The sequence below is a fragment of the Columba livia genome, unplaced genomic scaffold (assembly GCF_036013475.1).
Source record: "Columba livia isolate bColLiv1 breed racing homer unplaced genomic scaffold, bColLiv1.pat.W.v2 Scaffold_132, whole genome shotgun sequence".
Lineage (NCBI taxonomy): Eukaryota > Metazoa > Chordata > Aves > Columbiformes > Columbidae > Columba > Columba livia.
Genome location: NW_027043028.1, coordinates 18,427 through 88,817, shown reverse-complemented (window position 1 = coordinate 88,817; position 70,391 = coordinate 18,427). Strand labels below are relative to the sequence as shown.

Genomic DNA, 70,391 nt, shown 5'->3' with positions numbered 1-70,391 from the left:
TCCCCATCTCCCACTGCACACCCAGACGAGCAAGAGTGGAAAACTGAAAGCACAGACTCCTTCCCTTGCAGCTGTTCCTGTCTCGATGTTGTTGTTCAGAAGGACCCTCTGCCATGTCTGTGGGGGGATCTGGAGCTCTGAGCAGCCCTGACCCACACAGCCCCCTTCAACCCCACAAGCTCCCTGCCTGCCCTGCCGGGGGTCGCTCCTTCCACCCACAGCTGCTGCCATGGGATCTCCCGGGCAGGCTGAGCGCTGACCCTGGCAGGCGGCAGAGTCCCTGCCCGGCACAGCCCTGGGGTGCAGGGACCCTGCTCTGCAGGATAGCCCTGGGCACCCCTGGGTGCTCCCCAGGCTTCACAGCTGTTCAACATGGCCTGACAAGAGCCCCGTCCTTACAGACCCCACAAGCTGTGCCTGTGCCAGTTTCAGGAGATGCCTCCAGGAGCTACAGCTGCACTGCCCTGCACCCAGAGACTTACCATGGCAAGGGCTGCAAAGGTTTCTCCTCCAGTGAGCTCTCAGTCATCCTCCCAGTCCTGACCACCTTTAATCTCTCTCTGCCTTGCTCGTCTCCTGAGATCCCCAGGCAGAGCCCTCAGCCCTGCTGCGTGTGCAGAGGAGCTGCTCCTGGGCAGAGCTGTCTCTCTGCAGCGCTGCCGCTGCCATGAGCTCCCTGTGTCCCAGGAGCCCAGCCCAGCTCAGCAGCACAGGAGCAGCCCAAGGCGCTTTAATGACCCCTCTGGTGGGTTTGGTGCTGAGTCCATGGACTTCAGACCCTGGAGGAAGTTAAACAAACCTCTCAAGAAGGCAAAGTTAGATTCAAGTCCAAAGTTTCTTGTAATGTTAATGGGTCACACTGAGGGACACAACTGAGAAACCTTCCCAGGGGTCTGGTCAGAGAAGAAAATTGGAGGCAGAGATGACAGGTCAGGACAAGCAAGGTGAAGGTCTCTCTGATGACCAGTAAACCTGGATGTGTTTCATTAACCAAAGGGCCAAGCCCTGACCACCAGCCCTGGGAAGGCAGATCCTGTCCTTCCCACATTGCCCAGGCCCTTCCTGGGACAGTGTGATGTGGGGCTGTGCAAGGCCAAGGGCAGGACTATGGTCCCACACCTCCCAGGTTCCTGGCTGGGGACAAGGAGGCCATGAGGCCCCTGTGCTGCAAGGACAAGGTGTCTCCTCACAGGCATCAGAGGTGCAGACAACAGCCACAGCCAAGGGGAGAAGGAGCTCATGTCTGGTGGGGCTTTCAGCCTCTTTCCATCCCGTGATCATCTCCACGACAGCCTGTCCTGTGCTGTGGCATCCCCTGCACCTCTGTCCCTGCAGGCTGGAGACATCCCCCCTGCTGCCCCACCTTGCTCCTGTCTGAGCATCTTCCTTCCTTTGCTGAGATCTCTCCATCCTCCCCAGCTGGTCCTTGAAGCACAAAGCCTTGGGCTGATGCAGACTCCCTCTGCTGACCTGCTCCCCCACAGCACTGCCCTTCCATCACATTCCTTTCTGCTCATGTCCAGCCTGGACCTCCCCAGCTGCACTCTGTCCCTTTACTTCATTCCAATTCTGTTTCCCACTATGCAGAAAAACCTCCACCACCTCTGAAACCACCCTTCAAGCACTCTCAGGCTACTCCTGCACTGCTGCAGCCTCCCCAGCGCTGCTGGGCCAAAGCAGCCCAGGTCCCTCAGCACCCCACACCATGTGCACAAGGTGCTGAACCTGCCTTGGCACAGCCCTGCACTCTGCAGTTCCTCCCTGCTGCTCCAAACTGGGAAGCCGCACACTGGCACACACCCGTGTGTGTGGGTCACACCAGTGCTGAACCGAATGGGATGAGAACTGCAGGTGTCTGGGTCCCCACGCTCCTCCTCATGCAGCCCCGTGTGCAGCTGCCTTGTTCATGGTGAGCGTGCACCACGGGCTGGTGTGGGGACCTTGTAGTGCCCAGGCCCTTCTCCTCAGGGTCACTGCTCAGCGTGTCAGGTCCTGCTCTGTCCTGATGGATGGGGTTGTTCTCCTGCCCCGATACAGAACTGGTCACTTCCCTTTTTAAATCTTTAGAGCTTTCTGATGGGTGAACACCAGATTTTCTCAAGGTCTGCGCTGTCCCTTCACTGAAGCTCCATTTGTTCAGCTCTTAATGTTTGCATGCAGACGGCTTATCCTGATAAGGGGGTCTCTCCCAAGATACCAGGATGTGGAGTTGAAGGGCACTACAAATACCATCTTCTGCAGAAACTGTGGGGCCTTGGGCGTCTGATACTCATAATGTCAGAGGTCTGGACTTTGAGGGGAAGTTTCCCTTCATATGAGAGAGCAGCAGGAATGTGTGGAGCTCTGCCTGGGGACAGACGATGTCAGCTGAAGGTTGAGGAGTCAGCATGAGAGGGCAGAACAACATGGGCAATGTTGAGGTGACTGGACATCAGGACTCACTGATGAGGAAGAGGAATGAGATGAGGCCTCCTTCAGACAAATGAAAGAAGCCTCATGTTTCCAGGCCATGTCCTCGTGGCAGACCTGAGATATCAGAATATCTGCAAGGTACCAGCCATCCAGGAGGGTTTGGAGCCCATTGACAACATTTCCTGACACGGGTGACTGAGGAGTCAGTGGGGTGAGGTGCCCTGTGGGACTTCACACTTACAAACCAGAAAGAGTTGGTCAGGATGGAACAGTCAGGGATGGAAAGTGGAGCTGAGGCTCCTGGGAGATGAGAACAAGGCCAAGAGCAGGATTTCAGGAGAGCAAGCTTTGGCCTGCTGAGGGACCTGCTTGGGTCCTGTGGGATATGACCTTGGTGTCTGCAGAGCTTTTCTCTCCCATCTCCTCCCTCCTCTCTCCCACCTGCTGTTGTGCAGCGTTTTTTACCCTTTCTCAAATACAATATCCCAGAGGTGCTGCCAGCATCACTGAGTGGCTCAGATTTGGCAAGGAGTGGGTCCAGCTTGGAGCAGCTGAAATCGGCTCTGTCTGACATTGGTCAAACTCCTGTTGTCTTCCCAGAGAGGTGACAGCTGTAGCACAGCCACACTCACCCCCAGTTCCGAGAGTTTATCATGTAAACCCAATAGAGAGTGACAATGTGTTGGGTGTTACAAACTACATGATCATGTAGAAGAAATGGACAAGATCTTCTGTCAGCAACATGAGGAAGTCACCAGTCAATGAGCAGGTTCCTATGGGGAACTGTAATTGCTCTGACATTAACTGGCCTGGCAAAGTGGCAAGTGCCATCAGTCCAAAGGATCTTGGGCCAACTGCTTAACGTGTCTGCATTGTGGGCCAATGAGAGTGATGCTCAACTGGATCTGGAACTGGGAAACAAGGAATAGCTGGTGAGGGATGTGAACATCAGTGTCCACCTTGGCTGTTGTGACCAGGACACAGTGGGGTCCCAGGCACCAGAGGGGAGGGAGGAAGGCCAGCAGCAGAGCACAGGCTGGTGGGCTCCAGAGGAGAAGACTTGGACATACTGGGGGATGGTGGGCAAAGTGGTGCCATGGAAGTAGGTCTGAAGGGTGAAGGAGCTCAGGAAATCTGATAATCCTTACAGGACAGCCTGCTCCAAGCACTAGAATGATCTCTCCAAGTACCCATGAACAGAAGCATTTATCTCGTGAGGCTGCTCCTCTGAACTGATGGAGCTCCAGGGCAAAAGGCAGCACACAGGAGGTGGAAGCAGGGGAAGCTGCAAAGGTGGAATTTAGAAACCTTGTCCATGGATTTGGGGATGATGCCAAAGCTGCCCTGGACTTGATACCTGCACAGGAAGGGCAGCAAGATGAGCTGACAGAGCTTCACTTGCAGTAAGAGAATAGACATGGTGAACGTGGGCCTGCTGCTGAACTTCATAAGAGTAGAATCAGACGGGACTGAGGTTCTTCATGGCTTCTTTGCCTCCATCTTCACCAGCAAGGTCTCCAGAGACTTTGTTCCTGAAGGCAGGAGTCTGGAGAACACCCAGCAGTGGATGGGGCTCAAGTCAGGGGTGACCTGAGCAAACTCAGACACCATTACAGAACAGGAGATGGGTCACTTGACCAGCTCCTGAACACAAGTATCGCTGTGCTGTGGCACCTGAGATTGCCAGGAACAGCCACCTCTTGGTCCAGAGGAGTGTGACTCCTCTTGAGCTGTCCTGGCCTTTCCCCTTGCTCATATGGTGATTTAGTTACGTACTTTTCTGACATATTCAGTCTTTCCTAGGAGACATTCCACATCAATATGAACTGTAGTCTGCTGATGCCACCTGTTCTGGAAAGGGAGGGAAGGGCAAGCAGGGAAGGGAATAGAAGAAATTTGGCTTTATTGCTATTTATTATGGAAATGCTCTCTGTTTGGCTATTCCTGAAATCTCCCTAATCATCCACACCAGACTTGAAGCCTTTAGGAAAATGATGCACAGAGCCTTGGCTTGTAAGAGCATTTTCGATGTTAGTGAGCTCTCTGGTGTCGTAATTCTGAACTGCAGCTACTGAAACTGAACAAACCTCTAGTGAAGTGAAAGGCAGAAGCAAACCCCAAGTTTCTGAGGGTGTTTGGACCCCATGAAGGGCCATCACTGACACAGCTGTGAAGGAAACAACCAGTGCAGGTCCCTGTCCCTGGAGGCTGCTGAAGGCAAGACTTGGAGACACTGGTTCCAGGTGGTGAGGGCCATGTGGAGGTGGCTCTGATGCCATGTCAGCCCTTGATGCTTGTTCATCACCAGAATGGCTGAGCCTTGACCCCTGGGACCTGGTGGATTTTTCTCCAATGTTTTTCAAGGCTTTTCCTGTGGTCACTGTGAGTGTTTTGTGTTTTGGGGTGGGTTTTATGTCAACTCCTGTTGCTTTAACTGCAAGGCTCTGGTTTTCTGTGGAGTTGGAAATGCCTGTGAGCAAATCACAACTCATCCATCTTCTTTCATACACCTGGCAATGGTCACCAATCACCTCAATGTGCCTATCTCACACTTGCTTGAATCCCCTATTTGGATCCATACCCATCACTGCAGGAGGTTCATGGATCCACCAGGTTCATGGATGATTCCTGAGGACCATCCAGGTGTGGGCAGTGTAAGAGAGGAGCAGAGCAGGGTCAGCTCATGGGCCATGACTGAGCACAGCCACCCCAGCAGCAGCCGTTCCCCATCTCCCAGGCACAGCCATGCCCACTGCATGCAAATGGCACTGCCATACATGATTAGCCCAAGAGAGGCCTTTCTTCCTTCCGTATTCCCAGGAAAATCTTCCTCCTGTTCCTCCTCCACCTGCAGACATCAACTGCTTTCCATTTCTGGGCTCAGACATGGCTGGAAGGGTTCACTGAAGCCATCAGCCATCTCATTGCTTCTCCCTGACATGTCCTGACCCTCTCCCACACCTACAATGGCCAATCACGGCTGCTCAGGCCTCCCGCTCTTCAGAAGAGGCCTCGAGCTTCTTGGTTCTTCCTGGTGCTTATTATGGACTTCCTCGCTCTCTCCAGAGTTCATGATGAGCTTTCGTGTCCATAACAGCCCCTTTATGACCATGCCTCACTAAATGGTTGTCTTTGTATGATCATTTGTGCAGAAAGGGCAGTCACAGGACAGCACCCAATATGTCAAAACTGATGCCGACTGAAATGCCGTAAAGCCCTGGTGAGTTCCCCCTGTGTCTGTGTCTCTCCTGGAAGGAGTCTGTCCCGAGAAGGGGATCCAGCTCCTGCCACTCTCTGCAGAGGCACATGAGCAGTGTCCATCACCTGGGGACACAAAGGGTGACGTTTGCCAGACCACCCGTCATCTGAACCACTTAGATGTGTGCTTGTGGATGGGGTATGGAGCCTTATAGTGCAAATGCCTATTTAATTGTCGTTGCCAGAGGGGCGACCACAGATGCAGTGTACTATTTTACAGATATTTAAATATAAGCATATACGACTGACATTCCTAGATATGTTACACAAACACCTGAAGGATTATTCATGCCTTTAACATGATTATCCTCAGAAGGCCACCAGCTTTGCATCTCAGGAAATGGGATCCAGAGTCCAAGGGCAGGATGGTTTGGGCTCTGTTCTGGGATCTGGAAACTGAAACGTGCTCCCATCTCCCAGCCCCCTGCCCTCCTCAGTGAGGGTGTGAGACATTCTGCCAGCGAGGGCTGAACTCACAGCCATGACCAGTATCTTATGTCCAACTGCAGCCAATGGTGTCCTGCCAGCTCAGGTTTGGAGTTTCCATTGCTGGAGGTGTTTAAAAGCTCTGGAGACGTGGCCCTTTAGGATATGGTTTAGTGGTGGACTAGGCAGTGTTTGATTTACGGTTGGAGTCCATGTTCTTACTGGTCTTTTCCAGCCTAAGTGATTCCATGATTCTCTGATTCTCTGATTTGGGTTGAAACCATTTCAATCCCATCACCTCCAGCTTCCCTCAGAGGCGGCTGTTGTGTGGCACAACTGTCCTGGCTCTCCAGGCAGGTTGGGCACTGGGTTGGTGTCTGCATTGGCAGTTTTCCCCTTCCTGGGGTAAAAGGCTGTTGAGCAGAGACAGTTGTAGAGATTTGGGTCACAGGGGTTTGCAGCAATCCTGTCAAACTCTGAGCAGGATGAACTTTGGAGCCCAGGAACAATGGAGATGCTCTGAAGGATGTTTGTGAACAGTGGTGCTGTCACTAGTATCAGTAACAGGGAACTCCTCATTCTCACTGATGATGATGATGATGATTTAAATCTCTTTAATTTCAGTCCTAACAGACATTCTTGCTTTTCCAAGCATCTACTACACCTCAGCAGTTGTGTCTTGGAATAAGTTTTTAGAACATGCTTTTTCTCTCACTTTTTTTTTGTTTTAATCATTTAAAGAGTACACCTCTTGGACAGAATTACCCCCAAATTGTGCTTCTTTCATTATTTTTCTACCTTTTAATTATTTCTTATGTGGTGTGATGTGGAGGTTGCATAGAATAGTTTCTTTTTGAGACAAAGAAGGCCAAGGAACAGATCCCAGGTCAGTGCAAAGGCCCAAAGGAATCTAGAATCTTTATGTGTGTGCACTGACACACACTGTCACCTGCATTTCCAGTCTCTGCAGTCCCAACCGTGCAGCAGAGTCTGGAGTTCTGAGCTCCCTTCATCTGCCCCGTGTGACACGTGTAAAATGGAACTACCCCAGTGCAATGGCTGGTTTTGATTCTCTTCACAGCCTGAAGCACCACATGGGCCAGGAGACAAGCCAGGATACCCAACCAGGGCTCACATGCTCTGCTCTTACACTTCGGGTGTTCCCAGGAATCTCAGCAGACATGTCACGCTGATATCTGGGTGCAAGGAGCTGGTCAAGTGTCTCATCTCCATTTCTGTAACGGTGGCTTTGCTGCCTGGCTGATGTGCAGACTCTGTACATGGATGCTGACACCTCTTGAACAACCTGCTCTGAAAGGGTTAACAACATGGGCTGTTCTTTCTGGAAGGGTATTAGAACAGCAAAAAAGTCCCTGGTTTGGGGCAAATGAAAAGAGATGCAAAAGTTGCGGTCAGGAATGTTTGGGGGCACTTGTAAAGCAGCCCTGCACCTCATGTGAATTATTCCTGTGCTCAGGGAGCACCTGGGAGCTGTCCCTAAATTGAAAACATAAAGGAGAAGGAAGGACAGTGCCATTCAGGCTCAAAGGGACCTCGCCAGGTGTCTTGACCAACCTCCTGCTCACAGCAGGGTCAGACCAGATTGCTCAGGGCTTTATCCAAACACGTCTTGGTCACTTTCTGGGACAGAGTGGGTGCGCACTCCTGGGAAACAGCTTCCAGTGCTTGACTGTCCTCAGGACTGGAAAGTTTCTCCCTTTCTACAGCACCTTTCCAAGCCCAACCATCCAGATTGGTTTTACTCATCTACTTGCACACTAACACAGACCATAATATCCTACCTTGGACACAAGAATATTGCAGGGGATGACACTGAATGTCTTGCTGACTTCCAGGTAACAGACCACCAATGTTCTCTCCACATCCACCACCCTATCCTTTCCTCAGAGAAAGCAAAGAGGATGGACAGGCACAACCTGCCCTGGGTAAACCCCGTCACCTTCTCTTCCAGACACCCAGAAATGGGGTCCCAGTGGACATGCTCTGGGGCACAGCCCTTAGTTCCCCTGCTCACCCATTGGCCATTTTGAAAAGTGCACACACTGTGTGAGAGCTGCCAGTGGTCAGGGAGTCCCCCCAGTCTCCATGAGCTTTCACAGATGGTGGAGAGTGGCCTCACTGTGTCATCGCCCTGCTGTCCCAGCTCCTGGGATGCTGCCCCTGCTGTCCCATAGACTGGAGAGGATTGTGTTAGTTTCGGTGACTCCGACTTGATCCCCATGCACTGCTGGTTGTTCTGACTCCAGTCACAGAGATCTCAGAGACCTTGCTGGTGAAGAGGGAGGACAAGACAACACAGGGATTCTCATCTCTTTCCCTTATTAAATTCATCAGTCACCACACAGGGTCTTTGTTTGTCCTTTAACTGTTCCTGCAGTAGTAACAGCTCATTATGGGGCCCTGGAATTGCCTTACAGGTCAAGACTGAGCATTTATCTGGACTGTTGCTGTGCTTGGCGGCTGCTGTCCTTGAGACCAGATGAACTCACTCCTGCCACCCTGCCTGGCAGTTCATTCCATCCGTGTCACAGCTCTGTCTGCAGCACTGACAGCTCCAGCTCCCCAGTCAGGTCCCTGGCTGAGGACATTGCCTCACATCTGGGCTGAGCCACCCCAGCTGTGGCACCAGCCCAGCTCTGACCTGCACAAGAAACCTGGTACCAAGTGTCCAAGAGACCATGTGTGCAAAGGCTTTGAATCAGAGCACAGACATGACATGGCCAGAGACTGATGAATGTCTCTCTAGACCTAGGAGTGTAAAACCAGAACAAAATGCCTAAGTTCATTCAACTGAAGATATTCCTCCCCTAGCCCGGAGAAATTAGATCCTTTGCTGTAACATTCCTGGTGTCCTGTCTGATGATGGGACAAGAAAAATGATTGTCATACCAATTTATTCTTTAAAATGAAAAATACAATGCTATAAAGAAGTGTCTCTAAAGAGGAGAGAGAATCAACACCACTGATTACTTCAACTTCGAAGTTGTGCCATTGGAGTCCCAGAGACACCTGGAGGAGCCCAGAGGGGACAGAGAAAGGGACATCAAGGGCTGCTCCTGTGCTGCTGAGCTGGGCTGGGCTCCTGGGACACAGGGAGCTCATGGCAGCGGCAGCGCTGCAGAGAGACAGCTCTGCCCAGGAGCAGCTCCTCTGCACACGCAGCAGGGCTGAGGGCTCTGCCTGCAGCACCGAGGGCACAGGAGCCAGGCACAGAGAGATTAAGGCAATGTGGGGGGTTGGTTGCTGAGGATTCAATGAGACAAATCACAGTTCTAACACGGTAAGTCTCTGGCTGTAGGACAATGCAGCTGCATTTCCTGGAGGGAGACCCTAAGCTGGTACATTCCACAATTTACAGGATCTGTCAGGTCTCTCTCACAGTATCTCTGCTGTAGAGGAGAAGAACACACTCCAGAGCAGGGCTTCCCTGCTGCACTGTCAGAGGAACAGGGAATGACGACAATTTCTGCTGAGGGTGACTGCAGGGGGAGCACCCAGGGGTGCCCAGGGCTGTCCTGCAGAGCAGGGTCCCTGTCTGGGGGAGATCCCCATGGTGCTGTGGGGACAAGCTGTGGGGGGAAGGAGCATTCCCGATAAGGGCAGGAAAGGTGCTTCTGCTGTGGAGAGGATGCTGTGTGGCTCAGCGCTGCTCACAGCTACAGATCACCCCCAGGGTTTTTCCAAGGGGATGCCTCAAGGAGAATATCAATGCAAGGATTGCCAGACAGATAAGGAGCTTTCCTGAGCCTGTCTTTTCAGTTTCCTCTCCCAAGGGGTGGGGGGTGCAGGAAAGGATAAAATGAAAAGGAGCTCTCATGCTTAAACAAGTCACTGATACTCCTGAACTGCAACTCTGAGTGATCAGTCCATCTGCCAGAAGGCTCATGACATCCCTTCACCTCCCCTCTGCCTGTGCACAGCACCTGCATCACCTTGGCTGGACCCGTCAGCCTTAGTCTGACCTGTCCTGTTTTCCAGCCTGCAAACAGGAAGATGCCCCCAGGCAGTGCCCTGTGAACAGGCAGGATCTGTAGGGCCAGGGGGAGGGCACAGAGGGTGGGATGGTCTGTGAGCACTGACAGGGAAGAGACATGGACAGGGAAACACCTCCCAGGGGAGAATCTCCAGGCAGCAGGGAAATGATCAGAAATGAGAGGAAACCAAACCCGCAATGGTTATGGGAGGGAGAACAGAGAAAAGTGCCTGTGATCCCCTGCAGTGCAGATCCCTCCTGTGAGCAGCCCCCTGGCCTCCTGTCCCACCCAGCAAAGCCTCTGCCCTCAGGGCCGGGGGCTCCAAGGCATGAAGCAGCTCCTGCGCAGCCAGAGCTCCAGTTCCTCTGCAGAGCACAGGGGCTGAGAGCAGCTGCCCGGCAGTGTTGGTGTCTGGGAGGTGCTGCACAGCTGGGGAAGGGTGACGCTGTCTGAGTGCCCGGCTGCCTCTGCCCTGGCCTCTCTCACACCCACCCTCACCGCATTCTCCTTCTTGCTCCCCTGCTCTGGGTCACTGCTGTTGGGATCTTGTTCTTGCTGTCAGGCTCTCTGGGGATGGCAGTTTCAGCTGCAGAGTCACAGCCTGAGCTTGTGGGTCCTTTCCTGCAGGTGTGTCCATGGGCACACGTGTCCCAGCTTTGCTCTGACCTGTGGGCTGTGGGCAATGCAGTCTGTGGGGCTGGGGAATGAGCTGAGTCTCCCTCAATCAAATGCCATCATCAGGACACTTGGATATCTCCCTGGGTTTCCTTCCAAGCTGTGAGCTTCCCTTCATGATGTAAACCTTTCCTACAGCATCTGTGTGTCATCTGATAGCCCCACGGAAAAGCAAAGATTCTACAACAGATAAAATGCTGTTTGGTTTGTGAAATGAGACGTGTCTGTCCTGTGCTAAATGTGGGGTGCTGAGACCTTTGGAAAGGGTGAGACCTGTCATGGTCTGAGGTGGATCCCTCTGCTCTCAGCAGTGCCTGGTGGCTTTTCAGGGTAACATGGGAGTGTGATCAGCCCCCATCTCAGAAAGGTGCCAGCCCAGGGCAGCTGGAGCAAGACAGAGGGACAGAGCAGCTGCCCTCACTCTGCACTGACCCACAGGCACCCTCTGGTCTCGCAGGACTCGCTCTGTTCTCCCTGAGTGCAGCAGAAATGCTGAGGGTTTCTGACACCCAACAACACTCCCCAGTGTGGGAGGGCAGAAGCAGCTGTAGAAACACCAAACCTCTCAAAGTCAGTTTCTCAGGCCTGGTGGTACAGATGCTGACAGTCCCTTCTGCACCAGGAGCGGTTCCAGCTGACAAAGCTGAACCCCAGGACTGGCCCCTGCCCACCCGATCACACAGGGTCAGGCTGAGTCCTCAGGAGCCCCTGGGCAGAGACCCTGCTCTTCATTGCACTCTCATCAAGCACCGACGAGGGCTCAGCCAGGACGTTCTCCTGGAAAAAGAAAAGTGTCTCTTTGTGTGACAGGGTGGGAGGGTCTGTGGGAAATGGGTTTGATTATTCCCAGAGAAGTCTCATCTAAACCTTCACTATCTTTTCCTCCTTGCACAGGTCCTCATGCCCACAGGCAGCAAATGTCCAACAGCAGCTCCATCACCCAGTTCCTCCTCCTGCCGTTCACAGACACACGGGAGCTGCAGCTCTTGCACTTCTGGCTCTTCCTGGGCATCTACCTGGCTGCCCTCCTGGGCAACGGCCTCATCGTCACCACCATAGCCTGGGACCAGCACCTCCACACCCCCATGTACTTCTTCCTGCTCAACCTCGCCCTCCTCGACCTGGGCTGCATCTCCACCATCGTCCCCAAGTCCATGGCTAATTCCCTCTGGGATTCCAGGGACATCTCATACTCGGGATGTGCGACACAGCTCTTTTTGTTTCTCTTCTTGATTACAGCAGAATTTTATCTCCTCACAGTCATGTCGTATGACCGCTACGTTGCCATCTGCAAACCCCTGCACTACGGGACCCTCCTGGGCAGCAGAGCTTGTGTCCACATGGCAGCAGCTGCCTGGGCCACTGGGTTTCTCAATGCTCTCCTGCACACGGCCAATACATTTTCACTGCCCCTGTGCAAGGGCAATGCCCTGGGCCAGTTCTTCTGTGAAATCCCCCAGATCCTCAAGCTCTCCTGCTCACTCTCCTACCTCAGGGAAATGGGGCTTCTTGTGGTCAGTGTCTGCTTAGGATTTGGGTGTTTTGTGTTCATTGTGGTGTCCTATGTGCAGATCTTGAGGGCCGTGCTGAGGATCCCCTCTGAGCAGGGACGGCACAAAGCCTTTTCCACCTGCCTCCCTCACCTGGCCGTGGTCTCCCTGTTCATCAGCACTGGCGTGTTTGCTGACCTGAAACCCTCATCCATCTCCTCCCTATCCTTGGACATGGTGGTGTCTGTTCTGTACTCAGTGGTGCCTCCAGCAGTGAACCCCCTCATCTACAGCATGAGGAACAGGGAACTCAAGGAGTCTATAAGGAAAGTGATGACTGTTTTCTTTTCAAAAGCTGTAATGAAGTGACCTCCTGCTTCTGCATGTCACTTGTAATATAACGCAGTACTAGTTCAACCTGAGTTCTGTAGCTTTTGTGGTTTTTTTTGTTGTTTGTTTTTTTCTCTTTGGTGTTTGTTTTACTTGCTTGTATTAATGCTATCCACAAGAAAAATTATTTGTCTTCTTATGGCTGTGTCCATATCTACCTGTCTGGTGTGTCCCATAGTCTTTGTGTAAATAAGAACCCGTACTCTCTGTGTGTATAAATGAAATAAAGGACCCCGCACTGACTTGTTTGCCCAGAATCCTCTCTCTGGGATCTCTGGGGCTGCAGGAGCCATGTCTGTGTGCTGAGGGGGAGTGAGCAGGAGCCACCCTGAGATGGGTCTTCCTCCCACCCTGACCAACGTGAATCTGCGGACTCACCCCATGGCCCTGGGCACCACAGCCCACTTGCTCTGCAGAGCAGCACCGCCAGGTCGGAGCTGTATGGAGCGTGGGAAGGGGGGCAGGAACAGCTGGCCAGGTCAGCATAGCTCAGGTCTCTTGGGAAAGGGCTCTGTGGGGAGACAGGATGATCCAGGAGAAGAGTGGGGCACTGTATATGTACAGGAAAGACATGGAAAGAGAAACCCTTTGCTGCAGGTGGCAGCTTGGGGCAGTGGCCCTGGCACTGTGGCAGCAGCTTCTCATGTTTAGTGTTTTTTTTTTTTTTTTTTTCAAGGGATGTTTTGTGTTCATTGTGGTGTCCTATGTGCAGATCTTGAGGGCCGTGCTGAGGATCCCCTCTGAGCAGGGACGGCACAAAGCCTTTTCCACCTGTCTCCCTCACCTGGCCGTGGTCTCCCTGTTTGTCAGCACTGCCTTGTTTGCCCACCTGAAGCCCCTCTCCATCTCCTCCCCATCCCTGGACCTGGTGGTGTCAGTTCTGTACTCGGTGGTGCCTCCAGCAGTGAACCCCCTCATCTACAGCATGAGGAACCAGGAGCTGAAAGTGGCACTGAAGAAGCCGATTCAGTCATTTTTCTGTCAGCAACAGTTACCTGTGTCTCTTCAGAAGTGATTTCCGGTTCATCTCAGGAATCTCCTGTGCATTAAGCATTTCATCTGTGATAACCATGTTTGTCAAGGAATTTCTTCACCCACGGCACTTCTCCAGAGCAGTGACTCAGAGGCCTCTCTACCTGTTTCTGGGGTCCTGGTACAGCTGGTGTCCTGTGTCACTTCTCTGTAATACAGGTGTGGACCCATTTTGAAATCACTGTATTTCTGAAATTGGGGCCATCTTTTTGAAACACCCCACAAAAGGGGATTTCCTCAGTCTCAGTATTTGGAGCTTGGGCTCTTCTTCCAAAGATGTGGTCAGCCTGAATAAATTTCCCCCACAAGGCCATGCTGCCGTACTTGTGTTTTTCATGGCTCAGGGGAGGACTTGGGGCACCATGTTACGTCATGGTGCTGGTTTGAGTGTCCATCTGTGGGTGCTCATTGTTCCTGGAGATGGTGAAGGACCTTCAGTGATCTGCCTTGGACTGTCTCGCTGTGGTTTCCAGGCACCACAGCCTGCTCCCTGTGCTCTGTGCTTCAACAGGAGAATGAATGACCCACAGAACCCTGTCTCTGCATTCCAAAGCTCAGGGCAGGCTGCTCTGTCACTGCGGTAGCAGGAGCAGCATGAAGAGCTCCTGGCCAGGAGTCGTGTGCTGGTGAGAGGGGCTGGCACAGGAGGGCTGACACCAACGGGTGTAAAGGACCTCTTGGAAACAAGAGCAGGGGACAAAGCGGGGCTGGCCTTGCTTCCATCATGCCATGGCTGGCCCCAGGCCTTAGGCTGATAGGCTGATCCTCCTCTCTGTCCCAATCCATCTATCTATCTATCCACCCATCTGTCCATCCGTCCATATCAGTACTCCATCTGGGTGAGCTGCCCCATCACGTTTCTCATCCCAAAGAGATCATGTAATAATTTAAGTTGGGAGAGACTCTCAAGACCATTGAGTCCAATTATTAACCTAACTCTGGCACTAAACCATGTCCCTAAGAACCTCATCTGTATGTCTTTTAAACACCTTCAGGGATGTTCACTCAACCACTCCATGGGCAGCCTGTTCCAATGCCTCACAAACTCTTCCGTGAAGAAATTTTTCCTAATATATGAACTGAATTTTCCTGGGTGAAACTTGAGGCCATTTCCTCTGCTTCTGCAATGGCCATATGGGAGAACAGACCAACACCCTCCATGTTCCAACCTCCTTTCAGGTAGCTGTAGACAGCAATAAGATCTCCCCTCAGCCTTCTTTTCTCCAGGCAAAACAGCCCCAGTTACCTCCACTGCTCCACATCTGACTTGTTCTCCAGACCCCTCAGCAGCTTTGTTGCCCTTCTCTGAACTCACTCCGGCACCTCAAGGTCTTTCTTGTAGTGAGGGGCCAAAAACTGAACACAGGATTTGAGGTGCATCCTCACCAGTGCCAAGAACAGAGGAATGATCACTTGCCTGGTCCTGCTGGCCACACTATTCCTGATGCATGATGGGATGCTGGTGGCCTTCTTGGCCACCTGGGCACACGCTGGCTCATGTTCAGTCACTGTCCATCAACACCCCCAGGGCCTTTTCCATCGGGCAGATATCCAGCCGCTCTCCCCTGAGCCCATAGTGCTGCCTGGGGTTGTTGTGACCCAAGTGCAGAACCCAGCACTTGGCATGAAATTGAACAAGTCCAAGTGTTGGATTGTTCACCTGGGATAGAGTAACACTGAGTGCAAGTGTAGATTGGGAGAGAGCGGCTGGAGAGCAGCCCTGCAGAAAGGGATCTGGCGTGATGGTTGGCCACAGGGTCAATAGGAGCCAACATTGTCCCCCAACAGTCAAGATGGTAAACGGCATCCTGGGTGCATCAAACACAGCACGGCCAAGTGGTCAAAAGAGGTGACTATGTTGCTGTATTCAGCATTGGTGCAGCCTCACCTTGAGTTCTGTGTGCAGTTCTGGGCCCCACATATTTTTACAAGGACGTAAAGGTCCTTGAATGCATCTAGACCATCCCCAAGCCCATTGGAGGCTCTTAGGAAGGGTTCCTCTCTCCAAATATCCAGCCCAGCTTGTTGCTGCATGAACAACCAGGAGAAACTGCCCCTGGACCCTCATTCCAGACCCCATCTCCTCCACCCCATACAGGCAGTGCTCTCCCCCTTGGCACTGAGGTGGTTCCAAGGACCCAAGAGACACCTGTAGGAGGAGATGTTGGGTGGGGATATGGTGTCCTTCAGTGCTCCTCATGGTACCTCCTGCTGGGCTTTGTGCAACTGGTCACAGCCCTCTGAGCCTGGATGTTCAGCCAGTTCTCAGTGGTGCTAAACAGGAACATGCCCGTGAGCACATTGGGCTGCACTGGGAGGAGCGTGGCCACACAGACAAGGGCAGTTATTGTCCATCGTGACTCAGCACTGGTGTGGTCACATCTGGAGCCGTGTGTCCAAGTGTGAGGTTCCCCATTCTTGAGGAATGGGGAGGAGCTGCCGTGTGGCCAGAGAAAGTCTGGGTCATGTGTGGAGATGTTGAGAGACTCAGACTGCTTTAGCCTGGTGAAGTGGAGCCTGAGGAAACGTGCTGGTTTTACTGAAATTGAGTTAATTTTCTTCATGCATTTTGAACCTCTCTCCTTCACAGCCAGTACAGTCTTTTGTTTAGATTTACTATGAGAATAATGAGATAATGCTGTTTCTTCCCTGGAATAGAGTTAATTTTGTCTTTTAGCAGCTTTACAGTGTTTGCCATTTGCTATGAAAGGAATGTCAGAACTCACTGAGATCTTGGCTGTTGTCAGGGAAACCAAGGACTCCTTTGGCCATCCAGCTGTGGATGCAGATTAGCAGGAGGGGACACAGACAGGACAGCACCTGGATTGACATGCAGGCTGACCAATGAAATATTCCCTATGATTAGCGCCATGCTCAGTCTAAAGCTGGAGTCGGCTTTTAGGGCTTGTTACATCCGTTACTTTGGGTTTTCCAGCTGGTTTGGTCAGTTCCATTCAGAAGTTTCATTCTGTCAGGAGTTCGATGTCAGTTCGGCCTTTTGCCGTTCTGCCATTTTGCCATTGGCCTTTGGGCCTTTCTGCCTGTTGCCCTTTTGCTCTCTCTTGCTGGGATGGGCTGTTCAGGACCAAGGTGCTCCCTTCTGCAGGACTGCCTGCTCCGTGTGACTGGAGTTACACGGGGGATGGCACTGGGTATATTCTCTTAATTTAATTTATCTACTTCTATTTAACTTACCTTGACTATTGTCAGTGAAACCAAGGACTTCTCTGCAGTGCAGCTGCAGGTGCAAATTGTCAGGAGAGGGCACAGAGAGGACAGCATCTTGACAATCAACAAGCTATTCTCTACCATTAGTATCATGCTCGGTATAAAGCTGTAGGTGCCTTTTCCAGCCTGTTACTTTTGGTTTTCCGGCTACTTTGCTTAGCTCTGTTCGGAAGTTCCATTCTATTAGGAGTTCAGTGTTAGTTCAGTTTTATGATGTTTTGGTGTTTTTCAATTGGCCCTTGGGCCTCTCTGCCTTTTGCACTTGTACTTTCTCTTGCTGGGATCAGCTGTTCAGGACCAGGGTGCTCTCTTCCTTTGGGCTGCCTGTTCAGCACAACTGGAGTTCTGTGGGGGATTGCACTGAGTGTCATATATTTTACTTTATGTATATCTTACTATAAGTATATTACTAGTAGTAGTGTATTATTTATATTGTCTTATTAATTTTTTGTCTAAACCAATAAGTTTCTCCCTTCCCATTCTGTTCTCTCCCTTATCCCACCTGGGGACTGGGAGCAGGATGTGAGCAGCTCTCATGGTCTTGGTTGGTGTTTGTGGTAAAACCATGACAAGAAAGGGCAGTAGTAGCTTCAGAAAACTTGAAAATCACTTTCCAATATGGTGTCAATTTTTAATGTTTTTGTTTTTGTTTTTGTTGGGAAACAGCAAGAGAAAGGAAAACCGTCAGAAACTGCAGCTCTGGATGTCCAGAGTGGAGCTCAAGATAAAGAAATGTCATTCTGAGTGCAGTGCTGTGGTCATTCAAAGGGACTCTGGATCATCCATGACTTTGTGTTTCCAGGAAGAGCTGGTGTGGATGGAGAGACAGCAGCACAGGTGGGGACACAGTGGGCTGAGAACAAGGTGGGGAAGCGCATGGGGTGTCTGCAGCCTGTGGGGAAACAGCCAGAGTTCTGGGACAGTGCAGGATGGACTGTGGTGGAGATGGCCAAGGGCACTGGCAAGGCTGGATGTCCCTGAAAGAGCCAAGGTCTTTGTCCCCTTGGCTATGGCTGATGTCCCTGCCAGTGAGGTCTTAGAGGAGACACATGGTTGTCATGGCCATGGCACCCCATTGCCTCCTTGCACCCCCAGGGAGTGTCACACCATTGCCCTGCACTGGGCATCGCACTCCCCACAGCCCCAGGAAGAACCTGAGCCACACGTGAGGGACAGGATCTCCCTTCCCAGGGGCAGGGGCTCAAGGCTTGGCCATTGTCCTTCATCAGACAAACCAAGGGCTTTCTCAGCATCAGAGCTGCTGCACTTTGCCTTTGCCTGATGCAATCACTGCCTCCAATTATCTGCTCTAACGAGTCCCTGGGGAGGCTTTGTCAGTAACAGCCCTCAGTGGGGCCATTAATGCTCCAAGGTACTTTGGAGTTTGTTCTGGCTTGGACTTCTTGAGCAGATTCTTCAGCCTGTCCTTGGTATCTGAGGTTCATGGACTCAGCTCCAAATACGCCATAGGGCTCATTAAAACACAGAAAGACATAACGAGCGATGTTTCTTTCTGTAATTTTCTTTAAACCTTCCAGACTTATAGAACTAACTGGAGAGGTTTCAATGGGACACTTGCTGATGAAGACTTCAAAGAAGATTTCATAAAGGAGGGTTTTTTCTTTCCAGGGTGTTTTCTGTCATTTTTCAGTGTATAGAAGAAGTGACAGCAGCATTCTACACTGGACATTGATCCCGAGGGTCTCCTGAAGACATCTGGACAGGCAGGAGAACAGTCCTTGAGGCTGGACACTGTATGGACAACCTGGCTCCTCACCCCCACCCCCAGTCTGCCGGTTCCCTCATTGGCCACCACAGATTGCATCACTTTTCCTACATCAGTTTAATAAACAGCAAAACACTTTCCTCAGCTGTGTGTGTAAGCTGGATCTGGTGAGGTCCAGCATCCACAAGGGACACCCACACAAGAACTGGTTTAGACAGAGAGACAGGAGAGGATAGAAATAAACACAATGAACGTGTTGACTGCCATGTTAATTAGAGCTCTGAAGAACGGGGCAAGTTTGTAACTCCCTGAAGCTCAAAGCAGAAACCAGACAGTTGAGAGGCCACTGAATGACCAAAGAGCAAGTGGAGGAGAAACCTGAGAGCACTGGGAAGGGCAAACGTCCAGACAGTGCTGGAAAGTTGTCCTTGGACAGGGACATTTAATCAGGAGAGGTGGGAACTCCTGAATGACGAGGGAGATGAAATAATAGAGTGTTGGTAATAGAAGTACAGGGGAAGACCAGTATTTCCTCTCCTGTCCTTAGTACACTTCCAGACAGACATCAGTCATCAGCTGTCTCACCATAAACAGCCAGGGCCATTTTAGGGGCCCAGTGTACCTGAGGTGCTGGCCTGGGATTGGCATCTCTCACACAGGACCTGGGGAGACCAGAGCACCTTGCAGTGCAGGTGGAGCCTGGGCAGGGGTTCCCGGGGCATCTACACTGGCACCAGGTGTTTGTGTCCCTGGAGCTGAAGACATTTGTGTCCTAAATCCATGCCCAGTTCTGGAGAACTCTTTCCTTTCCAAAGAAAAGAAACTCCCCTACAAAGACTTTTAAATAAATAAGTAAGTAAGTAAGTAAGTAAGTAAGCAAGTAAATAAGTAAATAAATAAGTAAATAAAAAAGTAAGTAAATATGTGAATAAATAAATAAATATAAGCAAGTAAATAAGTAAATAAATACATAAATAAATAAATACATACATACATACATACATACATAAAAAGAAAATAGGAAAGAAAGAAAGAAAGAAAGCAAGAAAGCAAGAAAGCAAGAAAGCAAGAAAGCAAGAAAGCAAGAAAGAAAGAAAGAAAGAAAGAAAGAAAGAAAGTATGTTGACACCTTCCTTTGCTTTGGATCTTTGTCTTCATTTCTTCTTATTTTAATATCCATTGACATCAACTGACATCTGATGGGCCTGCAGGCATGAACCAAGATCATGTTGTGTCTTGCACAGCGCCCCATGCCCTCTGAACCTTCCCTGCCCAGGACTCCTCACACGTTGCCCAGAGCGAGTCACACTGAGGGGTTGGCTGGTTCACTGGCTGAGATGTTGGTTTAGATGGTCACCTACAGCACAGGTGGATCCTGCCCCATCATCGCCTGCTCTGCTCCAGTCTGAAACAGAGCCCAACATCACAATGGGATCATGAGAGAACTGAGGTTGAAGGGACCTCAGGAGTCTGCAGTCCAACCTGTCACCAACTGGGTCACACCAAGGTGTTCAAGCCTTGATTCAATCAGAGCTTTAGCAGGACTAGAGAAGTGATCATCCCTTTGTACTGGGCACTGGTGAGGCTGCACCTTGAATCCTGGGGGCAGTTTTAGGCCCCTCATGGCAAGGAAGACATTGAGGTGCTGGAGAGAGTTCAGAGGAGGTGACAAGGCTGGTGAAGGGTCTGGAGCACCAGCCTTATGAGGAGCGGATGAGGGAGCTGGGGCTGTTCAGCCTTGAGAACAGGAGGCTGAGGGGACACCTTATTACTCTCTACAGCTGCCTGAAAGGAGGTTTTATCGTGGAGGGTGTTGGTCTCTTGTCCCAAGTAGCAAGTGATAGGACAAGAGGAAATGGCCTCAAGTTGCACAGGGAGAGGTTTAGATTGGATATGAGGAAAAAATTCTTCATGGAAGCCACCAGGGATGTTCCTCAGGACTCAGTCCTAGGGCCAGGTCTGTCCAACATTTTTATCAATAATCTGGATGCAGGAATTTAATGCACCATTAGCAAATTTTCTGATCATACCATCCTCGGAGGTGCTGATGACTATCCTGAGGGACAAGGAGCCTTGCAGAGCGATCTAGATAGATTGGAGCATTAGGCAGTGATCAACGGCATAAAATCTAACAAGTCCACATGCCAGATTCAGCACCTAGGATAAAGTAATGCCAAGCACAAGTGTAAATGGGGAGAGGATTGGCTGGAGAGCAGCCCTGCAGAAAGGAGCCTTGGGGCGCTGGTTGACAGGAGGCTCAACAAGAGTCAGCAGTGTGTGCCCTGGCAGCCAAGAGTGCAAATCCCATCCTGGGGTACATCAGACAGAGCAGAACCAACCGCTCAAAGGAGGTGATTATCCTGCTGTATTCAGAGTTGCTGTGGCCTCACCTTGAGTGCTGTGTGCAGTTCTGGGCCCCACGATTGGACAAGGATGTTGAAGTATTCCAATGTGTCCACAGAGCAACAAAGCTGGTGACCGACCGGAAGGCATGTCCTCTGAGGAGTGGCTGAGCAATCTGGATTTCTCAGGTTTGGAGAGAAGGAAGCTGATGAGCAAGCTCCTTGCCCTCTAAAAGTTCCTGAGGAGGGAAGTGTATAGGGAAGTGCTGGTCTCTTGTCCCTGGTATCCAGTGACAGGACATGTGTGAATGGTGCAAACCTGGGTCAGAGGAAGTTCAGACTTGACCCTCTACTGAGAGTGTGGTCAAATACTGGAACAGCCTTCTGAACGATAGGATGAGGGGCAACGGGCACAGCATAGGAGGTCCCATCTGAATATTAGGAAAAACCTCTTTACTGTGAGGGTGCCTGATCACTGGAACAGGCTGTCCAGAGAGGTTGTGGAGTGTCCTCCTCTGGAGACATTCAAAACCCGCCTGGACACCTTCCTGTGCCATCTGCTCTGGACGAACCTGCTTTAGCAGGTGGGTTGGGCTAGATGATCTCCAGAGGTCCCTTTCAAGCCCAACCATTCTGTGATTCTGTGACAGCTGGTTGATGCCCCAAGCCTCAGCATTCAAGAGGCATTTGGCCAATGCACTTACTACCCTGTTTTAACTTTAGATCAGCCTTGACTTGGTCATGCAGTGGGACTAGATGGTCATTCTAGGTCCCTTACAGCTGAACTATACCTCACTTCCCTTCTTCCCTTTCTCCTCCTTTCCCTAGCAGGGGGAAGCTGCAAAGCCCCCCCACCACAGCCCCACCCGGCACCCTTTGCAGGAAGCCTTTGAGGTGCTGGCCCCAAGGCAGTCCCGGTGCCCAGGAGTTCCAGGGGGCTGTCCCTGCCCTTGGTGTCCACGTGCTGGGCACAGCTGCTGGCTGTCCCTGATGCCTTCTCTGCCCTTTGGCTCTCCAGGACAAAGCTCCTGCTCTTCTCTCCAGTCATGGCAGAAACCAGCCCTGCAACCAAGAGAAGAGCCCTGGTAGCTGTCCCCTCTCTGCACCAGAGCTGATGTCCATGAGGCCCCACAGCGAGGAGGACCAGGCTCACAAAGCCTTTTCTGGGGGGATAACAGGATGGTTTCAACCACTGCAGCGTGGAGAAAATCCCCAGTGTGACCAGAGCCATAGGCTGCGCTGGACAGTGCCAACAGACCGCCATGGAAATAAGACTCGCTTTGAATCCATTCCCAAAGCACAGCCAGGCAAATGATGACTCTTCCCAAATGAGCAAAAAGAGTCCATTGCTGCTACTGCAGTCATGTTTCCTTTTCTACCCAAACCAAGATCCACCGTTGGCCATCTGTACAGGGGATGCAAAATGCACTTCAGCCGCAGGGTAAACCTTCCACACCTCCTGTGTGACTTGCACCTTTCTCGGAGTTATTTGCCTACCTTGATTGGTGGGAAGAGGTTCAGAACTTATGGAAAGCCTTTAAGAGATACTCTTTTGAGTACTGAAAGAGTAAGGAAGCTACTGCCATTTTGGACATTTGCGTCAAAACTCATACACACATGGGATAGCGTGTGGTGTGTGACATGGATTTCTTTTTCTCCTTGTTCTCCTTTTTAGTAATTCCTGAGATCTTTGCTTTGGAAAAAACATACCTAAAGAAAAGAATCTGAGAACAAAAGTCCTGATCAGAGAGAAGGTCCATCTGGGCCAAGACTCAGTCTCCAAAGCTGCCAGCCATCCGTGTCTACAGGGTCTTGGGGTGCTCAAAGGCCTCAGTGGCTGGGACCGGCCTCCCTGGGGACCATCTCCTGCAGGGGCCCAGGGGCCGTGTCTCAGCTCAGCCTGGGACCTCTGGTGCCTGCCTGAGCCATGTTGTAGGTGTGTGTGCCTGTCTCTGCCCCATCTCCTGGACGGGCCTGGGCCCTGCCCTGCAGAGAGCGGCTCTCCTGGATGGAGTCCTCAGGCCTGGCTCAGAGCTCATCGTGCTCCAGGCACAGCTACTGAGCACAACCATGCTGTGCTGTGCTGTGCTGCTCTATTCTGTACGCTCACAAGGAGTCCAATAAAGATGGGACTGTTCGACTGAAATGCCAGACAGGTTTTAGATCCAAAAACAGTTTCAGGGACACATACAGAAAGGATACAACTGGAAACAGATTTTTTTTTTTTTTAATATTTATATTTATTTTATTAAAATTACAAATTTTAAAAGAAGAAGGAGAAGGAGGAGAGCTGGCTCCTGCTGCAAACTTGCCCTGGGAGAAAGAACCCGAGAAAGCCAGGGCACGAGTGGTGCCTTGGAGGGCAAGAGCAGTGGGCATGAACCGAGCCAAAAGGCCCCGAGGAGCTCTGACAGGTGGTCATGCTCAATGCTGCAGAGGAAGGCAAAAAAACCCCGGGGACCAGGGCCAGTCTGCCCCGGGGGAAAATTCCTTCCTGACCCCAACACTGGCGATCGGCTGTTCCCTGAGCATTTGAGCGAGACCTGGCTCCTCGGCCCACAGGCTGGTCATGCCTCCCAGAAGACCACAGAATAATAGAAGGATAGAATGATAGGATGATGATGTCTTTTCTCTTCTCTTCTCTTCTCTTCTCTTCTCTTCTCTTCTCTTCTCTTCTCTTCTCTTCTCTTCTCTTCTCTTCTCTTCTCTTCTCTTCTCTTCTCTTCTCTTCTCTTCTCTTCTCTTCTCTTCTCTTCTCTTCTCTTCTCTTCTCTTCTCTTCTCTTCTCTTCTCTTCTCTTCTCCTCTCCTCTCCTCTCCTCTCCTCTCCTCTCCTCTCCTCTCCTCTCCTCTCCTCTCCTCTCCTCTCCTCTCCTCTCCTCTCCTCTCCTCTCCTCTTCTCTTCTCTTCTCTTCTCTTCTCTTCTCTCCTCTCCTCTCCTCTCCTCTCCTCTCCTCTCCTCTCCTCTCCTCTCCTCTCCTCTCCTCTCCTCTCCTCTCCTCTCCTCTCCTCTCCTCTCCTCTCCTCTCCTCTCCTCCTTTCTTCACCTCTTCCCTCTCCCTCTTCTCTCTCCTTCTTCTACTTCTCCCTCCTTTCACTAGCAGTACATGCTGAGGAAATTGCTGACAAACACTTGTAACCTTGCCCAGATTAGCCATTCGTTCCATCACCTTGTGCCAACGACGCATCTACCTTCTGGTGGCCGGGAGAGCACCGGGCCCCCTTCAAACCACTCTGCATTCCACTTCCTACAGCTGCTGACCCTAGCTCCCCACTCCACCAGGACGGTGAGCTCTGCAGTGCTCCTCAAGAAGGCATTCCCTTCATTTGGCTACTGCTATCCATCTGAAAAGGATGATCATCCATCAGATGAACCTGGAAGGTTGCCCTGCTGGGAGATGGCCTTGCAGCAGAGAAACTCCAGCTGCCTCGTCCAGCTCTTCCTCCTTCAGCCCCTGTCAAGGGATTCCACCGGCTCCTCAAGGACTTCCTCTCCGATGTCTTCAGGCTGCCTCCAGGCCAGCTCTGGCAGCAGACACGGGACGCTGCTCCCTTTTATACTGCCCCGGGGCATTGTGACATCAGCATTGCCCCGTGGTCGCATTGTGACACGGAGGTGACATGGGCCCCCAGTGTCCCACCCACCCACTGCCCATGCACCCAGCACTCCTTGGAGGAAGGACTTCGGGGTGCTGCTGGCCCCCAGGCTGTCCTTGTGCCCAGGAGGCCCAGGGCGCTGTCCCTGCTCTTGGTGGTGAGATGAAGGCTGGTCTGGCAAACATCACCCTTTGTGTCCCCAGGTGATGGACACTGCTCATGTGCCTCTGCAGAGAGTGGCAGGAGCTGGATCCCCTTCTCGGGACAGACTCCTTCCAGGAGAGACAGACACAGGGGGAACTCATCAGGGCTTTACGGCATTTCATTCAGCATCAGTTTTGACATATTGGGTGCTGTCCTGTGACTGCCCTTTCTGTACAAATTATCATAAAAACACAACCAGTTAAAGCAACAGCACTCGACATAAAACCCACCCCCAAACACAAAACACACACACTGACCACAGGAAAAGCCTTGAAAAACATTTGAGAAAGATCTACCAGGTCCCAGGGGTCAGGGCTCAGCCATTCTGGTGATGAACAAGCATCAAGGGCTGACATGGCACCAGAGCCACCTCCACATGGCCCTCACCACCTGGAACCAGTGTCTCCAAGTCTTTCCTTCACCAGCCTGCAGGGACAGGGACCTGCACTGGTTGTTTCCTTCACAGCTGTGTCAGTGATGGCCCTTCATGGGGTCCAAACACCCTCAGAAACTTGGGGTTTGCTTCTGCCTTTCACTTCATTGGAGGTTTGTTCATTCTCTCAGTAGCTGCATTCCAGATCATGGCAGCAGAGGGCTCACTAGCATATAAAATGTTCTTACAAGCTAAGGGTCTGTGCATCATTATTCTAAAGGCTTCAAGTCTGGTGTGGATGATTAGGGACATTTCAAGAATAGCGAAACAGAGAGCATTTGCTTAATAAATAGCAATAAAGCCAAATTTCTTCTATTGCCTTCCCTGCTCGCTCTTCCCTCCGTTTCCAGAACAGGTGGTATCAGCAGACTCCAGTTCATATCAATATGGAGTGTCTCCTGATAAAGACTGAATACGTCAGAAAAGTGGGTGCCTAAATCACCACTTGAATGAGGAGATAGTCCAGAACACCTCAGGAGGAGTCACACTCCTCTGGATCAAAGGTGGGTGTCCCTGGCAATCTCAGGTGCCACAGCACAGCGATACTTGTGTTCAGGAGCTGGTCAAGTGACCCATCTCCTGTTCTGTAACGGTGTCTGAGTTTGCTCAGGTCACCCCTGACTTGAGCCCCATCCACTGCTGGGTGTTCTCCAGACTCCTGCCTTCAGGAACAAAGGCCCAGGAGATCTTGCTGGTGAAGATGGAGGCAAAGAAGCCATGAAGAACCTCAGTCCCGTCTGATTCTACTCTTATGAACTTCAGCAGCAGGTCTATTTAACCCTGGTCTATTCTTTTTTGGTAAGGAAGCTGTATCAGCTCATCTTGCTGCCCTCAGCCTCCCCTGCAGGTATCAAGTCCAGGGCAGCTTTGTCATCATCCCCACATCCATGGACAAGGTTTCTAAATTCCTCCTTTGCAGCTTCCCCTGCTCCCACCTCTGTGTGCTGCCTTTGTGCCCTGGAGCTCCATCAGTTCAGAGGAGCAGCCTCACAAGATAAATGCTTCTGTTCAGGGGTACTTGGAGAGATCATTCTAGTGCTTGGAGCAGGCTGTCCTGTAAGGTGATCATATTTCCTGAGCTCCTTCACCCTCCAGATCTACTTTCATGGCACCACTTTGCCCACCATCCCCCAGTATGTCCAAGTCTTCTCCTCTGGAGCCCACCAGCCTGTGCTCTGCTGCTGGCCTTCCTCCCTCCCCTCTGGTGCCTGGGACCCCTCTGTGTCCTGGTCACAACAGCCAAGGTGGACACTGATGTTCACATCCCTCACCAGTTCTTCCTTGTTTCCCAGTTACAGATTCAGGTGAGCATCACCCTTGTTGGCCCACCAGGCAGCCACATTTAGAAGTTGTCCCAAGATCTTCTAGAATGTTGGCACCTACAGCTTTGACTGATCAATGAATGCCAGGGCAATTGCAGTTCCTCATAGGAACCTGCTCATTGACTGCAGGATTCCTCAGGTTGCTGACAGAAGATCTTTTCCATTTCTTCTCCATGATCAAGTAGTTTGTAACACCGAACATGTTGTCACCCTGTACTTGGTTTACATGGAAAAGTCTTGGAAGTGGGGCTGAGTATAGGTGTGCTACAGCTGTCACCGCTCTGAGAAGACAACAGGAGTTTGACCAATGTCAGACAGAGCCGATTTCAGCTGCTCCAAGATGGACCCAGTCCTTGCCAAACCTGAGCCACTCAGTGATGCTGACAGCACCTCTGGGATATTGTATTTGAGAAAGGGTAAAAAACGCTGCACAACAGCAGGTGGGAGAGAGGAGGGAGGAGATGGGAGAGAAAAGCTCTGCAGACACCAAGGTCATATCCCATAGGACCCAAGCAGGTCCCTCAGCAGGCCAAAGCTTGCTCTGCTGAAATCCTGCTCTTGGCCTTGTTCTCATCTCCCAGGAGCCTCAGCTCCACTTTCCATCCCTGACTGTTCCATCCTGACCAACTCTTTCTGGTTTGTAAGTGTGAAGTCCCACAGGGCACCTCACCCCACTGACTCCTCAGTCACCCGTGTCAGGAAGATGTTGTTAATGAGCTCCAAACCCTCCTGGATGGCCGGTACCGTACAGATATTGGGGTATCTCAGATCTGCCACGAGGACATGGCCTGGAAACATGAGGCTTCTTTCATTTGTCTGAAGGAGGCCTCATCTCATTCCTCTTCCTCATCAGTGAGTGTATAGGTGATGTCCAGTCACCTCAACATTGCCCATGTTGTTCTGCCCTCTCATGCTGACTGCTCAACCTTCAGCTGACATCGTCTGTCCCCAGGCAGAGCTCCACGCATTCCTGCTGCTCTCTCATATGAAGGGAAACTTCAAAGTCCAGACCTTTGGCATTATGACTATAAGATGCCCAAGGCCCCACAGTTTCTGCAGGAGATGGTATTTGTAGTGCCCTTCAACTCCACATCCTGGTATCTTGGGAGAGACACCCTTATCAGGATAAGCCGTCTGCATGCAAACATTATGAGCTGAACAAATGGAGCTTCAGTCAAGGGAGAGTGCAGACCTTGAGAAAATCTGGTGTTCACCCATCAGAAAGCTCTAAAGATTTAAAAAGGGAAGTGACCAGTTCTGTATCGGGGCAGGAGAACAACCCCATCCATCAGGACAGAGCAGGACCTGACACGCTGAGCAGTGACCCTGAGGAGAAGGGCCTGGGCACTACAAGGTCCCCACACCAGCCCGTGGTGCACGCTCACCATGAACAAGGCAGCTGCACACGGGGCTGCATGAGGAGGAGCGTGGGGACCCAGACACCTGCAGTTCTCGTCCCATTCGGTTCAGCACTGGTGTGACCCACACACACGGGTGTGTGCCAGTGTGCGGCTTCCCAGTTTGGAGCAGCAGGGAGGAACTGCAGAGTGCAGGGCTGTGCCAAGGCAGGTTCAGCACCTTGTGCACATGGTGTGGGGTGCTGAGGGACCTGGGCTGCTTTGGCCCAGCAGCACTGGGGAGGCTGCAGCAGTGCAGGAGTAGCCTGAGAGTGCTTGAAGGGCGGTTTCAGAGATGGAGGATGTTTCTCCACAGTGGGAAAGAGCATGAGAAAGAAATAATGGCCAAAGTGCAGCTGGGGAGGTCCAGGCTGGACATGAGCAGAAAGGAATGTGATGGAAGGGCAGTGCTGTGGGGGAGCAGGTCAGCAGAGGGAGTCTGCATCAGCCCAAGGCTTTGTGCTTCAAGGACCAGCTGGGGAGGATGGAGAGATCTCAGCAAAGGAAGGAAGATGCTCAGACAAGAGCAAGGTGGGGCAGCAGGGGGGATGTCTCCAGCCTGCAGGGACAGAGGTGCAGGGGATGACACAGCACAGGACAGGCTGTCGTGGGGATGATCACGGGATGTAAAGAGGCTGAAAGCCCCACCAGACATGAGCTCCTTCTCCCCTTGGCTGTGGCTGTTGTCTGCACCTCTGATGCCTGTGAGGAGACACCTTGTCCTTGCAGCACAGGGGCCTCATGGCCTCCTTGTCCCCAGGCAGGAACCTGGGAGGTGTGGGACCATAGTCCTGCCCTTGGCCTTGCACAGCCCCACATCACACTGTCCCAGGAAGGGCCCTGGGCAATGTGGGAGGGACAGGATCTGCCTTCCCAGGGGCTGGGGGTCAGGCCTTGGCCTCTCTGCTTCATCCAACTAAACCAGGGTTTTCTCAGCACCTCAGCTGCCTGCACGTTTCCCTTTGTTTATCTGCCATCATGGCCTCCAATTCTCTGCTCTAACGAGTCCCTGGGGAGGCTTTGCTGGTACTTGCCCTCAGTGGAACTCATTAATACTTCAAGGAACTTAGTGCTTTTTTCTTCTGGCTTTGACTTCTGGAAAGGTTTGTGCAGTCTCCTCTCAGCACCTGAGTGATGTTCAAGGACTCAGCACCCAATGCACCATGGGGCTCATTACACTCGAGAAAGCTCTAACAAACCATGTCTCTTCTTGTAATTTCCTTCCAATCTTGTATAATTAGAGAGTTTTCTTTGTGTAATTATGGAGAAAGATTTCAAAAAGCTTCTGATAAAAAAGTCTTTCTATTGTAAAGGGTGTATTTTAATCCTTTTCAGTTTGGAGAGGATGCGATTGCAGCATTGTCTGATGTTGATCCAGGGTCTCTCCTAAGGAGGTCTGGACTGGCTGGAGATGTCCCTTGAGGTCTCACACCGTGTGGACAACCTTGCTCCTCACCTCCCCAACCCCATCGTTTCTCTCATTGGCCCCTGGGCCTTGCATCCCTTTTCCTCACACCAGACTTCACTGCAGTCTGCAGCTGGATGTGCCAGCTCCTTTGCACCAGCTCCCACCTGCTCTCCTTGCAGACCCAAGTGCACACAGGAAACAGGGACTTTGCTTTACCCTTGAACAAACAAAACACACCTGATGAGAGTCATGATTAAAAGAAAACACACTCCTCAACTGTACACCAAGGACAAGCTGCCACCACTGAGGTTCACCTTCTCCAAGGCAGAACCATGCAAGAAATGTTTTAGACAGAAAGGAAATTATAAAATAAACACAATGAAAGAGTTGGCTAAAGACAGAATTAGACAGACTACTGAAAGACAAGGAAGCTTTTAACTCCTTGAAGCTGAAAGCAGCAACTGAATTGTTGACAAGTGTGTGAGTGATCAAACAGTAAGAGGAAGGGAAACCCAGAGAGCAATCGCAAGTGTTGTATGCAGATCAGCTGCTGGAAATGGGACTTCAGACATGGTCAGTTTAGTCAGGGCAGGAGGAAATACCTGGAGGATGAGGGAGATGAGATGCACAGGTAACAGAGAGAGTGCTGAGAAGGGAAATGTAGTGGAGGATCAGAAGTTCTCCTCTTGCTCTTAATGCACATCCTGAAAAGTCTCATTTTGATCTAACGGGAAAACACTGATATTTAGAGTATTCAAAACAAAGGAAGGAGAATTACAACACCAACAACGTTTGATGTTTAAAGTTGCAAGAACACATTTCCTTCACTCTACATCTTTCAATTGGATTCTTTTTCCCTCCATTTTTAAGAAATGTTCTCTAGATTTCTATCCTACCAAACCCTACAACATTAAGAAAGATAATCCTTGTGTCTTTCAGAGTTGAAGGCACCAAAGTATGCACAGCCATGGGCTGTCAGTGCCACTTTTTACCCTCGGCACACAGTGAGTCATGCTGGAAGCTGTTGGCCACTCTTGACTGATGGAGGAAAGAGGGATAAAAAGGTTAATTTAACTGTTCTTTTTTTAGGTGGCCATGTTGACAGTGATCTCAACAGACCCGTGTTCTCTGTCTTTCTATGTGATCATAAGGAAAATATTATATTTATGTGTTGGTAAATATATAGTAAAATGTATAAGTGTGTCCAGTTATATTTCCTACCAGCACTCTCCAAGGAAGAATCTTTCTTCAGATAAATTGCTGGTTTGATATTGTCTTTGTCACCTGTCCCCTGCCCCACTGGCCACTGGGACCAGGGTGCCCTCAGCCACCTTCCTTGTGCTGACCACATCTTTGGAGAAGCCCTCCTGGGTGCCCTCCCCTTGCACGGCCATTTCAGCCACTGCTCAGCGTTGGCTTTGCCGGCTCCATCCCTGCACCCCCAGGCCAGGTGTCTGTCAGTCTGTCTGTCTCCTGGGCAGCCTGTTCCCCTCCAGCCTCCCTGCACGTCCTTCTGCTGTTTGATCTCCTAAGTCAGGGGGTCCCTGTTCGTCCATGCTGACCTCTTGCCAGGCCCTGCTGGACTCCCTGGCCATCAGATTGGTTTCTTCCTGGGCTCTGAGGACATTGCCCCTGAAAAGGGACTCACAGCCTGTTTGTTCTCCAGGACAGCCAAAGCAGATCCTCCAGTAATGAAATCAGGTCTCCTGCAGGACTGCACTCTTGTTCTGCAGTTGTCCTGCTTCTCCACCATCTCATGGTCACTGCAGCCATGGCCGCTCTCATCCTTCAGATCCCCGGCCTGATCCACCTTGCTGTCAGTAGGAGACCAGCCCTCGTCAGCTCGTCCGTGTTTGTCTCAAAATGCTGTATTCCACACCTGCAGGAGCCTCCTGGGTTGCTTGTGCCCAGTGCTGCTGCCCTCCCAGCAGACCAAGCCATGGTCCAACTTGCCATGTAATCAAGGACCTGTGACCATGAGGCTTCCTCCAAGACAAGGCTCTGTGCACACCAGGCTCCCCTCTGCACAGAGCTCATCTCCAGCTCCTCATCCACCCGCCTGCCTTCCCGAGGAGCCCTGACCACCCCTGGCTGCCCTCCCACCACTGAGCTGTCCCACCAGGGCTCTGCAGTCCCCATGGGGAGCACGGTGCTGCCTGCCCAGCAGAAACGACAGTGCTGGGTGGGAGAAAGGAGAGGCAGGTGCAGGGGAAGTGTCTGGAGGTTGGCTGTGAGGTGACCCCTGGTGCCAGAAGAGGATGATGCAAGGTGAGGTGTCATGGGAGGGAGGTACATTTTGAAGTCCCGTCTTTGAGAACAACCCAGCTGGGCATGTGGTGAGTCAGGCCTAGTGATGTCACCTGGATGCTGGAAAACACACCCAGCAGTGCTGAGAGCCTGGGAGACGGGAGATGCAGGAGAAGGGGAAGATGACACGGCTGGAGGTGGGTTGTGATGCCACTTCTATTGCAGTTACCTGGGGCAGATGTAGGCCAAGCAAACATGGATGCATTATCACTTGTGAGGTCACCTCGTGACAGCAATGTGATTGGCCAGAGGTAGGCAGGTATCATGAGGTCATCAAGGACACCAGATGGGAAGGCTGCAGACAAATGACCATGCCCCTGGTGAGGCCCTGCCCTGGAGTGAAGCCACCTGTACGTGCCATGGGAAACTGTGGGACGTGCATGAGAAAGTGAGGGATGTGAGAAGGGACCAGAGGACCAAGGCAATGGAATCCAAACTATCAAATTTGAGTGCAAGTGGAGGAAACCTGAGCCCATTGGGGAAAAAGTAACTGATGACGGTTATGAATTGTTGAGGAGACCGGGGCAGAGAAAGGGAGGGATCAAGGTGGATCGTGGAAGAAGCAGCTTGTGGAAGAGTGGGGAGGAGAGGGATTCAAGTGACCAGCTGCTCATGGGGAGGTGGCTGGTCAGTGCTGCTCTGGCCACCCCCCCTGCCTGATCACCATGGTCTGTCCTGCTTATTAGACTGGTTTCAGCTGGGGTAGAGTTAATTATCTTCGTAGCAACTCTATGGCACTGTGTTTTAAACCTGTGATGGAAACAGTGTTGATCGCACGCCCATGTTTCAGTCAGCGCTGAGCGGTGCTTGCACACAGTCAAGGCCTTTTCTGCTTCTCACGCTGAGAAGTGAGAGTAGGCTGGGGGTGCCCAAGAAACTGAGAGGAGACACAGCTGGGACAGCTGACCCCAGCTGACCAAAGGGATCTTCTGTAGCACATGAAGTCATGCTCAGCAATAAATCTGGGAGAAGAAGTGAGGGGGGAACACTCAGAGTGATGGCGTTTGTCTTCCCAAGTAACTGCTATGTGTGATGGAGCCCTGATTTTCTGGAGATGGCTGAACACCCACCTGCCAATGCAAAGCAGGGGACAGATTCCTTATATTTCTTTGATTGCGCACACAGCTTTTGCTTTACCTATTAAACTGTCTTTATCTCAACCCTCGAGTTTTCTTTTACTTTTAAGATCTTCCCCTCATCCTGCCACAGCAAAAGTGTGGTGCTGAGCTGATGACCAGGGTTAAACTACAATATTTCTTAAACTCTGTTCCTGGCTATTTACTGTGTGAGTGGGTTCACTGTTGTGTGTGTGTTTGGGTGTAAATGTATGCACACGCTTTCTTGGTCAGGTCTAAGTGAGGCTAGCAAGGAAGAGGGAACACCAGGATATGAAGAGACCTGGGGCTGGAATGGCCAAGTGGGCAATATCTATGAGTCTGGGTTGACCCAAACCCCAGGTCCACACTGGAGGGACCACAGGGGTGTGTGAAACTGCAGGTAAGTTCTACCCGGGATGTGCAGACAACTTGTGCAACCTTCACAGCAGCTCAGTCTGAGAGGAGGAACAGGACACGCTCAGTACTGTTGCTCATGGTTGTGTAGGTGCTGCTGTTGGTGTGGTGACTGTGAAGGTGCTGTTCCCTGTTGGAACGGGTCTGTGTGGGGTGGGCTGTTTCCATCTTTGTTTCCCTGCAGATACCTGGATTTAGTGCTTTGCCATGGGTTGACTCCACCTTGGGCCATGTCTCACTCTGTGGCCTCCAGTGGCTGCCCACCTCAGGCACACAGGTACATGTGTATCTCATGGGCTCTCCAGGCAGCTCCAGAGTCCTCTCCTGGAGGATTGTCCTCTGCCCCATCATGCTCTGGGACAGCCCAGTCTGACTGTATCTCATGACCACTCTCCTTCTCCACTGTCAACAGACAACAAGGGTTGTGTCTTAAACCACAACTCTGTTGTCTATCAGCTACCAACGTGACAACGAGCTTTGACCTCAGGCCCTTTTGAGTGAAATTCCTGGGCCTGTTGTTGAGATCAGCTTTAGAACAACAACCAAATATTGAGGAACTGCTGAGAGGAGATGTCATTTTATTACGGAGATGCTGTGGGAGACCAAGCTCTGAAACAGTGTTAGGAAAACAGTTATACAGGTTTCACGTGTTTTAAAAATATTAATAATGGGTACATTTTTCAGGATAGTCAGCTAAACACAAACAATTATGTAGGAACATAAAAACCACAAATAACAATATGGGTAATGCTAACAAATTAAGAGGGATAAAACAAGGTACAGGCCTGCACTGGAATACAAATAGACATCATTTGTGGACAGTGATGGAATGCTGATCAGTATAGACAAACACCCATGAAATCACTTTTCTAATGGACTCCTTGAGCTCATGGTTCCTCATGCTGTAGATGAGGGGGTTCACTGCTGGAGGCACCACTGAGTACAGAACAGACACCACCAGGTCCAGGGATGGGGAAGAGATGGAGGGGGGCTTCAGGTAGGCAAACATGCCAGTGCTGATGAACAGGGAGACCACGGCCAGGTGAGGGAGGCAGGTGGAAAAGGCTTTGTGCCGTCCCTGCTCAGAAGGGATCCTCAGCACGGCCCTGAAGATCTGCACATAGGACACCACAATGAACACAAAACACATGAAAACTAAACAGGCACTGACCACAATAAGGCCAAGTTCCCTGAGGTAGGAGTGTGAGCAGGAGAGCTTGAGGATCTGGGGGATTTCACAGAAGAACTGGCCCAGGGCATTGCCCTTGCACAGGGGCAGTGAAAATGTATTGGCCGTGTGCAGCAGAGCATTGAGAAACCCAGTGGCCCAGGCAGCTGCTGCCATGTGGACACAAGCTCTGCTGCCCAGGAGGGTCCCGTAGTGCAGGGGTTTGCAGATGGCAACGTAGCGGTCGTAAGACATGACTGTGAGAAGAAAATACTCAGTTGAAATGGAAAAGACAAACAAAAATAGCTGCGCAACACAGCCTGTATAGGAGATGGCCCTGGTATCCCATAGAGAGTTGGCCATGGATTTGGGCACAGTGGTGGAGATGGAGCCCAGGTCGAGGAGGGCGAGGTTGAGCAGGAAGAAGTACATGGGGGTGTGGAGGTGCTGGTCCCAGGCTATGGTGGTGATGATGAGGCCGTTGCCCAGGAGGGCAGCCAGGTAGATGCCCAGGAAGAGCCAGAAGTGCAAGAGCTGCAGCTCCCGTGTGTCTGTGAACGGCAGGAGGAGGAACTGGGTGATGGAGCTGCTGTTGGACATTGGCTGCCTGTGGGCATGAGGACCTGTCATAGGAGGAAAAGATAGTGAAGGTTTAGATGATGCTTCTCTGGGAATCATCAAACCCATTTCCCACAGACCCTCCCACCCTGTCACACAAAGAGACACTTTTCTTTTTCCAGGAGATCGTCCTGGCTGAGCCCTCGTCGGTGCTTGATGAGTGTGCAATGAAGAGCAGGGTCTCTGCCCAGGGGCTCCTGAGGACTCAGCCTGGCCCTGTGTGATCGGGTGGGCAGGGGCCAGTCCTGGGGTTCAGCTTTGTCAGCTGGAACCGCTCCTGGTGCAGAAGGGACTGTCAGCATCTGTACCCCCAGGCCTGAGAAACTGAGTTTGAGAGGTTTGGGGTTTCTACAGCTGCTTCTCCCCTCCCACCCTGGGGAGTGTTGTTGGGTGTCAGAAACCCTCAGCATTTCTGCTGCACTCAGGGAGAACAGAGCGAGTCCTGCGAGACCAGAGGATGCCTGTGGGTCAGCGCAGAGTGAGGGCAGCTGCTCTGTCCCTCTGTCTTGCTCCAGCTGCCCTGGGCTGGCACCTTTCTGAGATGGAGCCTGATCACCCTCCCATGTTACCCTGAAAAGCCACCAGGCACTGCTGAGAGCAGAGGGATCCACCTCAGACCATGACAGGTCTCATCCTTTCCTTTCCCAACGTTTAGCCCAAGACACACACAGCTCATTCCCCAGCCCCACAGACTGCATTGCCCACAGCCCACAGGTCAGAGCAAAGCTGGGACACGTGTGCCCATGGACACACCTGCAGGAAAGGACCCACAAGATCAGGCTGTGACTCTGCGGCTGAAACTGCCATCCCCAGAGAGCCTGACAGCAAGAACAAGATCCCAACAGCAGTGACCCAGAGCAGGGGAGCAAGAAGGAAAATGCGGTGAGGGTGGGTGTGAGAGAGGCCAGGGCAGAGGCAGCCGGGCACTCAGACAGCGTCACCCTTCCCCAGCTGTGCAGCACCTCCCAGACACCAACACTGCCGGGCAGCTGCTCTCAGCCCCTGTGCTCTGCAGAGGAACTGGAGCTCTGGCTGCACAGGAGCTGCTTCATGCCTTGGAGCCCCCGGCCCTGAGGGCAGAGGCTTTGCTGGGTGGGACAGGAGGCCAGGGGGCTGCTCACAGGAGGGATCTGCACTGCAGGGATCACAGGCACTTTTCTCTGTTCTCCCTCCCATAACCATTCCGGGTTTGGTTTCCTCTCATTTCTGATCATTTCCCTGCTGCCTGGAGATTCTCCCCTGGGAGGTGTTTCCCTGTCCATGTCTCTTCCCTGTCAGTGCTCACAGACCATCCCACCCTCTGTGCCCTCCCCCTGGCCCTACAGATCCTGCCTGTTCACAGGGCACTGCCTGGGGGCATCTTCCTGTTTGCAGGCTGGAAAACAGGACAGGTCAGACTAAGGCTGACGGGTCCAGCCAAGGTGATGCAGGTGCTGTGCACAGGCAGAGGGGTGGGGAAGGGATGTCAGGAGCCTTCTGGCAGATGGACTGATCACTCAGAGTTGCAGTTCAGGAGTCTCAGTGACGTGTTTAAGCATGAGAGCTCATTTTCATTTTATCCTTTCCTGCACCCCCCACCCCTTGGGAGAGGAAACTGAAAAGACAGGCTCAGGAAAGCTCCCTATCTGTCTGGTAATCCTTGCATTGATCTTCTCCTTGAGGCATCCCCTTGAAAAAACCTGGGGGTGATCTGGATGTGTGAGCAGCACTGACGCACACAGCACCCTCTCCACAGCAGAAGCACCTTTCTTGCCCTATAGGGTTTGCTCCTTCCACCACATCTTCTCCCCTCCGTGTTCTTGGGATCTCCTGGGCAGGCTGAGCGCTGACCCTGTCAGGCGGCAGAGTCCCTGCCCGGCACAGCCCTGGGGTGCAGGGACCCTGCTCTGCAGGACAGCCCTGGGCACCCCTGGGTGCTCCCCCAGTAGTCATGCTCAGCAGAAGTTGTCGTCATTCCCTGTTCCTTGCTCTGGAGTGTGTTCTTATCCTCTACAACAGAGATACTTTGAGAGAGACCTGACAGATCCTGTAAATTGTGGAATGTACCAGCTTAGGGTCTCCCTCCAGGAAATGCAGCTGCATTGTCCTACAGCCAGAGACTTACCGTGTTAGAACTGTGATTTGTCTCATTGAATCCTCAGCAACCAACCCCCCACATTGCCTTTAATCTCTCTGTGCCCGGCTCCTGTGCCCTCGGTGCTGCAGGCAGAGCCCTCAGCCCTGCTGCGTGTGCAGAGGAGCTGCTCCTGGGCAGAGCTGTCTCTCTGCAGCGCTGCCGCTGCCATGAGCTCCCTGTGTCCCAGGAGCCCAGCCCAGCTCAGCAGCACAGGAGCAGCCCATGATGTCCCTTTCTCTGTCCCCTCTGGGCTCCCTCCAGGTGTCCCTGGGGCTCCAACAACCTGAAGTAATCGGTGATGTTGATTCTCTCTCCTCTGAAGAGACACATCATTGTGTTCTTTGTATAAAACAATGAATTAGTATGAGAATCAACTTTTCTTGTCCCATCATTAGACAGGACACCAGGAATGTTACAGCAAAGGATCTAATTCCTCCAAGCTGGGGGAGGAATATCTTCAGTTGAATGAGTTCAGGCATTTTATTCTGGTTTTATACTCCCAGGTCTACAGAGACATTCATCAGTCTCTGGCAATGTGATGTCTGTGCTCTGATTCAAAGCCTTTGCACACATGGGCTCTTGGACACTTGGTACCAGGTTTCTTGTGCAGGTCAGAGCTGGGCTGGTGCCACAGCTGGGGTGGCTCAGCCCAGATGTGAGGCAATGTCCTCAGCCAGGGACCTGACTGGGGAGCTGGAGCTGTCAGTGCTGCAGACAGAGCTGTGACACGGATGGAATGAACTGCCAGGCAGGGTGGCAGGAGTGAGTTCATCTGGTCTCAAGGACAGCAGCCTCCAAGCACACCAACAGTCCAGATCAAAACTCAGTCTAGACCTATAAGGCAATTCAAGGGCCCCATAATGAGCTGTTACTACTGCAGGAACACTTAAAGGTGAAACAAAGACAGTTTGTAGCTACTGATGAATTTAATAAGGGAAAGAGATGAGAATCCCTGTGTTCTCTTGTCCTCCCTCTTCACCAGCAATGTGTCCCAGGCCTCTGTGACTTGAGACGGGTATGTGGAGAACAAGCAGCAGTGCATGGGGATCAAGTCAGGGGTCACTGGAACTAACACAATCCTCTCCAGTCTATGGGACAGCAGGGGCAGCATCCCAGGAGCTGGGACAGCAGGACGATGTCACAGTGAGGCCACTCTCCCCCATCTTGGAAAGCTCATGGAGACTGGGGGGACTCCCTGACCACTGGCAGCTCTCACACAGTGTGTGCACTTTTCAAAATGGCCAATGGGTGAGCAGGGGAACTAAGGGCTGTGCCCCAGAGCATGTCCACTGGGACCCCATTTCTGGGTGTCTGGAAGAGAAGGTGATGGGGTTTGCCCAGGGCAGGTTGTGCCTGTCCATCCTCTTTGCTTTCTGTGAGGAAAAGACAGGGTTGTGGATGTGGGGAGAACATCAATGGCCCGTTACCTGGTAGTCAGCAAGGCATTCAGCATCATCCCCCACAACATTCTTGTGTCCAACATAGGATATTATGATCTGTGTCAGTGTGTGAGTAGATGGGTAAAAACAATCTGGGTGGTTGGGCTTGGAAAGGTGCTGTAGAAAGGGAGAAACTTTCCAGTCCTGAGGACAGTCCAGCACTGGAAGCTGTTTCCCAGGAGTGCGCACCCACTCTGTCCCAGAAAGTGACCAAGATGTGTTTGGATAAAGCCCTGAGCAATCTGGTCTGACCCTGCTGTGAGCAGGAGGTTGGTCAAGACACCTCCCGAGGTCCCTTTGAGCCTGAATGGCACTGTCCTTCCTTCCCCTTCATGTTTTCAATTTAGGGACAGCTCTCAGGTTTTCCCTGAGCACAGGAACAATTCACATGTGTAGGGCTGCTTTGCAAGTGCCCCCAAACTGTCCTGACCACAACTTTTGCATTCCTTTTCATTTGCCCCAATCCAGGGTCTAATGCCCTTGCAGAAAGAACATCCCCCCTTGTTAATCTGTTCGTAGCAGGTTGTTCAAGAGCTGTCAGCATCCATGTACAGAGTCTGCACAGCAGCCAGGCAGCAAAGCCACCGTTACAGAAATGGAGATGAGACACTTGACCAGCTCCTTGAACCCAGATATCAGCGTGACATGTCTGCTGAGATTCCCGGGAACACCTGAACTGTAAGAGCAGAGCATGTGAGTCCTGGTTGGGTATCCTGGCTTGTCTCCTGACCCATGTGGTGCTTCAGGCTGTGAAGAGAATCAAAACCAGCCATTGCACTGGGGTAGTTCCATTTTACACGTGTCACACGGGGCAGATGAAGGGAGCTCAGAACTCCAGACTCTGCTGCACTGTTGGGACTGCAGAGACTGGAAATGCAAGTGACAGTGTGTGTCAGGGCACACACATAAAGATTCTGGCCTCCTTTGGGCCTTTGCACTGACCTGGGATCTGTTCATTGGCCTTCTTTGTCTCAAAAGTAAACTGTTCTCCTATGGAACCCCCACAACACACCACATAAGAAATTATTAAAAAGTAGAAAAATAATGAAAGAAGCACAATTTTGGGGTAATTCTGTCCAAGAGGTGTACTCTTTAAATGATTAGAACAAAAAAGAAGTGAGAGAAAAAGCATTGTTCTAAGAAATTCTTTCAATACACTACTGCTGAGGTGTAGTAGATGCTTGGAAAAGCAAGAATGACTGTTAGGACTGAAATTAAAGAGATTTAAATCATGACTGTTCGGACTGAAATTAAAGAGATTTAGGTCATCATGATCATCAGTGAGAATAAGGAGTTCCCTGTTACTGTTATCAGTGACAGTACCACTGTTCACAAACATCCTTCAGAGCATCTCCATTGTTCCTGGGCTCCAAAGCTCATCCTGCTCAGAGTTTGACAGGATTGCTGCAAACCCCTGAGACCCAAATCTCTACAACTGTCTCTGCTCAACAGCCTTTTACCCCAGGAAGGGGAAAACTGCCAATGCAGGCACCAACCCAGTGCCCAACCTGCCTGGAGAGCCAGGACAGTTGTGCCACACAACAGCAGCCTCTGAGTGAACCTGGAGGTGATGGGATTGAAACGGTTTCAACCCAAATCAGAGAATCAGAGAATCATTTAGGCTGGAAAAGAGCCTTAAGAACATGCAGTCCAACCGTAAATCAAACACTGCCCAGTCCATCACTAAACCATGTCCCAAAGTGCCACATCTCCACGTCTTTAAAACACCTCCAGCAATGGAAGCTCCAATCCTGAGCTGGCAGGACACCACTGGCTGCAGTTGGACATAAGATACTGGTCATGGCTGTGAGTTCAGCCCTCGCTGGCAGAATGTCTCACACCCTCACTGAGGAGGGCAGGGGGCTGGGAGATGGGAGCACGTTTCAGTTTCCAGATCCCAGCACAGAGCCCAAACCATCCTGCCCTTGGACTCTGGATCCCATTTCCTGAGATGCAAAGCTGGTGGGACTTCTGTGGATAATCATGTTAAAGGCATGAATACTCCTTCAAGTGTTTGTGTAATTTGTCTAGGAATGTCAGTTTTATATGCTTATATTTAAATATCTGTAAAATAATACTCTGTATCTGTGGTAGGCTTTCTGGCAATGAGAATTAAATAGGTATTTGCACTATAAGGCTCCATACCTCATCCACAAGCACACATCTGTGTGGTTCAGATGAAGGGTGGTCTGGCAAACGTCACCCTTTGTGTCCCCAGGTGATGGACACTGCTCATGTGCCTCTGCAGAGAGTGGCAGGAGCTGGATCCCCTTCTCGGGACAGACTCCTTCCAGGAGAGACACAGACACAGGGGGAACTCATCAGGGCTTTACGGCATTTCACTGGGCATCAGTTTGACATATTGGGTGCTGTCCTGTGACTGCCCTTTCTGCACAAATGATCATACAAACACAACCATTTAGTAGGACATGGTCATAAAGGGGCTGTTATGGACAAGAAAGCTCATCATGAACTCTGGAGAGAGCGAGGAAGTTCATAATAAGCACCAGGAAGAACCAAGAAGCTCGAGGCCTCTTCTGAAGAGCGGGAGGCCTGAGCAGCCGTGATTGGCCATTGTAGGTGTGGGAGAGGGTCAGGGCATGTAGGGAGAAGCAATGAGATGGCTGATGGCTTCAGTGAACCCTTCCAGCCATGTCTGAGCCCAGAAATGGAAAGCAGTTGATGTCTGCAGGTGGAGGAGGAACAGGAGGAAGATCTTCCTGGGAATATGGAAGGAAGAAAGGCCTCTCTTGGGCTAATCCTGTATGGCAGTGCCATTTGCATGCTGTGGGCATGGCTGTGCCTGGGAGATGGGGAACGGCTGCTGCTGGGGTGGCTGTGCTCAGTCATGGCCCATGAGCTGACCCTGCTCTGCTCCTCTCTTACGCTGCCCACACTTGGATGGTCCTCAGCAATCATCCATGAGCCTGGTGGATCCATGAACCTCCTGGAGTGATGGGTATGGATCCAAATAGAGGATTCAAGCAAGTGTGGGATTGGGACATTGAGGTAACTGGTGACCATTGCCAGGTGTATGAAAGAAGCTGGATGAGTTGTGATTTGCTCACAGGCATTTCCAGCTCCACAGAAATCCAGAGCCTTGCAGTTAAAGGAACAGCACTTGACATAAACACCACCCCCAAAACACAAAACACTCACACTGACCACAGGAAAAGCCTTGAAAAACATTGGAGAAAGATCTACCAGGTCCCAGGGGTCAGGGCTCAGCCATCTGGTGATGAACAAGCATCAAGGGCTGACATGGCATCAGAGCCACCTCCACATGGCCCTCACCACCTGGAACCAGTGTCTCCAAGTCTTTCCTTCAGCAGCCTCCAGGGACAGGGACCTGCACTGGTTGTTTCCTTCACAGCTGTGTCAGTGATGGCTCTTCATGGGGTCCAAACACCCTCAGAAACTTGGGGTTTGCTTCTGCTTTTCACTTCATCAGAGGTTGTTCATTCTTTCAGTATCTGCAGTTCAGGATCATGGCAGCAGAGAGCTCACTAACATCTAAAATGCTCTTACAAGCAAAGGCTCTGTGCAGCATTTTCCTAGAGGCTTCAAGTCTGGTGTGGATGATTAGGGAGATTTCAGGAACATCCAAACAGAGAGCATTTGCATAATAAATAGCAATAAAGCCAAATTTCTTCTATTCCCTTCCCTGCTCGCCCTTCCCTCCATTTCCAGAACAGGTGGTAACAGCAGATTCCAGTTCATATCCGTATGGAGCGTCTCCTGATAAAGACTGAATATGCCATAAAAGTGGGTGCCTAAATCACCATGTGAATCAGGAGATAGTCCAGGACACCTTAAGAGGAGTCAGACACCTCTGGACCAAGAGGTGGGTGTCCCTGGCAGTCTCAGGTGCCACAGCACAGACATACTTGTGTTCAGGGAGCCGGTAAAGTGACCCATCTCCTGTTCTGTAATGCTACCTCTCTGAGAAGACAACAGGAGATTGACTGATGTCAGAGCCGATTTCAGCTGCTCCAAGATGGACCCACTCCTTGCCAATTCTGAGCCACTCAGTGATGCTGGCAGCACCTCTGGGATATTGTATTTGAGAAAGGGTAAAAAACGCTGCACAACAGCAGGTGGGAGAGAGGAGGGAGGAGATGGGAGAGAAAAGCTCTGCAGACACCAAGGTCATATCCCATATGACCAAAGCAGGTCCCTCAGCAGGACAAAGCTTGCTCTCCTGAAATCCTGCTCTTGGCCTTGTTCTCATCTCCCAGGAGCCTCAGCTCCACTTTCCATCCCTGACTGTTCCATCCTGACCAACTCTTTCTGGTTTGTAAGTGTGAAGTCCCACAGGGCACCTCACCCCACTGACTCCTCAGTCACCCATGTCAGGAAGATGTTGTCAATGAGATCCAAAATCTTCCTTGTCCCCAGGCAGGAACCTGGGAGGTGTGGGACCATAGTCCTGCCCTTGGCCTTGCACAGCCCCACATCACACTGTCCCAGGAAGGGCCCTGGGCAACGTGGGAGGGACAGGATCTGACTCCCCAGGGTTGGGGGTCAGGGCTTTGCCCTTTGATTAATGAAACACATTCAGGTTTACTCAGCATCAGAGACACCTTTACTTTGCTTTTCCTGACATGTCATCACTGCCTCCAGTTTTCTGCTCTAACGGGCCCTGGGGACATTTGCTCAGTAGTGTCCTTCAGTGGGACCCATTAACATTACAAGAAAGTTTGGAGTTTGATTCTGACTTTGACTTCTTGGGAGGTTTCATCAAATTCCCCTAAGGGTCTGATGTCCATGGACTCAGCACCAAACCCACCAGAGGGGTCATTAAAGCGCCTGGGGCTGCTCCTGTGCTGCTGAGCTGGGCTGGGCTCCTGGGACACAGGGAGCTCATGGCAGCGGCAGCGCTGCAGAGAGACAGCTCTGCCCAGGAGCAGCTCCTCTGCACACGCAGCAGGGCTGAGGGCTCTGCCTGCAGCACCGAGGGCACAGGAGCCGGGCACAGAGAGGGAAACGCAGTCTGGGCTGGGAGGATGCTGAGAGTTCACTGGAAATGAAATCCTCTCAGATATGAAGCCTGTGGCTGCAGGGCATTGCATCTGCAAATCTTGGTAGGATCTCAGAAAGCTGTCACATTGCAGAGCCTGCGAGAGATGTAAGTACAGCTCTCAGAGGTTCTCTGATCAGAGGAGAGGATGTGCTGCAGAGCAGGGATTGCCTTCTGCACTGTCAGAGTGACAAGACGTGAATGCTGCGTTCTCCCCAGGGTGGCTGTGGGGTGTAAATGTCAATGTGCAGGCAGGAGTGCCCAGGGCTGTCCTGCAGAGCAGGGTCCCTGCACCCCAGGGCTGTGCCGGGCAGGGACTCTGCCGCCTGCCAGGGTCAGCGCTCAGCCTGCCCGGGAGAGCCCGGCAACACTAAGGGGAGAAGATGTGGTGGAGGAGCAAACCCTATTGGGTGAGAAAGGTGCCTCTGCTGTGGAGAGGGTGCTGTGTGGGTCAGGGTTGTTCACACATCCAGATCACCCCCAGCATTTTTCCAAGTGGATGCCTCAAGGAGAAGATCAATGCAAGGATTGCCAGGCAGATAAGGAGCTTTCCTGAGCCTGTCTTTTCAGTTTCCTCTCCCAAGGGGTGGGGGGTGCAGGAAAGGATAAAATGAAAACGAGCTCTCATGTTTAAACAAGTCACTGAGACTCCTAACTGCAACTCTGAGTGATCAGTACATCTGCCAGAAGGCTCATGACATCCCTTCCCCACCCCTCTGCCTGTGCACAGCACCTGCATCACCTTGGCTGGACCCGTCAGCCTTAGTCTGACCTGTCCTGTTTTCCAGCCTGCAAACAGGAAGATGCCCCCAGGCAGTGCCCTGTGAACAGGCAGGATCTGTAGGGCCAGGGGGAGGGCACAGAGGGTGGGATGGTCTGTGAGCACTGACAGGGAAGAGACATGGACAGGGAAACACCTCCCAGGGGAGAATCTCCAGGCAGCAGGGAAATGATCAGAAATGAGAGGAAACCAAACCCGGAATGGTTATGGGAGGGAGAACAGAGAAAAGTCCCTGTGATCCCCTGCAGTGCAGATCCCTCCTGTGAGCAGCCCCCTGGCCTCCTGTCCCACCCAGCAAAGCCTCTGCCCTCAGGGCCGGGGGCTCCAAGGCATGAAGCAGCTCCTGTGCAGCCAGAGCTCCAGTTCCTCTGCAGAGCACAGGGGCTGAGAGCAGCTGCCCGGCAGTGTTGGTGTCTGGGAGGTGCTGCACAGCTGGGGAAGGGTGACGCTGTCTGAGTGCCCGGCTGCCTCTGCCCTGGCCTCTCTCACACCCACCCTCACCGCATTTTCCTTCTCGCTCCCCTGCTCTGGGTCACTGCTGTTGGGATCTTGTTCTTGCTGTCAGGCTCTCTGGGGATGGCAGTTTCAGCTGCAGAGTCACAGCCTGAGCTTGTGGGTCCTTTCCTGCAGGTGTGTCCATGGGCACACGTGTCCCAGCTTTGCTCTGACCTGTGGGCTGTGGGCAATGCAGTCTGTGGGGCTGGGGAATGAGCTGTGTGTGTCCTGGGCTAAATGTGGGGTGCTGAGACCTTAGGAAAGGATGAGACCTGTCATGGTCTGAGGTGGATCCCTCTGCTCTCAGCAGTGCCTGGTGGTTTTTCAGGGTAACATGGGAGTGTGATCAGCCCCCATCTCAGAAAGGTGCCAGCCCAGGGCAGCTGGAGCAAGACAGAGGGACAGAGCAGCTGCCCTCACTCTGCACCGACCCACAGGCATCCTCTGGTCTCGCAGGACTCGCTCTGTTCTCCCTGAGTGCAGCAGAAATGCTGAGGGTTTCTGACACCCAACAACACTCCCCAGGGTGGGAGGGCAGAAGCAGCTGTAGAAACACCAAACCTCTCAAAGTCAGTTTCTCAGGCCTGGGGGTACAGATGCTGACAGTCCCTTCTGCACCAGGAGCGGTTCCAGCTGACAAAGCTGAACCCCAGGATTGGCCCCTGCCCACCCGATCACACAGGGTCAGGCTGAGTCCTCAGGAGCCCCTGGGCAGAGACCCTGCTCTTCATTGCACATTCATCAAGCACCGACGAGGGCTCCAGCCAGGACGATCTCCTGGAAAAAGAAAAGTGTCTCTTTGTGGGAGGGTCTGTTGGAAATGGGTTTGATTATTCCCAGAGAAGTCTCATCTAAACCTTCACTATCTTTTCCTCCTATGACAGGTCCTCACGCCCACAGGCAGCAAATGTCCAACAGCAGCTCCATCACCCAGTTCCTCCTCCTGCCGTTCACAGACACACGGGAGCTGCAGCTCTTGCACTTCTGGCTCTTCCTGGGCATCTACCTGGCTGCCCTCCTGGGAAACGGCCTCATCATCACCACCATAGCCTGGGACCAGCACCTCCACACCCCCATGTACTTCTTCCTGCTCAACCTCGCCCTCCTCGACCTGGGCTCCATCTCCACCATTGTCCCCAAATCCATGACGAACTCCCTCTGGGATACTAGGGCCATCTCATACTCAGGATGTACGACACAGCTCTTTTCATTTGCATTCTTGATAGTAGCAGAGTATTGTCTCCTCACCGTCATGTCCTACGACCGCTACGTTGCCATCTGCAAACCCCTGCACTACGGGACCCTCCTGGGCAGCAGAGCTTGTGTCCACATGGCAGCAGCTGCCTGGGCCACTGGGTTTCTCACTGCTCTGCTGCACACGGCCAATACATTTTCACTGCCCCTGTGCAAGGGCAATGCCCTGGGCCAGTTCTTCTGTGAAATCCCCCAGATCCTCAAGCTCTCCTGCTCACACTCCCACCTCAGGGAACTTGGGCTCCTTGTGGTCAGTGCCTGTTTATTTTTTACGTGTTTCATTTTCATTGTGGTGTCCTATGTGCAGATCTTGAGGGCCGTGCTGAGGATCCCCTCTGAGCAGGGACGGCACAAAGCCTTTTCCACCTGCCTCCCTCACCTGGCCGTGGTCTCCCTGTTTGTCAGCACTGGTTCATTTGCCTACCTGAAGCCCCCCTCCATCTGTTCTCCTTCCCTGGACCTGGTGGTGTCAGTTCTGTACTCGGTGGTGCCTCCAGCAGTGAACCCCCTCATCTACAGCATGAGGAACCAGGAGCTCAAGGATGCCCTGTGCAAACTCATATCCCTCTGTTTTCTGAAGCAATAAACTGGCCATCTTCTTCTATACAGGAGTTTTAATGTAGCTAATTACAAGCCCAGCCTGTCAACTGGATTTTCTGTTGTTGTTGGTTGTTTTCTTATTGTGATAATGTTGTCAACCCCTTTCTAATTCACTGCTGGCTTTTCTTTTATAACTGTTGGCTGCTTAACTGAGCAGCACTGCTCTCCTTGTCTCTAAAAAGAATAAAGGGCTCTTTAGTGACTTGTTTTTCACTATATCCTTCCTGCAAGGTCTTATGGAACTGCAGGGACAATTCTTGTGTCCATGGGAGGAGGGAAAAGAGTCCAGCGTGGCAGCCCTGCCAGGGAGCAGCAGCGCTTGTTCTTCCAGAGCTGTTCTGGTTCCACTCCCACACTCTCCTTCTCATCCCTGGTGTTGGTGCAAGGCCTGAGTGCTCTGGCAGCTTGGTCACCATCCTGCTGTGTGTCAGTGCTGTGGGCGCAGGCAGGGACAGGCAATGGGCACTGCTGTGACAGACCTGGCCTCAGTAACAGTACTTGCACAAGGAAAAGTGATCTTTTTTGGGTGGTGCATGATGGTTTATATCTTCTTGCAATGTTTCTCTCAAGCTTATTCCTACAAAAGTCACCCACTTATAAAACGCCATTGTGTATCTGAACAGTGTGTGTGTGCAGGGCTGGCACACAGCAGTGTCCTCTCACAGCCAGGCTCCTGCCAGAGACCTGCAGGACCAGCAGAGCAGGGGCTGGGCTGTGCCCATGTTCACTGGAAACACTTCAGAAGCTGCCCCAGGGCATCGTCATGGACTGGCCCCTCACAACCACCATTTCCAGCACTGGGCTCTCTCCCCAGCACACCAAGGTTGTTCTTCCCTCCATGGAATTACAGTGAATGAGCAGGTCAGCAGTCCATGTTTGCATTGTACATATGAGATGCGAGCATGCACATCATGTGCGTGAGATGGCATGAACCTGAGTGAGCAGAAACGCCATCAGCTATTCCTGGGGGTTGCATGAAGGCCTGTCTCGAGGTCACTTCACATTGGGAGTAACAGCCCACGGGAAACCACCCACTGGGATCTTCTTCCTTGAACTGAGGTCCCCGTGTCCATTTCTCATGATGTGGAGCTGAGGTGCCTCCAATCCCTTTGGGGTAGCAACAGGAAGCCAGAGGTACAATGTGACTCCTGTCTCTGTAAGTAAAAGGGACAGACTGTCTCTGAACATCCCTGGGTGCATAAGGAGTCCACGAGGCCAGCTCTGATGGAACCCTGGCATTTCTGTGTGTGACTCCAGGAACAACCCCAGTGGCCCAGTGAGATTCATCTCAGCTGCTGGGACGGCTCATTGCAAGTGCTCCTGTCTGCTACGTCACCCTTGCCCGTGATTCTGGATTGTGCTTTCAAAAGTGACAGCAAAATCAGAGAAATTCTGAGGTCCTTGGGGAAGGAAGATCTTCAAGAAGGGCCTGAAGGAGGATTTGAAGAATTACGGGCTGATCATCCTACCTCTGTCCCTGGGAAGGGTTAAGTCCATGTCTTCCTGCACCAATCTCCAGGCACCTGAAGGACAAGGAAGGGATTGCTGAACCCAAATGAGTGGAAAACCCAGTGAGTCACAAGAAATGCTCTGAACCCATTCCAGAGCTTTAGACCCCCAGGAAAGAGCTCAGTGACAGTGCAGCCCAGCCAGTTGCATCTGTGTCCCTCACTGAGCAGCACAACCAGTGTGCAGTCACCCCATGGTCCTGCAGCCAACCTGCTCTGCTGAGCATCAGTGCCAGGCTGGGGCCCTGTGGGGAGCACAGGATGGGGCCAGGAGCACCAGAGCAGATCAGAGGAGGGATGGAGGAGATCAGAAAGGAGCTGACCTGGGCTGGAAATTGCCTTGGAGAGAAAAATGCTGTTGTTCAGCTGCCCCAAGATAACACCCAGAGTTAAGGGTGCAGCACCAGAAGTCCTTGCTGTCCTGGTGCTTCACCAGGCCTGGGAAGTAGCTGGAGAAGGATTGGTGTCCGCCACGTGCCATCTCTTAGTGCATCATCCCTCATGAAGGGTGGCATGGAAAGCAAGTCTGGGACCCTGTGTCCGGACTTGCACTGAAGAAAGTATTCACCCAGAAGCCACATCCTTTTGCTCTGGTACTTCAGTCCTGGTGCTCATCGCATGTCCTTAAGAAAAAGTTATGCACCTCTCTTGTCAACCTTACCCCAAAAGTGACCCTTAGACAAGGCTCCTGAGCTGCAGCTGAGCTGGAGAACTGGGGTCCAGCTGTGACCAGAGGAAGGACAAGGCCTGTCCTGTGTCCTCTAAAGGGCTGGCAGCCTTTGTGATCTCCACCAGAAAAGGCAGCATGCAGGAAACTATAGACGATCCCCATGCCCATTGGAGGCCCTTAGGAAGAGTTCCTCTCTCCAAATATCCAACCCAGCTTGTTACTGCATGAACAACCAGGAGAAACTGCCCCTGGACCCTTATTCCAGACCCCATCTCCTCCACCCCACAAAGGCAGTGCTCTCCCCCTTGGCACTGAGGTGGTTCCAGGGACCCAAGAGACACCTGTAGGAGAAGATGTTGGGTGGGGATATGGTGTCCTTCAGTGCTCCTCATGGTACCTCCTGCTGGGCTTTGTGCCACTGGTCACAACCCTCTGAGCCTGGATGTTCAGCCAGTTCTCAGTGGTGCTAAACAGGAACATGCCCATGAGCACATTGGGCTGCACTGGGAGGAGCGTGGCCACCCAGACAAGGGCAGTTATTGCCCATCGTGACTCAGCACTGGTGTGGTCACATCTGGAGCCGTGTGTCCCAGTGTGAGGTTCCCCATTCTTGAGGAATGGGGAGGAGCTGCCGTGTGGCCAGAGAAAGTCTGGGTCATGTGTGGAGATGCTGAGAGACTCAAACTTCTTTAGCCTGGTGAAGGGGAGCCTGAGGAAACGTGCTGGTTTTACTGAAATTGAGTTAATTTTCTTCATGCATTTTGAACCTCTCTCCTTCACAGCCAGTACAGTCTTTTGTTTAGATTTACTATGAGAATAATAAGATAATGCTGTTTCTTCCCTGGGATAGAGTTCATTTTGTCTTTTAGCAGCTTTACAGTGTTTGCCATTTGCTATGAAAGGAATGTCAGAACTCACTGATATCTTGGCTGTTGTCAGGGAAACCAAGGACTTCTTTGGCCATCCAGCTGCAGATGCAGATTGGCAGGAGGGGACACAGACAGGACAGCACCTGGATTGACATGCAGGCTGATCAATGAAATATTCCCTATGATTAGCGTCATGCTCAGTCTAAAGCTGGAGTCGGCTTTTAGGGCTTGTTACATCCGTTACTTTGGGTTTTCCAGCTGGTTTGGTCAGTTCCATTCAGAAGTTTCATTCTGTCAGGAGTTCGATGTCCGTTCGGCCTTTTGCCGTTCTGCCATTTTACTGTTGGCCTTTGGGCCTTTCTGCCTGTTGCCCTTTTGCTCTCTCTTGCCGGGATGGGCTGTTCAGGACCAAGGTGCTCCCTTCTGCAGGACTGGCTGCTCCGTGTGACTGGAGTTATACGGGGGATAGCACTGAGTATATTTTCTTAATTTAATTTATCTATTTCTATTTAACTTACCTTGACTATTGTCAGGGAAACCAAGGACTTCTCTGGAGTGCAGCTGCAGGTGCAAATTGGCAGGAGAGAGCACTGACAGGACAGCACCTTGATTGACATCCAGGTCAATCAACAAGCTATTCTCTACCATTAGTGTCATGCTCAGTATAAAGCTGGAGATGCCTTTTCCAGCCAGTTAGTTTTGGTTTTCTGGCTACTTTGCTTAGCTCTGTTCGGAAGTTCCATTCTATTGGGAGTTCAGGGTTAGTTCAGTTTTATGATGTTTTGCTGTTTTTCAATTGGCCCTTGGGCCTCTCTGCCTTTTGCACTTGTACTTTCTCTTGCTGGGATCAGCTGTTCAGGACCAGGGTGCTCTCTTCTTTTGGGCTGCCTGTTCAGCACAACTGGAGTTCTGTGGGGGATTGCACTGAGTGTCATATATTTTACTTTATGTATATCTTACTATAAGTATATTACTAGTAGTAGTGTATTATTTTTATTGTCTTGTTAATTTTTTGTCTAAACCCACAAGCTTCTCCCTTCCCATTCAGTTCTCTCCCTTATCCCACCTGGGTACTGGGAGCAGGATGTGAGCAGCTCTCATGGTCTTGGTTGGTGTTTGTGGTAAAACCATGACAAGAAAGGGCAGTAGTAGCTTCAGAAAACTTGAAAATCACTTTCCAATATGGTGTCAATTTTTAATTTTTTTGTTTTTGTTTTTGTTGGGAAACAGCAAGAGAAAGGAAAACCATCAGAAACTGCAGCTCTGGAGGTCCAGAGTGGAGCTCAAGATAAAGAAATGTCATTCTGAGCACAGTGCTGTGGTCATTCAAAGGGACTCTGGATCAGCCATGACTTTGTGTTTCCAGGAACAGCTGGTGAGGATGGAGAGACAGCAGCACAGGTGGGGACACACTGGGCTGAGAACAAGGTGGGGAAGCACATGGGGTGTCTGCAGCCTGTGGGGAAACAGCCACAGGCCTGGGACAGTGCAGGATGGACTGTGGTGAACATCACCAAGGGCACTGGCAAGGCTGGATGTCCCTGAAATACACAAGGTCTTTGTCCCCTTGGCTATGGCTGATGTCCCTGCCAGTGAGGCCTAAGAGGAGACACATGGTTGTCATGGCCATGGCACCCCATTGCTTCCTTGCACGCCCAGGGAGTGTCACACCATTGTCCTGCACTGGGCATCGCACTCCCCACAGCCCCAGGAAGAACCTGAGTCACATGTGAAGGACAGGATCTCCCTTCCCAGGGGCAGGGGCTCAAGGCTTGGCCATTGTCCTTCATCAGACAAACCAAGGGCTTTCTCAGCATCAGAGCTGCTGCACTTTGCCTTTGCCTGATGCAATCACTGCCTCCAATTATCTGCTCTAACGAGTCCCTGGGGAGGCTTTGTCAGGAACAGCCCTCAGTGGGACCATTAATGCTTCAAGGTACTTTGGAGTTTGTTCTGACTTGGACTTCTTGAGCAGATTCTTCAGCCTGTCCTTGGTATCTGAGGTTCATGGACTCAGCACCAAATACGCCATGGGGATCATTAAAACACAGAAAGACATAACGAGCAATGCTTCTTTCTTTAATTTCATTCAAATCTTCCAGACTTGTAGAACTAACGGGAGAGGTTTCAATGGGACACTTGCTGATGAAGATTTCAAAGAAGATTTCATAAAGGAGGGTTTTTTCTTTCCAGGGTGTTTTCTGTCATTTTTCAGTGTATAGAAGAAGTGACAGCAGCATTCTACACTGGACATTGATCCTGAGGGTCTCCTGAAGACATCTGGACAGGCAGGATAACAGTCCTTGAGGCTGGACACTGTATGGACAACCTGGCTCCTCACCCCCACCCCCAGTCTGCCGGTTCCCTCATTGGCCACCACAGATTGCATCACTTTTCCTACATCAGTTTAATAAACAGCAAAACACTTTCCTCAGCTGTGTGTGTAAGCTGGATCTGGTGAGGTCCAGCATCCACAAGGGACACCCGCACAAGAACTGGTTTAGACAGAGAGATAGGAGAGGATCGAAATAAACACAATGAACGTGTTGACTGCCATGTTAATTAGAGCTCCGAAGAATGGGGCAAGTTTGTAACTCCCTGAAGCTCAAAGCAGAAACCAGACAGCTGAGAGGCCACTGAATGACCAAAGAGCAAGTGGAGGAGAAACCTGAGAGCACTGGGAAGGGCAAACGTCCAGACAGTGCTGGAAAGTTGTCCTTGGGCAGGGACATTTAATCAGGAGAGGTGGGAACTCCTGAATGACGAGGGAGATGAAATCATAGAGTGTTGGTAATAGAAGTACAGGGGAAGACCAATATTTCTTCTCCTTCCCTTATTAAACTTCCCCATAATTCCCTTTTTGGCTTTTTTCTTTTAAATTTTAATATGTTAAAAAAGCAACTAAACAAAAATCTCCAATCAAAGAAAATAACAAACCAAACAAAATAAACAAAACCACCCACAAAACCAAAGCAAAACAAAAACCAAACCAACCAACCAAGAACAACAACCAAAAACAAAACCCAAACCCCAAACCAACCAACGAACCAAACAAACAAAAATCCCAAAACAAAAAAGCAACAGCAGAAAAGTGGAGGTTTCCAGACAGACATCAGTCATCAGCTGTCTCACCATAAACAGCCAGGGCCATTTTAGGGGCCCAGTGTACCTGAGGTGCTGGCCTGGGATTGGCATCTATCACACAGGACCTGGGGAGACCAGAGCACCTTGCAGTGCAGGTGGAGCCTGGGCAGGGGTTCCCGGGGCATCTACACTGGCACCAGGTGTTTGTGTCCCTGGAGCTGAAGACATTTGTGTCCTAAACCCATGCCCAGTTCTGGAGAACTCTTTCCTTTCCAAAGAAAAGAGACTCCCCTACAGAGACTTTAAAATTAATAAATAAATAAATAAATAAATAGTCAAATAAATAAATAAATACGTAAGTGAATAAATAAATAAGTAAATCAGTAAATAAATAAATAAATCAGTAAGTAAATAACTAACTAACTAAATAAATAAGTAAATAAGTAAATATATAAGTATGTAAATAAGTAAATAAATACTTAAATAAATAAATACATACATAAATACATACATGAATAAATAGAAAGAAAGAAAGAAAGAAAGAAAGAAAAAGAAGGTTGACACGTTCCTTTGCTTTGGATCTTTGTCTTCAGTTCTTCTTATTTTAATATCCATTGACATCAACTGACATCTGATGGCCCTACAAGCATTAAGCCAAGATCATGTTGTGTCTTGCACAGCGCCCCATGCCCTCTGAACCTTCCCTGCCCAGGACTCCTCACACGTTGCCCAGAGCGAGTCACACTGAGGTGTTGGCTGGTTCACTGGCTGAGATGTTGGTTTAGATGGTCACCTACAGCACAGGTGGATCCTGCCCCATCATCGCCTGCTCTGCTCCAGTCTGAAACAGAGCCCAACATCACAGTGGGATCATGAGAGAACTGAGGTTGAAGGGACCTCAGGAGTCTGCAGTCCAACCTGTCACCAACCGGTCACACCAAGGTGTTCAAGCCTTGATTCAATCAGAGCTTTAGCAGGACTAGAGAAGTGATCATCCCTTTGTACTGGGCACTGGTGAGGCTGCACCTTGAATCCTGGGGTCAGTTTTAGGCCCCTCATGGCAAGGAAGACATTGAGGTGCTGGAGAGAGTTCAGAGCAGGGTGACAAGGCTGGTGAAGGGTCTGGAGCACCAGTCTGACGAGGAGCGGTTGAGGGAGCTGGGGCTGTTCAGCCTTGAGAACAGGAGGCTGAGGGGAGACCTTATTACTCTCTACAGCTGCCCGAAAGGAGGTTTTATCATGGTGGGTGTTGGTCTCTTCTCCCAAGTAGAGTGATAGGATGAGAAGAAATGGCCTCAAGTTGCACATGGGGAGGTTTAGATTGGATATGAGGAAAAAATTCTTCAGGGAAAGGGTTTTGAAGCAATGGAACAGACTGCCCAGTGAGGTTGTGGAGTCACCATCACTGAAGGTGTTTAAAAGACATACAGAAGAGGTTCTTAGGGACATGGTTTAGTGCCAGATTTAGGTTATGGTTGGACTCGATGGTCTTAAGGGTCTCTTCCAACCACAATTGTTCAATGATAAGTCATTTTTGCTATTTTCTTTCTCAGAGGACCATGCAGCCTCCCTGAGAGCCAGGACTTTTCTGAGGTGTTTGGGAGACGTCTCACGGTCACACCAGCCAGTCCCACCAGCCCCTGTCTGTCCCTTCCCAGACCAAACCTTTTCTCCATATCCCAACCCTCCAGGCGAGTTTCTGGGACACAGCAAATGCTGTCCAGGTCCTCTGGGCCTGTTCAGAGAGAACAGCAGGCCAACATGTTGATGGGCTCTCTGTGCACCTCAAAGCTTTCCTGACCATTCTTCTCAATGCCCCACTTGCACCCAACCTTTCTGGCCCGTGAGCTGTACAGAAGGGGATTGAGCAGGGATGTGGGGATGGTGGAGAAAAAAGACGTTGTCAAACTGTCTTGGGAGGGCTGTTCTGGGCATCCCACAGTCAAGGATGAGGGTGCTGTAGAAACCAGTGGCACAGGTGAGGTGAGAGGAGCTGGTGGAGAAGGCCTTGTGCCTGTCTACACTGGGATAGAGCAGTGATGCATTCATGGGATGCCCATGTAAACAGGAAGGGCACAAATGGCTCTAAAATACAAACACAAAAACATATCTGTGGCAAGAATGATGAATGTAGGGACAGAAATCCCCATAGCCAAGGTGCAGCTGCCTTCTGGAGACAGACTGTCCAGCCTGTGACTCTTGCAAAATGAAGTGGGTGGCTTAGGGACAACACTGGCTGCAGGATGTGGCCACCAGAAAACAAAGAAACAAACAGCACAACACCTCAGCACTCAGTACATGTAAGAGTTGCAGGCAGAGGTGGTGCCGTCATCATTCAGAAAGCCGGGCAGCAGCTGGGTCTGGGTGCTGGAACTGATGCAGGTCTCCAGGGAGGTCACACTGACCTCAGTTCAAGGAAGCACATCCCAGTGCTGCATTCAGGTGGTTTCTTGGAGAAGTTACTCTCAACAGGCTCTCAGGCTTCTGACCTAGTCAATCAGAGTCCTTCCACGGAGGGACAAACAACCTCTCTCAGGTGTGGTGAGAGGACAATAATCAAAATGGTGGCTGCAATGGGCTGATCTGTGACGAATGCCTTGGGACAGCTGCCACAGCGTGTCCAGGAACATGGGCACAGACCAGACCCTGCTCTCCTGGTCTTTCATGTCTCTCCCAGCAGGCCTGGCCATGCGAGACCACTGCTGTGTGCCCCACAGAATCACAGACTTGTTTGGGTTGAAGAGACCTCTGGAGATCATCCAGTCCAACTCACCTGCTAAAGCAGGTTCACCCAGAGCAGATTGCACAGGATCATGTCCAGGTGGGTTTGAATGTCTCCAGAGAAGGAGACTCCACACCTGCTCTGGGCAGCTTGTTTCAGGGCTCTGTCACCCTCCAAGTGAAGAAGTTTATGCTCATTATACAGATGGAACCTCCTATTCTTCAGCCTGTGCCTGTTGCCCCTCATCCTATCATTGGGCACCAGTGAAAGGAGTCTGGCTTGGCACCCACCCTTGAGATATTTATAAACATTGATAAGATCCCCTCTCAACTTCTCTTCTCCAGCTGAACAAACCCCCTCTCTCAGGCTCTCCTCATCAGAAAGATGCTCCAGACCCCTCGTCATCTTTGTAGCCCATTACTGGACTTTCTCCAGTAATTCCTTGTCCTTCTTAAACTTGGGAGCCCAGAACTGGACCCAGTAACTACAAATGCGGCCTCACCAGGGCAGAGTAGAAGGGGAGGCTTCACCTCCCTCGACCTGCTGGTCACGTTCTTTGCAATGCACCCCAGGTACCATTGGCCTTCTTGGCCACAAGGGCACATTGTTGACTCATGGTCAACCTGTTATCAACCAGAACTCCCAAGTCCTTCTCCACAGAGTTGCTTTCCAGCAGCTCTGCCCCTAACCTGTACTGGTGCCCGGGGTTATTCCTCCCCAGGTGAAGGACCCTGCACTATCCCTTGTTGAACTTCCTCGGGTTCTCCTCTGTTCAGTCCTCCAACCTGTCCAGGTCTCGCTGGATGCCAGCACAGCGTTCTGGTGTGTCAGCCCTTCCTCCCAGTTTGGTGCCCCCACCCTGCACGCTCACACACTTCAGTTTTCACTGGTGTTTCCCTCTCTGGGGCACTTTCCAGCCCAGCCCAGCAGAGAAGCTCCATCTGGGCAGGCCCTATAGAATGAAATGGGGGAAACAGCGATCAGTGACAGTGTCTCTCTGGCTGCGACACTCAGGATATCCCAATACCAGGAATCCTTCAGCTCCCCATGCCAGCCCTGCTCCCCAGGACAGCACCGAGTCCTGGCCCCGGGGCTCTTCAGGCAGCTCCTGCTGCCCCAGGGACAGCGCTGCCTGACCCAAGTTGTCACCCACAGGCAAAGGGTTTCTCTTTCCATGTCTGCACACAAACAGTGCCCTGCTCTTCTCCTGGGACATCCCATCTGCCCACAGAGCCTTTTCCCACGGAGAGCACATCCGTACTGGCCTGGCTGCCATTCCTGCACGCTGTCCCCACGCTGCCCACAGCCCCGAGCTGGGGGTTTTGCTCTGTAGATCAAGTGGGCTGTGGTGACTCTGCGGGGCCATACTGGTCAGGCTGGGAGGCAGCCCCAGCTGATGGTGGTCACTGCCACTGACCACCTCCCACACAAGCTCTTGGGTAGCCATGGAGGGTGCTCAGAGGGACCCTGCCTTATTCACCTTGTGCATGGGTGCTGGCCACCAACAACCAACACCTGAGCAACCAGCCTGAAGTCCCTCGAAAGCCACACTGGGACCATGATCTCCCCACACTGAGCCCACAGAGAAATAAGCAAAGCAACGAGCCTCTTGAGAGTCTGTTGCTAAGAAATGTTCTTCAAGAAACTTTGGAAGAAGAACTAACCCTCCAAGCACCGTGCTAAGGAGATGCCATTGCTGATGGAGATGCTGTTCTGAGGCCGGCTCTGTCACAGGAGTGCCCACCGCCTGTCCTGGTCACAGGACTGACACACAGCAGGACGGCGACCAAGCCTTGGGAGCACTCAGGCCTTGCACCAACACAAGGGCTGAGAAGGAGAGTGTGGGAGTGGAAAGAGAAGGACTCTGGGAAGAACAAGGCTGGCGCTGCCTGGCAGAGACACCTTGTGCTGAGCTTCACAAAGGTTGCAGAGGAAGGATCTCAGACAAACAGTTCACTGCAGGGTCATTTATTTTCTTTAAATACACAGAAACACGACTTCTCATTTACAAGGTCTTTGACTTGATCTATAAAGGTGGACAGAGATGTGGGATGAAAAATAACATTTCTTTGAGGGCAATATTATCGGAGTTAAAAAAGCAAAACCAAACAAGTATTCCCCGAACTCCAAAAATTAATCTAAAACTACAAAATACAAAAAAGACAGGTTGGACCTGTCATGAGTCATGTCATAAGTGATATACAGAAGATGGGAAGTGTAATGCCTTTGAAAAGAATCCAGCCATTAGTACGTTCAAGGCATCCTTGAGCTCCTGGTTCCTCATGCTGTAGATGAGGGGGTTCACTGCTGGAGGCACCACTGAGTACAGAACAGACACCACCAGGTCCAGGGATGGGGAGGAGATGGATGAGGGTTTCAGGTGGGCAAACATGGCAGTGCTGACAAACAGGGAGACCACGGCCAGGTGAGGGAGGCAGGTGGAAAAGGCTTTGTGCCGTCCCTGCTCAGAGGGGATCCTCAGCACGGCCCTCAAGATCTGCACATAGGACAGCCCAATGAACACAAAACAGCCAAAACCGATTAACACACTAAACACAATAAGCCCAAGTTCCCTGAGGTGGGAGTGTGAGCAGGAGAGCTTGAGGATCTGGGGGATTTCACAGAAGAACTGGCCCAGGGCATTGCCCTTGCACAGGGGCAGTGAAAATGTATTGGCCGTGTGCAGCAGAGCATTGAGAAACCCAGTGGCCCAGGCAGCTGCTGCCATGTGGACACAAGCTCTGCTGCCCAGGAGGGTCCCGTAGTGCAGGGGTTTGCAGATGGCAACGTAGCGGTCGTACGACATAATGGTGAGAAGTTAAAACTCTGCACCAAGCAAGAAAAATACAAAGAAGACCCTGTCACACACAGACACTCTTGTGTTTTTCTAGGAGTACCTTTTTCAGCACTGTGGCTGCAGCCCTGCTTGGGGCTGGAAAATGTGCAACCAAGAGCAGGGCCCCTGCCCATGGGCCATCGATAAGTCAGCCCAGTTCTGCAGAAGTGGGGCCACAGGAACGGTGGGGACTGTCCTGGTTCTGCTAACACAGAAGGGCTGTCAGCACTTGCTTTCCCAGTGATAAGGAACAGAGATGGTGAAGGTAGTTTGGGCTTTCCAGGATTTTTACATCTCTCTCCATATTCACTGCAGAGTGTTGTTGGGTGTCAGAAACCCGCAGCATTTCTGCTGCACTCAGGGAGAACAGAGCGAGTCCTGCGAGACCAGAGGATGCCTGTGGGTCCGTGCAGAGTGAGGGCAGCTGCTCTGTCCCTCTGACTTGCTCCAGCTGCTCTGGGCTGGCACCTTTCTGAGATGGGGACTGATCACACTCCCATGTTACCCTGAAAAGCCACCAGGCACTGCTGAGAGCAGAGGGATCCACCTCAGACCATGACGTGTCAGCCTTCCCTAAGGTCTGAGCACCCAACGTTTAGCCCAGGACACACACAGCTCATTCCCCAGCCCCACAGACTGCATTGCCCACAGCCCACAGGTCAGAGCAAAGCTGGGACACGTGTGCCCATGGACACACCTGCAGGAAAGGACCCACAAGCTCAGGCTGTGACTCTGCAGCTGAAACTGCCATCCCCAGAGAGCCTGACAGCAAGAACAAGATCCCAACAGCAGTGACCCAGAGCAGGGGAGCAAGAAGGAGAATGCGGTGAGGGTGGGTGTGAGAGAGGCCAGGGCAGAGGCAGCCGGGCACTCAGACAGCGTCACCCTTCCCCAGCTGTGCAGCACCTCCCAGACACCAACACTGCCGGGCAGCTGCTCTCAGCCCCTGTGCTCTGCAGAGGAACTGGAGCTCTGGCTGCACAGGAGCTGCTTCATGCCTTGGAGCCCCCGGCCCTGAGGGCAGAGGCTTTGCTGGGTGGGACAGGAGGCCAGGGGGCTGCTCACAGGAGGATCTGCACTGCAGGGGATCACAGGGACTTTTCTCTCTTCTCCCTCCCATAACCATTCCGGGTTTGGTTTCCTCTCCTTTCTGATCATTTCCCTGCTGCCTGGAGATTCTCCCCTGGGAGGTGTTTCCCTGTCCATGTCTCTTCCCTGTCAGTGCTCACAGACCATCCCACCCTCTGTGCCCTCCCCCTGGCCCTACAGATCCTGCCTGTTCACAGGGCACTGCCTGGGGGCATCTTCCTGTTTGCAGGCTGGAAAACAGGACAGGTCAGACTAAGGCTGACGGGTCCAGCCAAGGTGATGCAGGTGCTGTGCACAGGCAGAGGGGTGGGGAAGGGATGTCATGAGCCTTCTGGCAGATGGACTGATCACTCAGAGTTGCAGTTCAGGAGTCTCAGTGACTTGTTTAAGCATGAGAGCTCCTTTTCATTTTATCCTTTCCTGCACCCCCCACCCCTTGGGAGAGAAAACTGAAAAGACAGGCTCAGGAAAGCTCCTTATCTGTCTGCTAATCCTTGCATTGATCTTCTCCTGGAGGCATCCCCTTGGAAAAACCTTGGGGGTGATCTGGAGCTGTGAGCAGTGCTGACCCACACAGCATCCTCTCCACAGCAGAAGCACCTTTCCTGCCCTTATCGGGAATGCTCCTTCCCCCCACAGCTTGTCCCCACAGCACCATGGGGATCTCCCCCAGACAGGGACCCTGCTCTGCAGGACAGCCCTGGGCACCCCTGGGTGCTCCCCCTGCAGTCACCCTCAGCAGAAGTTGTCATCATTCCCTGTTCCTCTGACAGTGCAGCAGGGAAGCCCTGCTCTGGAGTGTGTTCTTCTCCTCTACAGCAGAGATACTGTGAGAGAGACCTGACAGATCCTGTAAATTGTGGAATGTACCAGCTTAGGGTCTCCCTCCAGGAAATGCAGCTGCATTGTCCTACAGCCAGAGACTTACCGTGTTAGAACTGTGATTTGTCTCATTGAATCCTCAGCAACCAACCCCCCACATTGCCTTAACCTCTCTGTTCCCGGCTCCTGTGCCCTCGGTGCTGCAGGCAGAGCCCTCAGCCCTGCTGCGTGTGCAGAGGAGCTGCTCCTGGGCAGAGCTGTCTCTCTGCAGCGCTGCCGCTGCCATGAGCTCCCTGTGTCCCAGGAGCCCAGCCCAGCTCAGCAGCACAGGAGCAGCCCATGATGTCCCTTTCTCTGTCCCCTCTGGGCTCCTCCAGGTGTCTCTGGGGCTCCAATGGCACAGCTTCGAAGCTGAAGTAATCAGTGATGTTGATTCTCTCTCCTCTTCAGAGACACTTCTTTCCAGCATTGTATTTTTCATTTTAAAAAATAAATCGGTATGAGAATCATCTTTTCTTGTCCCATCATTAGACAGGACACCAGGAATGTTACAGCAAAGGATCTAATTTCTCCAGGCTAGGGGAGGAATATCTTCAGTTGAATGAAGGCATTTTGTTCTGCTTTTACACTCCTAGGTCTAGAGAGACATTCATCAGTCTTTGGCCATGTCATGTCTGTGCTCTGATTCAAAGCCTTTGCACACATGGGCTCTTGGACACTTGGTACCAGGTTTCTTGTGTCAGGTCAGAGCTGGGCTGGTGCCACAGCTGGGGTGGCTCAGCCCAGATGTGAGGCAATGTCCTCAGCCAGGGACCTGACTGGGGAGCTGGAGCTGTCAGTGCTGCAGACAGAGCTGTGACACGGATGGAATGAACTGCCAGGCAGGGCGGCAGGAGTGAGTTCATCTGGTCTGCAAGGACATCAGCCTCCAAGCACAGCAACAGCCCAGGTCAGAACTCAGTCCAGGCCTGGAAGGCAATTCAAAGGCCCCATAATGAGCTGTTACTACTGCAGGAACACTTAAAGGTGAAACAAAGACAGTTTGTAGCTACTGATGAATTTAATAAGGGAAAGAGATGAGAATCCCTGTGTTCTCTTGTCCTCCCTCTTCACCAGCAATGTGTCCCAGGCCTCTGTGACTTGAGACGGGTATGTGGAGAACAAGCAGCAGTGCATGGGGATCAAGTCAGGGGTCACTGGAACTAACACAATCCTCTCCAGTCTATGGGACAGCAGGGGCAGCATCCCAGGAGCTGGGACAGCAGGACGATGTCACAGTGAGGCCACTCTCCACCATCTGTGAAAGCTCATGGAGACTGGGGGGACTCCCTGACCACTGGCAGCTCTCACACAGTGTGTGCACTTTTCAAAATGGCCAATGGGTGAGCAGGGGAACTAAGGGCTGTGCCCCAGAGCATGTCCACTGGGACCCCATTTCTGGGTGTCTGGAAGAGAAGGTGACGGGGTTTGCCCAGGGCAGGTTGTGCCTGTCCATCCTCTTTGCTTTCTGTGAGGAAAGGACAGGGTTGTGGATGTGGGCAGAGTAGTGGTGGTCTGTTACCTGGAAGTCAGCAAGGCATTCGGTGTCACGGTCCACAATATTCTTGTGTTCAAAGTAGGATATTCTGGTCTGTGTCAGTGTGCAAGTAGATGGGTAAAACCAATCTGGATGGCTGGGCTTGGAAAGGTGCTGTAGAAAGGGAGTAACTTCCCAGTCATGAGGACAGTCCAGCACTGGAAGCTGTTTCCCAGGAGTGCGCACCCACTCTGTCCCAGAAAGTGACCAAGATGTGTTTGGATCAAGCCCTGAGTAATCTGGTCTGACCCTGCTGTGAGCAGGAGGTTGGTCAAGACACCTCCCGAGGTCCCTTTGAGCCTGAATGGCACTGTCCTTCCTTCCCCTTCATGTTTTCAATTTAGGGACAGCTCTCAGGTGCTCCCTGAGCACAGGAATAATTCACATGAGGTGCAGGGCCCCTTTGCAAGTGCCCCTAAACAGTCCTGACCACAACTTTTGCATTCCTTTTCATTTGCCCCAATCCAGGGTCTAATGCCCTTGCAGAAAGAACATCCCCCCTTGTTAATCTGTTCATAGCAGGTTGTTCAAGAGCTGGCAGCCTCCATGTACCTAGTCTGCACATCAGCCAGGCAGCAAAGCCACTGTTACAGAAATGGAGATGAGACACTTGACCAGCTCCTTGCACCCAGATATCAGTGTGACATGTCTGCTGAGATTCCCGGGAACACCTGAACTGTAAGAGCAGAGCATGTGAGTCCTCATTGGGTATCCTGGCTTGTCTCCTGACCCATGTGGTGCTTCAGGCTGTGAAGAGAATCAAAACCAACCATTGGACTGGGGTAGTTCCATTTTACACGTGTCACACAGGGCAGATGAAGGGAGCTCAGAACTCCAGACTCTGCTGCACGGTTGGGACTGCAGAGACAGGAAATGCAGGTGACAGTGTGTGTCAGTGCACACACATAAAGATTCTGGCCTCCTTTGGGCCTTTACACTGACCTGGGATCTGTTCCTTGGCCTTCTTTGTCTCAAAAAGAAACTATTCTATGCAACCTCCACATCACACCACATAAGAAATAATTAATAGGTAGAAAAATAATGAAAGAGCACAATTTGGCGGTAATTCTGTCCAAGAGGTGTACTCTTTAAATGACTATAACAAAAAAGAAGTGAGAGAAAAAGCACTGTTCTAAGAAATTCTTTCAAGACACAACTGCTGAGGTGTAGTAGATGCTTAGAAAAGCAAGAATGACTGTTAGGAATGAAATTAAAGAGCTTTAGTTCATCATAATCATCATTGAGAATAAGGAGTTCCCTGTTACTGTTACTAGTGCCAGCACCACTGTTCACAAACATCCTTCAGAGCATCTCCATTGTTCCTGCGCTCCAAAGCTCATCCTGCTCAGAGTTTGACAGGATTGCTGCAAACCCCTGAGACCCAAATCTCTACAACTGTCTCTGCTCAACAGCCTTTTACCCCAGGAAGGGGAAAACTGCCAATGCAGGCACCAACCCAGTGCCCAACCTGCCTGGAGAGCCAGGACAGTTGTGCCACACAACAGCAGCCACTGAGGGAACCTGGAGATGATGGGATTGGAACGGTATCAACCCAAATAATAGATTTATAGTGTCATAGAATCATTTAGGCTGGAAAAGACCCTTAACAACATGGAGTCCAACTGTAAGTCAAACACTGCCAAGTCCACCACCAAACTATTTCCCAAAGCGCCACATCTCCACGTCTTTTAAACACCTCTCGCAATGGAAGCTCCAATCCTGAGCTGGCAGGACACCACTGGCTGCAGTTGGACATAAGATACTGGTCATGGCTGTGAGTTCAGCCCTCGCTGGCAGAATGTCTCACACCCTCACTGAGGAGGGCAGGGGGCTGGGAGATGGGAGCACGTTTCAGTTTCCAGATCCCAGCACAGAGCCCAAACCATCCTGCCCTTGGACTCTGGATCCCATTTCCTGAGATGTAAAGCTGGTGGGGCTTCTGAGGATAATCATGTTAAAGGCATCAATAATCCTTCAGGTGTTTGTGTAATTTGTCTAGGAATGTCAGTTAAAGAAAAGAAAAAGGTTTAACATGCTTATATTAAAATATCTGTAAAATAGTACTCTGCATCTCTGGTAGCCCCTCTGGCAATGACAATTGAATAGGCATTTGCACTATAAGGCTCCATACCTCATCCACAAGCACACATCTAAGTGGTTCAGATGAAGGGTGGTCTGGCAAACGTCACCCTTTGTGTCCCCAGGTGATGGACACTGCTCATGTGCCTCTGCAGAGAGTGGCAGGAGCTGGATCCCCTTCTCGGGACAGACTCCTTCCAGGAGAGACACAGACACAGGGGGAACTCATCAGGGCTTTACGGCATTTCATTCAGCATCAGTTTTGACATATTGGGTGCTGTCCTGTGACTGCCCTTTCTGCACAAATGATCATACAAACACAACCATTTAGTAAGACATGGTCATAAAGGGGCTGTTATGGACAAGGAAGCTCACTGTGAACTCTGGAGAGAGCGAGGGAGTTCATAATAAGCACCAGGAAGAACCAAGAAGCTCGAGGCCTCTTCTGAAGAGCGGGAGGCCTGTGCAGCCGTGATTGGCCATTGTAGGTGTGGGAGAGGGTCAGGGCATGTCAGGGAGAAGCAATGAGATGGCTGATGGCTTCAGTGAACCCTTCCAGCCATGTCTGAGCCCAGAAATGGAAAGCAGTTGATGTCTGCAGGTGGAGGAGGAACAGGAGGAAGATTTTCCTGGGAATACGGAAGGAAGAAAGGCCTCTCTTGGGCTAATCATGTATGGCAGTGCCATTTGCATGCTGTGGGGATGGCTGTGCCTGGGAGATGGGGAACGGCTGCTGCTGGGGTGGCTGTGCTCAGTCATGGCCCATGAGCTGACCCTGCTCTGCTCCTCTCTTACACTGCCCACACTTGGATGGTCCTCAGGAATCATCCATGAACCTGGTGGATCCATGAACCTCCTGCAGTGATGGGTATGGATCCAAATAGGGGATTCAAGCAAGTGTGGGATTGGGACATTGAGGTGACTGGTGACCATTGCCAGGTGTATGAAAGAAGCTGAATGTGTTGTGAGGAATTCACGGGCATTTCCAACTCCACAGAAAACCAGAGCCTTGCAGTTAAAGCAACAGCACTTGACATAAACACCACCCCCAAAACACAAAACACTCACACTGACCACAGGAAAAGCCTTGAAAAACATTGGAGAAAGATCTACCAGGTCCCAGGGGTCAGGGCTCAGCCATTCTGGTCATGAACAAGCATCAAGGGCTGACATGGCACCAGAGCCACCTCCACATGGCCCTCACCACCTGGAACCAGTGTCTCCAAGTCTTTCCTTCACCAGCTTCCTGGGACAGGGACCTGCACTGGTTGTTTCCTTCACAGCTGTGTCAGTGATGGCCCTTCATGGGGTCCAAACACCCTCAGAAACTTGGGGTTTGCTTCTGCCTTTCATTTCATTAGAGGTTTGTTCATTCTCTCAGTAGCTGCAGTTCAGAATCATGGCAGCAGAGGGCTCATTAACATCTAAAATGCTCTTACAAGCCAAGGGTCTGTGCATCATTATCCTAAAGGCTTCAAGTCTGGTGTGGATGATTAGGGACATTTCAAGAATAGCGAAACAGAGAGCATTTGCATAATAAATAGCAATAAAGCCCAATTTCTGCTATTCCCTTCCCTGCTCGCCCTTCCCTCCCTTTCCAGAACAGGTGGCATCAGCAGCCTCTAGTTCATATTGATGTGTTGCATCTCCTGATAAAGACTGAATATGCCAGAAAAGTGGGTGCCTAAATCACCACTTGAATGAGGAGATAGTCCAGAACACCTCAAGAGGAGTCACACTCCTCTGGACCAAGAGGTGGGTGTCCCTGGCAGTCTCAGGTGCCACAGCACAGTGATACTTGTGTTCAGGAGCTGGTCAAGTGACCCATCTCCTGTTCTGTAATGGTGTCTGAGTTTGCTCAGGTCACCCCCGACTTGAGCCCCATCCACTGCTGGGTGTTCTCCAGACTCCTGCCTTCAGGAACAAAGTCCCAGGAGACCTTGCTGGTGAAGATGAAGGCAAAGAAGCCATGAAGAACCTCAGTCCTGTCTGATTCTACTCTTATGAATTTCATCAGCAGGCCCACGTTCACCCTGTCTATTCTCTTACTGCAAGTGAAGCTCTGTCAGCTCATCTTGCTGCCCTTCCCGTGCAGGTATCAAGTCCAGGGCAGCTTTGTCATCATCCCCACATCCATGGACAAGGTTTCTAAATTCCACCTTTGCAGCTTCCCCTGCTCCCACCTCCCGTGTGCGGCCTTTTGCCCTGGAGCTCCATCAGTGCAGAGGAGCAGCCTCACAAGATAAATGCTTCTATTCATGGGCACTTGGAGAGATCATTCTTGTGCTTGGAACAGGATGTCCTGTAAGGATTATCAGATTTCCTGAGCTCCTTCACCCTTCAGATCTACTTCCATGGCACCACTTTGCCCACCATCCCCCATTATGTCCAAGTCTTCTCCTCTGGAGCCCACCAGCCTGTGCTCTGCTGCTGGCCTTCCTCCCTCCCCTCTGGTGCCTGGGACCCCACTGTGTCCTGGTCACGACAGCCAAAGTGGACACTGATGTTCACATCCCTCACCAGCTATTCCTTGTTTCCCAGTTCCAGATCCAGTTGAGCATCACTCTCATTGGCCCACAGTGCAGACATGTTAAGCAGCTGGCCCAAGATCCTTTGGACTGATGGCACTTGCCACTTTGCCAGGCCAGTTAATGTCAGAGCAATTACAGTTCCCCATAGGAACCTGCTCATTGACTGGTGACTTCCTCCTTGAGTCGCTGACAGAAGATCTTGTCCATTTCTTCTACATGATCATGTAGTTTGTAACACCCAACACATTGTCACTCTATTGGGTTTACATGACAAAGTCTTGGAACTGGGGGTAGGTGTGGGTGTGCTACAGCTGTCACCTCTCCGGGAAGACAACAGGAGTTTGACCAATGTCAGACAGAGCCGATTTCAGCTGCTCCAAGATGGACCCACTCCTTGCCAAATCTGAGCCACTCAGTGATGCTGGCAGCACCTCTGGGATATTGTATTTGAGAAAGGGTAAAAAACACTGCACAACAGCAGGTGGGAGAGAGGAGGGAGGAGATGGGAGAGAAAAGCTCTGCAGACACCAAGGTCATATCCCATAGGACCCAAGCAGGTCCCTCAGCAGGCCAAAGCTTGCTCTCCTGAAATCCTGCTCTTGGCCTTGTTCTCATCTCCCAGGAGCCTCAGCTCCACTTTCCATCCCTGACTGTTCCATCCTGACCAACTCTTTCTGGTTTGTAAGTGTGAAGTCCCACAGGGCACCTCACCCCACTGACTCCTCAGTCACCCATGTCAGGAAGATGTTGTTAATGAGCTCCAAACACTCCTGGATGGCTGGTTCCTTGTAGATATTGGGATATCTCAGATTTGCCACGAGGACACAGCCTGGAAGCATGAGGCTTCTTTCATTTGTCTGAAGGAGGCCTCATCTCATTCCTCTTCATGAGCAGTGAGACAGTGAGTCAGTGACCAGTTCTGTATCGGGGCAGGAGAACAACCCCATCCATCAGGACAGAGCAGGACCTGACACGCTGAGCAGTGACCCTGAGGAGAAGGGCCTGGGCACTACAAGGTCCCCACACCAGCCCGTGGTGCACGCTCACCATGAACAAGGCAGCTGCACACGGGGCTGCATGAGGAGGAGCGTGGGGACCCAGACACCTGCAGTTCTCATCCCATTCGGTTCAGCACTGGTGTGACCCACACACACGGGTGTGTGCCAGTGTGCGGCTTCCCAGTTTGGAGCAGCAGGGAGGAACTGCAGAGTGCAGGGCTGTGCCAAGGCAGGTTCAGCACCTTGTGCACATGGTGTGGGGCGCTGAGGGACCTGGGCTGCTTTGGCCCAGCAGCGCTGGGGAGGCTGCAGCAGTGCAGGAGTAGCCTGAGAGTGCTTGAAGGGCGGTTTCAGAGGTGGTGGAGGTTTCTTCATAGAGGGAAAGAGCTTGAGAAAGAAATAATGGCCCAAAGTGCAGCTGGGGAGGTCCAGGCTGGACATGGGCAGAAAGGAATGTGATGGAAGGGCAGTGCTGTGGGGGAGCAGGTCAGCAGAGGGAGTCTGCATCAGCCCAAGGCTTTGTGCTTCAAGAACCAGCTGGGGAGGATGGAGAGATCTCAGCAAAGGAAGGAAGATGCTCAGACAAGAGCAAGGTGGGGCAGCAGGGGGGATGTCTCCAGCCTGCAGGGACAGAGGTGCAGGGGATGCCACAGCACAGGACAGGCTGTCGTGGAGATGATCAAGGGATGGAAAGAGGCTGAAAGCCCCACCAGACATGAGCTCCTTCTCCCCTTGGCTGTGGCTGTTGTCTGCACCTCTGATGCCTGTGAGGAGACACCTTGTCCTTCCAGCACAGGGGCCTCATGGCCTCCTTGTCCCCAGCCAGGAACCTGGGAGGTGTGGGACCATAGTCCTGCCCTTGGCCTTGCACAGCCCCACATCACACTGTCCCAGGAAGGGCCCTGGGCAACGTGGGAGGGACAGGATCTGATTTCCAAAGGGGAGTCAAGGTTTGGTCCTTTGGTTAATGAAACACATCCAGTTTTACTGAGCATCAGAGACACCTTTGCTTTGCTTTTCCTGATCTGTCATCATTGCCTCCAGTTTTCTGCTCTAAATAGACCCTGAGACAGTTTCTCAGTAGGTTCCCTCAGTGGGACCCATTAACATTACAAGAAACTTTGGAGTTTTCATCTGACTTTGACTTCTTGAGAAGTTTCTTCATGTTCCCCTCAGGGTCTGAAGTTCATGGACTCAGCACCAAACCCACCAGAGGGGTCATTAAAGCGCCTGGGGCTGCTCCTGTGCTGCTGAGCTGGGCTGGGCTCCTGGGACACAGGGAGCTCATGGCAGCGGCAGCGCTGCAGAGAGACAGCTCTGCCCAGGAGCAGCTCCTCTGCACACGCAGCAGGGCTGAGGGCTCTGCCTGGGGATCTCAGGAGACGAGCAAGGCAGAGAGAGATTAAAGGTGGTCAGGACTGGGAGGATGACTGAGAGCTCCCTGGAGGAGAAACCTTTGCAGCCCTTGCCATGGTAGGTCTCTGGGTGCAGGGCAGTGCAGCTGTAGCTCCTGGAGGCATCTCCTAAAACTGGCACAGGCACAGCTTGTGGGGTCTGTAAGGACGGGGCTCTTGTAAGGCCATGTTGAACAGCTGTGAAGCCGGGTGAGCACCCGGGGTGCCCAGGGCTGTCCTGCAGAGCAGGGTCCCTGCACCCCAGGGCTGTGCCGGGCAGGGACTCTGCCGCCTGCCAGGGTCAGCGCTCAGCCTGCCCGGGAGAGCCCATGGCAGCAGCTGTGGGGGGAAGGAGCGACCCCCGGCAGGGCAGGCAGGGAGCCTGTGGGGTTGAAGGGGGCTGTGTGGGTCAGGGCTGCTCAGAGCTCCAGATCCCCCCACAGACATGGCAGAGGGTCCTTCTGAACAACAACATCAATACAGGAACAGCTGCAAGGGAAGGAGTCTGTGCTTTCAGTTTTCCACTCTTGCTCGTCTGGGTGTACAGTGGGAGATGGGGATTTATTTCTCTCTTTGGAGAAGACACTGAGACCCCAGTTCTCGTTAGGACTGGTCTGAGCTGCTCCTGAGCCCCTGCACACACAGAGCTGCCCTTGGGCAGTGCCAGGAGGTGTGAGCAGGACAGAGCTGAGCACACAGCGGGTGGGACGGGGTCTGTGACACTGACAGGGAGCAGACCAGGGACAGACACACAGCTGCAGGCAGCACAGACATGGGCAGGGAGCAGGAGCTACAACCTGAAATGCTGGGGAGGGGATTCAGGAACCTCCTGCCATCCCCTGCAGTGCAGACACATTTCCCAGTGCAACACCCAGTCTCCTCTCCTCCCCAGCAGACCCTCTGCCCCAAAGCCATGGGGTCCAGGTCACGAGTCTCCACCTCAGCAGCTGGACCTCCAGGTGAAGGGTTCCTGGAACGGGGTACACAAAAAAGGTGCTAAAAGTACTTGCTCTCCAGTGTCATCATGTGAGTGGCAGCAGCACAGCCGGGTCAGGAGAAGGTTCCACAGCATGCCCGTCTGCCTTTCTGTCCTTGCTTTATTTTCTGGTAGCACTGCAGTGTCCTTCCCTGCTTCTCCACCTGTCCCTGGTGCTCTTGCTCTCTGGGGTTGGGGTGGGAGTGTGGGTCAGTTTTTGTTCTGACACCAGCACAGGGGTCTTGACCCAGAGGTGTGTTCATAGTATCTAGATGCCTAAGCTGCATTTTAAGCTGTGATGAACTGTTTTTTTCAGTTGGTAGAAACAGAATTGGCTGAAAAGTCCTTCCATCAGGGAGGGGGTTTTCCATTACAAACAGCATGTTTATTTTCCTCAGAGAAGTCTCCCCTTACCTGTCACTGCCTTTTCCTCCTTGCACAGGTCCTCATGCCCACAGACAGCCAATGTCCAACAGCAGCTCCATCAGCCAGTTCCTCCTCCTGCCGTTCACAGACACACGGGAGCTGCAGCTCTTGCACTTCTGGCTCTTCCTGGGCATCTACCTGGCTGCCCTCCTGGGCAACGGCATCATC

At 51.8% G+C, this 70,391-nt stretch overlaps 3 protein-coding genes across 3 annotated transcripts; 2 read left to right on the top strand and 1 right to left on the bottom strand.

Moving 5' to 3' along the window:
• Positions 1-11,683: 11,683 nt before the first annotated feature.
• LOC135577658 (olfactory receptor 14A16-like) lies at positions 11,684-13,073 on the top strand. Its single transcript, XM_065047791.1, has one exon. The coding sequence runs from the start codon at positions 11,684-11,686 to the stop codon at positions 12,623-12,625; it is 942 nt and encodes a 313-aa protein (XP_064903863.1). The 3' UTR covers positions 12,626-13,073.
• A 20,887-nt stretch (positions 13,074-33,960) lies between these two features.
• Positions 33,961-34,920, bottom strand: LOC135577654 (olfactory receptor 14A16-like). Its single transcript, XM_065047786.1, has one exon. It carries the CDS (start codon positions 34,918-34,920, stop codon positions 33,961-33,963), a length of 960 nt encoding a protein of 319 aa, XP_064903858.1.
• Positions 34,921-46,077: 11,157 nt separating this feature from the next.
• On the top strand, positions 46,078-46,539 carry LOC135577662 (olfactory receptor 14J1-like; the record flags this gene model as incomplete). The annotated part of the gene is made up of 1 exon (XM_065047795.1): positions 46,078-46,539. A coding segment is annotated over one exon (462 nt), but the record flags the coding sequence as incomplete, so codon positions are not given.
• Between the last annotated feature and the right edge of the window lie 23,852 nt (positions 46,540-70,391).

Excerpts from the sequence above, each read along its gene's own strand:
- LOC135577658 (XM_065047791.1), top strand. The coding sequence starts at position 11,684 with ATGTCCAACAGCAGCTCCATCACCCAGTTCCTCCTCCTGCCGTTCACA.
- LOC135577654 (XM_065047786.1), bottom strand. The coding sequence starts at position 34,920 with ATGTCCAACAGCAGCTCCATCACCCAGTTCCTCCTCCTGCCGTTCACA.